This window comes from Amia ocellicauda, unplaced genomic scaffold, assembly GCF_036373705.1.
Source record: "Amia ocellicauda isolate fAmiCal2 unplaced genomic scaffold, fAmiCal2.hap1 HAP1_SCAFFOLD_59, whole genome shotgun sequence".
NCBI lineage: Eukaryota > Metazoa > Chordata > Actinopteri > Amiiformes > Amiidae > Amia > Amia ocellicauda.
This window is the reverse complement of record NW_027102989.1, coordinates 177,345-247,989: the sequence shown is the minus strand read 5'-3', so window position 1 is coordinate 247,989 and position 70,645 is coordinate 177,345. Positions and strand designations below refer to the sequence as shown.

General features: G+C 43.7%; 11 non-coding genes and 20 pseudogenes across 11 annotated transcripts; all 31 read right to left on the bottom strand.

Moving 5' to 3' along the window:
- Window positions 1-29,930: 29,930 nt before the first annotated feature.
- On the bottom strand, window positions 29,931-30,045 carry LOC136739045 (U5 spliceosomal RNA). The gene has a single exon (XR_010812771.1). It is a non-coding gene; the product is annotated as a U5 spliceosomal RNA (small nuclear RNA).
- Window positions 30,046-36,502: 6,457 nt separating this feature from the next.
- Window positions 36,503-36,621, bottom strand: LOC136738929 (uncharacterized; annotated as a pseudogene).
- Window positions 36,622-36,842: 221 nt separating this feature from the next.
- Window positions 36,843-36,961, bottom strand: LOC136738974 (uncharacterized; annotated as a pseudogene).
- A 209-nt stretch (window positions 36,962-37,170) lies between these two features.
- Window positions 37,171-37,289, bottom strand: LOC136738921 (5S ribosomal RNA). The gene has a single exon (XR_010812747.1). It is a non-coding gene; the product is annotated as a 5S ribosomal RNA (ribosomal RNA).
- Window positions 37,290-37,510: 221 nt separating this feature from the next.
- LOC136738953 (uncharacterized) lies at window positions 37,511-37,629 on the bottom strand (annotated as a pseudogene).
- A 216-nt stretch (window positions 37,630-37,845) lies between these two features.
- LOC136739026 (5S ribosomal RNA) lies at window positions 37,846-37,964 on the bottom strand. Its single transcript, XR_010812761.1, has one exon. It is a non-coding gene; the product is annotated as a 5S ribosomal RNA (ribosomal RNA).
- A 215-nt stretch (window positions 37,965-38,179) lies between these two features.
- LOC136738902 (uncharacterized) lies at window positions 38,180-38,298 on the bottom strand (annotated as a pseudogene).
- Window positions 38,299-38,516: 218 nt separating this feature from the next.
- Window positions 38,517-38,635, bottom strand: LOC136739005 (uncharacterized; annotated as a pseudogene).
- Window positions 38,636-38,851: 216 nt separating this feature from the next.
- LOC136739056 (5S ribosomal RNA) lies at window positions 38,852-38,969 on the bottom strand. Its single transcript, XR_010812781.1, has one exon. It is a non-coding gene; the product is annotated as a 5S ribosomal RNA (ribosomal RNA).
- Window positions 38,970-39,190: 221 nt separating this feature from the next.
- Window positions 39,191-39,309, bottom strand: LOC136739034 (uncharacterized; annotated as a pseudogene).
- Window positions 39,310-39,523: 214 nt separating this feature from the next.
- LOC136738938 (uncharacterized) lies at window positions 39,524-39,642 on the bottom strand (annotated as a pseudogene).
- A 210-nt stretch (window positions 39,643-39,852) lies between these two features.
- On the bottom strand, window positions 39,853-39,971 carry LOC136738905 (uncharacterized; annotated as a pseudogene).
- Window positions 39,972-40,190: 219 nt separating this feature from the next.
- LOC136738933 (uncharacterized) lies at window positions 40,191-40,309 on the bottom strand (annotated as a pseudogene).
- A 216-nt stretch (window positions 40,310-40,525) lies between these two features.
- LOC136738858 (5S ribosomal RNA) lies at window positions 40,526-40,644 on the bottom strand. The gene has a single exon (XR_010812735.1). It is a non-coding gene; the product is annotated as a 5S ribosomal RNA (ribosomal RNA).
- Window positions 40,645-40,858: 214 nt separating this feature from the next.
- Window positions 40,859-40,977, bottom strand: LOC136738981 (uncharacterized; annotated as a pseudogene).
- A 212-nt stretch (window positions 40,978-41,189) lies between these two features.
- On the bottom strand, window positions 41,190-41,308 carry LOC136738943 (5S ribosomal RNA). The gene has a single exon (XR_010812749.1). It is a non-coding gene; the product is annotated as a 5S ribosomal RNA (ribosomal RNA).
- A 211-nt stretch (window positions 41,309-41,519) lies between these two features.
- LOC136738956 (uncharacterized) lies at window positions 41,520-41,638 on the bottom strand (annotated as a pseudogene).
- Window positions 41,639-41,847: 209 nt separating this feature from the next.
- Window positions 41,848-41,966, bottom strand: LOC136739037 (5S ribosomal RNA). The gene has a single exon (XR_010812763.1). It is a non-coding gene; the product is annotated as a 5S ribosomal RNA (ribosomal RNA).
- A 209-nt stretch (window positions 41,967-42,175) lies between these two features.
- On the bottom strand, window positions 42,176-42,294 carry LOC136739076 (5S ribosomal RNA). Its single transcript, XR_010812800.1, has one exon. It is a non-coding gene; the product is annotated as a 5S ribosomal RNA (ribosomal RNA).
- Window positions 42,295-42,518: 224 nt separating this feature from the next.
- On the bottom strand, window positions 42,519-42,637 carry LOC136738983 (uncharacterized; annotated as a pseudogene).
- A 208-nt stretch (window positions 42,638-42,845) lies between these two features.
- On the bottom strand, window positions 42,846-42,964 carry LOC136739003 (5S ribosomal RNA). Its single transcript, XR_010812756.1, has one exon. It is a non-coding gene; the product is annotated as a 5S ribosomal RNA (ribosomal RNA).
- A 213-nt stretch (window positions 42,965-43,177) lies between these two features.
- On the bottom strand, window positions 43,178-43,296 carry LOC136738995 (uncharacterized; annotated as a pseudogene).
- A 210-nt stretch (window positions 43,297-43,506) lies between these two features.
- LOC136738950 (uncharacterized) lies at window positions 43,507-43,625 on the bottom strand (annotated as a pseudogene).
- A 209-nt stretch (window positions 43,626-43,834) lies between these two features.
- On the bottom strand, window positions 43,835-43,953 carry LOC136739070 (5S ribosomal RNA). Its single transcript, XR_010812794.1, has one exon. It is a non-coding gene; the product is annotated as a 5S ribosomal RNA (ribosomal RNA).
- Window positions 43,954-44,178: 225 nt separating this feature from the next.
- LOC136738958 (uncharacterized) lies at window positions 44,179-44,297 on the bottom strand (annotated as a pseudogene).
- Window positions 44,298-44,506: 209 nt separating this feature from the next.
- Window positions 44,507-44,625, bottom strand: LOC136738893 (uncharacterized; annotated as a pseudogene).
- Window positions 44,626-44,832: 207 nt separating this feature from the next.
- On the bottom strand, window positions 44,833-44,951 carry LOC136738972 (uncharacterized; annotated as a pseudogene).
- Window positions 44,952-45,171: 220 nt separating this feature from the next.
- LOC136738882 (uncharacterized) lies at window positions 45,172-45,290 on the bottom strand (annotated as a pseudogene).
- An 888-nt stretch (window positions 45,291-46,178) lies between these two features.
- Window positions 46,179-46,297, bottom strand: LOC136738940 (uncharacterized; annotated as a pseudogene).
- A 210-nt stretch (window positions 46,298-46,507) lies between these two features.
- Window positions 46,508-46,626, bottom strand: LOC136738904 (uncharacterized; annotated as a pseudogene).
- A 209-nt stretch (window positions 46,627-46,835) lies between these two features.
- LOC136739061 (5S ribosomal RNA) lies at window positions 46,836-46,954 on the bottom strand. The gene has a single exon (XR_010812786.1). It is a non-coding gene; the product is annotated as a 5S ribosomal RNA (ribosomal RNA).
- Window positions 46,955-70,645: the final 23,691 nt, after the last annotated feature.

Here is a 70,645-nt window from a genome sequence, read left to right as displayed (position 1 = left end):
ATTATGTCTGTAAATTAATAAACTTAGAATTGAGACATACTGTGGTCTTTAATAACACATTTCTGTAACAAAATCACAGCCTTACTGATAATGTATTCCACTTAACATAATATAAGAATAGTTTGGGGATAAACTTGTTTTTTATTTACCATTGTCTTTTAGGTGGAAATATTCCCAGGCACTGGAGTTTACATTGACAAACTGTCCTGGATCCTTGCAGAGAGGTGCAGCACGAATACGTCATATGCAAGAACCCTGACGGTTGCTGTCTTTGACTTTCCAACATTATTAAAGAGCAATCTTCGTGGTGGTGGCAGCAAGAGAGATCCAACTTCGGAGAAAAAGACACCTCTGGATCGCTTAAAGGTGGAAGCCATATATGGTATGTAAATGCTGTTGTACAAAATTTCTAACTCTCCTTTTTAACTGTATAGAACACAAAGGGTTAGCATTTGAAATGTTCCTTTGGCCTTTGTTTTAGTTTCAGAGACTAGAGTTAATTTATTAATAAATAATAATACCTTACATGTAGCAGCTGGAAAGATCCCAAAGTGCTCTACAGACTCACTTCACCCACCACCCTCTGGGGTGCAGCCATTTTGTACCAGCAGATTACTACACAGCAGTAAAGGTGGAGTCATAACAAATTTGTTAGACCTGATTGAGGGAAGCCTGACTTAGAATTCAGCCACGTCACTCTTTCAACAACACCTTGTAAATCACCTTGGATTAATGCTTCAGACATATTAATACATAATAATAATGAATAGTGCCATGGGATCCTTGACAATATAAACTTTCATGTCTCATTTAAATTTGACTTTTGAGCAAATACTTCACATTTCAGTCCAGTTGTGCCACATCAATGTAATGCTTAAGCAAGGTATTAATGGAGAAAAGACTGCCTTTGCATAGCTGCTTCGCCAAGTACAGATTTTACTATGAACTAGTGTAAGACAAGTTTAAGAGCATACACCAAAACGTTTAAATACACCCACACACAAAAATGTTGATTTACTGTGGCAATATGTAACTAATGAACCCTTCTCAAAGATATGTGGTATGTTTATTAAAAGATTTTTATATATCTATGTGCAAGTCATTAAATCTATGTGATACATGTTTTTTAGGGGCTACCTTGAAAAAATTGCCCAGTACCCCAAAGAGTGTAATTGGTGGTGCAATTAACAGCAAGATAAATGAACTACGACACAGAATGAAACCAGAGTGAAGATTTGAAGAACCAGATCTGTATTTTTTGTTTTGTTTTCAACAGGGTTGGGGTCAATTCCAATTCAATTTTTAATTCCCTTTTCAATTCAATTCCAGTAAAGAATATTCTGTGAATGCAAAAAGTAATTGCAATTTTGAATTGATTTGTAGGAGGAATTGGAATTGAAAAACAGGAATTGACCCCAACCATGGTTTTCAGTGAGTGTTGTACAAATTGATAGGTCAGGGTTTCTGTAAAAACTTAATAGAGGCCAGCAGGCGTGCACGATCTGGGAAAAACTGCTCCACTACAACAGACCTCTTTCCCTTCGTTTTCTCTAAAAACCTCCTGATATCCTTCACTGCAGCTCTGACTCACCGAGGACGAGGAGGCGAGAGAGGAATCCGTGAAGCCGCCCTCACTGTCACTCCGAGCCGCGATGCTCCAGCGTGTAGCCGGACCTTTCCCCACCAAGCCGCTCGCTACCCCAGCTTCACTACTGTGCCACCACTTCTTTTACTGACACTATTTACCAACACCGTCCGTGCTCCCTCCCAGCACCTTCTTAGTGCGTTTTTTCCACCCGGCGCCTCGGCTTGTACCGCCGAGCCTGGCCCTGCCTCCTCCTCGGCTACACCCTGTGTGTCTGTCCGCCCGTCTGCTGGCTGCTGAGGTTGTTCCTCGTCACTAACCAGCGCCCCGTGCACCGCCTCAACACCATCTCCCCCCGGCGTCTCGGTCGTCACTATCCCCCGCTGCCTCGACCCCGTCCCCCAGCTGTGCGTCATCGCCTCCGGGCAGCTCTTCCCCCGTCACGGCATCAGTGGTACCATCGGTCCGACCGGCGACTGTCTCCTCCGCCGGGGCTCGATCTCTGTCTGCCCGCTGCATCTGTGGCTGCGGGCCGGTGTCTCTATTCCTCCCCGCGTCGCCCCGCTCCTCCTCCCGCTCCCTGTCCTGTTCGGGACAGTTCCTCACGACATGCCCCTCGCTCCCACACCTGAAACACTTCATGGACTCCGAAGTAGCGAACACGACGTAGTCGGTATTGTCGATCTTAAATTTAAAAATGACATTAAGATCCTCATTGATGTTATTGAGGATCATATACAGCTGCCTTCGGAAGGACATGACGTGTTTCAGTTGCGGGGCTTTGCAGCCCAGCGGGACCCTCTTAATGCCGGACATCAGCTGCCCGAGCCGGTGCGGATGAACGGAGGGACGTTAGACAGCGTTACCTTCCGGGCAGGAGCAGCGAGCGGCAACACCGGGGTGAAAGTGTCGTCTAACACTGTGCCATTAGCCACTAGCTGATTGAGCAGATCAGTGGTTTTTAAGAAGATAACAATGGCAGCAGACTTGATATTTTCACACCCTGCTACCTCCCCAACCGCTAACACACACTGCTCTAGGGGGCAGAACTGCACCGGAGCGATCTTGACTCCATGGCGTCGGGTCAGTTTTTCAAAAGACGCATTCAGGGGGTCCGACCCCCCGACCCGGGAAGAACTACCGGTACTCCCCCCTCCCCTCCCCTGTTCCCCCACAATAAGAAAAGCACTGAAAACAGAAGACAAAATAAACAAACTGAAAAAAGTAAAGCAACAAAAAAACGCAGCCAAAGGACAGAGCTCTCAGCAGCACTCCCGCTCACTGCAGACCCCTCCCACACACTCCCAGCTGAGAGAGAGAGAGAGAGAGAGTTAGTGTCTGTCTGTCTCTCTCTCTCTGTAGATGCATCATAGGGAACATATGTAACAGTCTCTCTTTTTGTTTACCAAAAATGAGAATGAACGTATTTCAAGTGGGTGTTGCCTTGGTTGGAAACGTTTTAAGATTATTTATGAAGTGTAAAGTGGATTTGTCTCAGTTCTCCGTAGTTTTCAATGTATGTGCCATTCAGTAGCGTTCATGTTACAGATGTGCCCTATGCAGTGGTAGGGTCAATAAAATGTCAGTAAAACTTTATTTTAGCAATTATGGAGGGGAAGAACTGCAAATAGAGGGTCCCCACTAATTATCTAACTTACCAACAACGTTTCAAATTAGGTCTTGCGAAGCTGCCAAATAATGCTGTATAATCGTATGTGTCTTCATACACCGGCTGCTATAGTCTGATAGCTTTGATTATATATATATATTTTCTCGTGAACCACAAATGCTATTTGCTTGATTTTTACAGAGTATGTTATAAATACCATTCTTATGAAGCCTGACAAATTGTATGCTGTAATTATGAATATTTTCAAATCATTTGTTTGTTTTTCCTAACATGTTACAAATGTTCCCTATGTGAAAGATGCATTATATCTTAATAACGTCTAAACAATTAAAGATATACAGATTATTATTTTTGGTAAAGTTATAATACATTGCTATTAACTATGTGTGTCAGTAAAAGTTTAAATTTCTTAAAGGATTTTTATTGATCTTGCAAAATAAGTGTTTAGGGAACATTTGTAACATAGAGGTGGGTTAGCCACCGGCTAAGGGCAGCGGCTCCGGCTCCAGCACCGTCACCATGTCGCTGGAAAAGCGCTAAGTGAGCTCACAGTGAGCTCAGTGTAATGTCTGCTCTGGTGAGCTCACAGTGTGACCTAGTCGTGAGTTCACGTCTTCACTGGGTAGTCCTTGACAACTTAATTGACTCAATTCTTGGGCTTAATTGGTCAAAATGACCATTGGTTGAAGGTACTCAGGGACTGATGTGTAGAGAGACTTATTAAACCTGCAGGATTGTGGTTTTCCCAGATCAGAATTAACCAGATCACCACAAAGGAACATGGTAGGTGCTATTGCAACACAGATTACACAAATACATTGAAATCCAAGTTTGCAGTGGTCCTTGGGCCATTGGGTGGTGATCCAGATCACTTCAGCAGGAATTTTGCAGTGGTCTGGACTACAACTCTCTCTCTCTCTCTCTCTCTCTCTCAATTCAGTGCATTTGAATTGTCAAAGCAATTGGACATGCATACATACATACATACATATACACTCACCTAAAGGATTATTAGGAACACCTGTTCAATTTCTCATTAATGCAATTATCTAACCAACCAATCACATGGCAGTTGCTTCAATGCATTTAGGGGTGTGGTCCTGGTCAAGACAATCTCCTGAACTCCAAACTGAATGTCTGAATGGGAATGAAAGGTGATTTAAGCAATTTTGAGCGTAGCATGGTTGTTGGTGCCAGACGGGCCGGTCTGAGTATTTCACAATCTGCTCAGTTACTGGGATTTTCACGCACAACCATTTCTAGGGTTTACAAAGAATGGTGTGAAAAGGGAAAAACATCCAGTATGCGGCAGTCCTGTGGGCGAAAATGCCTTGTTGATGCTAGAGCTCAGAGGAGAATGGGCCGACTCGATTCAAGCTGATAGAAGAGCAACTTTGACTGAAATAACCACTCGTTACAACCGAGGTATGCAGCAAAGCATTTGTGATGCCACAACACGTACAACCTTGAGGCTACATGGGCTACATGGGCTACAACAGCAGAACAGCAGAACAGCAGAAGACCCCACTGGGTACCACTCATCTCCACTACAAATAGGAAAAAGAGGCTACAATTTGCACAAGCTCACCAAAATTGGACAGTTGAAGACTGGAAAAATGTTGCCTGGTCTGATGAGTCTCGATTTCAGAGTCAGAATTTGGCGTAAACAGAATGAGAACATGGATCCATCATGCCTTGTTACCACTGTGCAGGCTGGTGGTGGTGGATGTAATGGTGTGGGGGATGTTTTCTTGGCACACTTTAGGCCCCTTAGTGCCAATTGGGCATCGTTTAAATGCCACGGCCCGTTGTTTCTGACCATGTCCATCCCTTTATGACCACCATGTACCCATCCTCTGATGGCTACTTCCAGCAGGATAATGTACCATGTCACAAAGGTCGAATCATTTCAAATTGGTTTCTTGAACATGACAATGAGTTCACTGTACTAAACTGGCCCCCACAGTCACCAGATCTCAACCCAATAGAGCATCTTTGGGATGTGGTGTGTAGCGTTATGTTGGGTGTATTTGGATAAGAGTATTTGGGCTCTGAGCTGAAGCACGGATCTAAAGAAGACCTCTCCCCCCCAAAGTTATCAGATTTCCTTAGCTCATCAGCTTGGAACTGGTTTGCATCAAAGTGACAGTTTTGGGGAGGATGGCACCGAGAAGAGGCCAAATAGTTTGTTATTCTGCTATGAGATGTCTGGAGAAAGGGGCCTGTGGGTGATAAAAACTCTTTGAAGTGGATGAGAGCCGAAATCCCGACATAGAGCTACGAACCCAGGCCAACCGGCATTTCCAAAAGATGGCATGGATTGACATCAGTCATAAATCCAAAGTCACAAAAGATTAAGTCTGTTTTAGTTACTTGTGATAAATTGTTGATATCCTAAGCGTTGGCATTAGAGTCATTAGGTGATTAATCGAGTACTGTTCTGTTGGGTTGTTACTGAATAGCCAAAACAATGATTACCCAAATGTCCCCATGTGAAGCATTGATTGTTAAGGTACCAGGAACAGAGATTCCTGAATTCCTTGGACGCCTAGGCAGTTTGGACTTTGAAGTAGAGTCGCGTCGAACTCAGTTGGTAAACGACACTACGACGCAACTCGAAAAAGAGTCGATAGAGGTGATGAAAGTTATGGCTAGCTTAGCACTTGCGAGCTCAAGGGTAGTGAACTGGATCATAAGTAAGTTTGAAAAACTGAAAAAGCTAGGAGAAAAGTATGCTAAAGCGAAAGAAGAAAGAGCCAAACGGCATGGAATGGTTTTAGAATTTGAAGGAAAGCTAGATACTTGTGGAAAACAAGTCATTGTGTTGAATGCTGAAAAAGAGGACTTAATTGAACAGAGAGAGCAATTAGGAAATGATTTAAGACAATGTCAAGTTGAATTGGAAACAACTCTGATCCAAGTAAAAGGTCTGCAAAATGACAGATGTAAAGCGGTTGAAAATGAAAGGATAGTTTTGAAGGACTGGGATGTTTTGGAAATGCGTCTTTGCAAAACAGTCAGGGAGAAAGATTTGGGCACTGTAAAAATGGAGATACTCGAAGGCGAGGTCATACATTTAAAAAGGGACAGTGAAGAAATGAGGAGAGTAAATCAGGTGCTTAGGGGAGAACTCAAATCAACTGAAGTTGAAAATGAGCGTCTCAAGCAACAAATAGGGGCCCTGAAAGCTGCCTCTTGGTGGGCTGCAAAGCTGACACCTGACAGCATAAAGGAACAGCCGGAACCGGCCAATGCACGGAGTCGCACACCGTCTCCACATTTAGGCCCCGGGTTGCCTCGTCCTGATCGTACCCCTCCCTGTAGTCTTTCTCCACCCAGGGTAAGAAGCTCGTCGCACAGACGAACTTCCTCTCCCGAGAGTCCAGACCGAAAGGTTAACATGCGCCAGTTGAGAGAACTGGCTAAAGATTGTGAAACCTTTAACCCAGCAGACAAGGAAGGAAATGTGGAAGCGTATATTAAGGACATTAAGTATGCTTTGAGTTTCTATCCTGAGGCTACGGAGAAGGAAAAGGTTCTCCTAATCCGCAAAACTACCTCTCGCCAAGTCCATTCTTGGATGGAGAGGCAAGGGTCCATGGTCTGCGATAGGTTTCAACGCTTGTGCAGAGCATTAGTTAGGGACTATTCCAGGTTCATTGATCCAGTGGCAGCAGTGACTGCCGCACACCAGATCAAACAGGGTAAGCATGAGTCCCCCCGTGATTACTATGAAAAGCTTAGGAAAACCTATTTTGCGGGTCAAGATCGACCCGGGGCCGAGGAAGAGGTGAGCTTTAAAGGGTTGTTTGTTGCTAATTTGTTCCCAACGATTAAGGAAATGATCATATTACATGCAGACGCAACGTATATGAACATAGCTGAAATTCGAAAAAATGGCACAGAAAGCTTGGGAAAGCAAGTACAATAGCACTTCTGATCGTAAAGATTCAAGCACCCAAGTACTGGCAAGGCGCTCTGAGAGCCCTATTTCTCCACTGGAGTTAGAGGGGACAGAGATTCAAAGAAGGAAAGAACCTCCCAAGGATGGAATCCAAGACACCCAGGCTTACAATAAAAAAAAGAAATCTGCTCCTAGCCTAGGTGGGTTAACTCAGTCTCTGAGCAATGTTGCAGTTTCTGAGCTACTGCTACGCTTAGCTCTGCTCCCTTTGCCCCCTCTTCCCAAACTGGAAGTTAGTAGCCAGGGTAAAGGGCCGGACTCGCCACCTAAGGAATGACTAGCTCTGGAACCACCCCCTGTCCCCGCCTCTGTGTTTTTGATTGGATGTGAGGAACAGCAGGGGGGTTTCTCTGACACATCAGCCCACTGGGACCTCCCAGTGGGGGAAGTTGCCTGCAGGCAAGCTGAACCTTTGGTGATGTTACTGGGTGATCTGACACAGAGAGGCAGAGCCAAGCAAGTTTACATAGAAGTGACCATTGAGAATGTGTGGGAGTGAGGAGCCTTGTTGGACACTGGGGCTGAAATTTGTTTAATGTCTGCCACCACAATGGGCAACCTGAAACAAATTATGGAAACCTCAGACCAACGACTGAAAGTGGAAGCTTGTAGTGTGAACATTACAAGTTACACAGAGACTAAGGCACAGCTCACTCAAAAGGCATTGTTAGAGTACACCTTTGGGAAGATTAAGTTGGTTCATCCAGTTTATATTTCCAAATTTGAAACAGAGAAGTTGATCATTGGTCAGGATCTATTGAACAGGTTGTGGGCTCAAGTTGAATCACCAAAGCCGGTGGAATTGAATGACAGATATGATACAGCCACCAAGGTACAACTTCCCAATGAGACCATTTTTTGTGCATGTCCCTAAAGGGGGCACCGGCTTACCATGTAAGCCAACCATTCGAACCCAGGTCCCTACCAACTATTATAGACATAGTGAAGGTCAGGTGCCTGAATAACACCTGAATTCCCAGTCACCTCCCTCTGTTAATCAACTTCCACCTATTGGTTACCGTCAGTAACCATACTCAATACTGAGTAATACCAATTGTTTTTTTGTTTTAATGTACTTGTGTTATAATATGTAACCTGTATATGTGCTAGTATAGGATTGTCAATTTGATTGGAATACATTCTGCTTAAATAATGAACTATTAGTTTGTTTTCTTTGATTTCTCGGGGTCATGAATGGTGAAGTCCACTGTTGAATTCTGTTACATAACTTTGAGATGAATGCTTAACGTCTTATTTTGTCTTGAAGGGGATAACGCCCTAGTCGACCTCAGTCCCATTCAAGAAAGGGGGTATGTAGCGTTATGTTGGGTGTATTTGGATAAGAGTATTTGGGCTCTGAGCTGAAGCACGGATCTAAAGAAGACCTCTCCCCCCCAAAGTTATCAGATTTCCTTAGCTCATCAGCTTGGAACTGGTTTGCATCAAAGTGACAGTTTTGGGGAGGATGGCACCGAGAAGAGTCCAAATTGTTTGTTATTCTGCTATGAGATGTCTGGAGAAAGGGGCCTGTAGGTGATAAAAACTCTTTGAAGTGGATGAGAGCCGAAATCCCGACATAGAGCTACGAACCCGGGCCAACCGGCATTTCCAAAAGATGGCATGGATTGACATCAGTCATAAATCAAGCCCCCCTCCAATAGGACACTGGGGGCTGAAACCGAAATCCAATCTCAAGAACTCAGGAACCAATCACCTATTGATCTGATAGACTATAAAGGACAAACACGGCCTTTCTTTCTCTCTCTCTCTCACCTGAACCAGTAACTCGCTGCCACAGCTCAACCTGTAGCTCTGTTGCCCGAACCGGAACCAGAAACCAACCAAGTCTTTGCCGGCAACAGAAGAGTTAAACTGGGAGAAGGAGATTGAGCCGTACAAAGAATTCTTTTAAAGGACTTTATTAAATAAAGAACTTTACAGACTGCGCTGCCCGCCTGTGCCCACCTGATCAGTGGAGTTTTACAGCTGGACAAATGACTAAGTCGACTGAATACGAAAGTGTCAGTCATTTAAATAGCTATTTGAGTTTTAAGAAACTTGACCCTTGGAACAAACAGGGCCCTGCTTTCCTCAAAGACTTTGTCTTCAAGTAACTACGGTGGAACCCTGCTTACAAAGAAGATTTTGTGCACAACCTTGGAGCCTTCAAACCAGTGGAAAATCTGTTTGGAAACGACTCTACTTTCGCGAAACCCCAACTTCCAGGTGCATCGACTGAGTGGAAGTTCTTGGACAAAGCCGAACCGGACTGCCTTTGTTCCAAACCACACGGACCTCGTGCCGTGTGCTGTTATCTGAGCCCGAAGGCAGAGAGGCCTCTCTGCGACGAAGTTCACATAAGTTTAACAGTTTGGAGTTCATGATTCATGACATTTGAGAAATCAATTAGAAATGTTAATCTGTGATTCATAACTCTAGAATGTGTAATATAATTTAGTTTTCTTAAATATAAATGTGTGTTGCATTAAACTGTTTTGTTGATAATTTTAGAAATAAAATCTGTCAACGCCGAGAAATATCTTCTCATTCCTGTTTAACTGTTTAGTCTGAAATTGACACAAGTTAATAGACACCAGATTATAGGTGGCCCTGCCTATCCTTAATCATTGAATAATAATCAGTTAAGGGAAATTGTGGTAACAAGTAATGATAGGATCTTTCTCTCCACCTAAACGTTAATGAGACTGATATATATATAACGAGAAGTTACCTGACATAAATACTAACCTGCATAGTTATTGAATGTCTGACTAACAATACTAATGAGAGACTCACCTTCGTCTTACTAACCGGTATTGTAGTCAATGTGTTTATAACCTTTTTTGTTTAATGATTTGTGTGTTATCATATGCGATCCCATGGTCTTTGATTTGGTCACGGAAGTGATTTGTCTTTGATTTGTTGATCTAGAGTTGAATTTTAATTAGTTTTTCCCTTTTGTATAATTAGTGTAGTGCTACATTTAGTCTTTGTTTTTGAATAAATTTGACAATTTATATCTTTGGAATTGGTGTCTGCATCCAATTATTACAGAAAATGAGTTCTACAAGATTCCAGGATTCGTGATAAGGTGATACTATAAATTCACTTCTTTAATTGAATTTTATAAGTGTACCTTACGCTACACCTTTGACCACCACGTCTTCCTCCTCCCACTGCTTGACCTCTATTGTGACCTGGATCACCTGCCGGCTCCATGTTATCGCTGTGTTGTTGAGGTGGATAGCACGCATTTCACTCGATACTCGTACCACAATGTGAAATCAATCATCAATAACCAGTTGGCAGTATTGGAAAAGCAATTACAAGGGCCTGCATACATGCAGTAATGTCAAATCTGATGTGGAAGAACAATTCCTTTATCCCTCTGTTCTCCACCAGGGTTGTGCTGATCGCCTCGATTGGCAAGTTTGCAGTGTGAGGAGTGGATCCATGTCGTCGTTCCTAGGCACTTCACAGCTGTGTGGGTGGTCAGGAGCACCTGGTAGGGCCCTGTCCACCTGGGCTGTTGGGTGGACTTTCTCTTGTGTGCTTTGATATACACAGTCATCTTGCTGGAAGGGGTGGTAAACCTGCTGGGATGGTTCAGTCTGGGCGGCTTTCATCTGTGAATGGACAGCTTCGAAAGCACGTGTTAGTCCCATACAAAAAGACAACATAGCATCATCCATCAAGTGGATGTCCATTTCCCTTACAGACAATGGAGGAGTGATGGAGAGTCTCATAAGTCATCCCATAATAATCTCACACGGAGAAAGACCTGTTTTTCTCAATTTGCTGACGATTTCATTGTCATTAGGACTATAGGAAGGGGATCTGGACGTTTGAGTCCTGTTTGTTTGCATATATTAGACAGCTTATTCTTTAATATCCCATTTTGTTTCTCCACTGCTCCAGCTGACTGAGCCTGATGGGGCAGTGAAAATGTTGTTTACCTCGCAGGGCTTTGCATAGTTCCTGCACTATTGTCCCAGTGAAGTGAGTGTTCCTATCACTGGAAATTTCCCTGGAATGCGAAATCTACATATAACATCCCTTAACTGTATTTTTGCTACTTTTACTACTTCAGCCTTCCTACGGGATAGGCTTCAACCCATTTAGAACACCTATATATTATTACAAGTATATATTCATATCCACAACATTTAAGCTCTTGAACACAATCTATTTGCATATTGCAGGATTATGAGCTTGACAAATGTGGCAAGTTCTACAATATTGCTAAGCTGTTACTATAAAACCTGGGGCAAACCAATTTAAAAGACTGATGCACACATCCCCCCTTTGCCCGTGTGGCCAACACCATGCGCCACATGGGCAAACCAGGGAAAGAGTGCCTGTGAGGCAACCAATGCATTAGCAAATGTTTGAGCTCTCTTATGGAAGGTGCAGTGGCCAGTTGCAATTTCCTGGAGCTTTTACAGTGCATCTCAAATTAAATTTCATCCAGCCCCAGGTCATAAAAGTCAAACCCTAGTTACGACATACATAACACATACATTTTGTTGCTTCAAAGAGAATACAAAAGTCAGCAAAACATTCTTTTTTACAAATTCAGTTTGTAAACTGTATTGTACATATATTTGTTGCGTTTTGATTTATAAACATTATACATTGTACAAATCTTAAGTGAAGGGCAATGGACTGATTCTGACTTCATGGCTGTCATTCTATTCATTTGAATAATGTGACATCTCCACTAATAGTACATTATAAATTAAACTATCAATAGAAGAATATGTGCTACTGCGGACGTCATCTGAGCAGTTTCACAATATATTGTAGATTCCTATAATCTGGAAAACCTTTAATTATAGTATTTTAACTTATTTCTCCACTGAGTCAAGCATCACTTCAGCGTAGTGGACCTCAGCATTGGTCTGTTCAAGTTGCTGTGAGGCTGTCTTTAAAGCCGCGCCCTCGGCCTACTGTGTCTCAACAAGAACACCAGCATCTTCTCCATATGGGTCAGACATCGGTTCCTTCAGGACACGATTCATAATATGCATATCTGCCATGTGGAATAAATCAGTCTGAAGACACAATGTGTGGTTCACACAACATCAGAGATCGTCCTTATAAAAGGCATCTCTATCACATTAGTTGACATTCGCACAATCTATAAGGTTTCTAGTAAAGGGACAATTCAAAATAATAATAATCTTGATTCCAATTTATCTCATTTATCAAATTATTTCAGTACAGCACTCAGCTGTCGTCAGCAGCATCATATCTCCTGTGTTTATTGAATCAGCTTTACTTCCTAGTGTAGATACTCTTTTTGTGTGGAGTTGTCAAAGTTTCAAAACAATGTGCTTATCTTTGTCCTTTTATCTAACTTAAATACCTGAGACCATTACAATAACTATTACAGCAGCTCCTTCAACACCATAGTTAATAGTAGTTGGGTAAATGATGGCAGTTATTAATCTTTGTTTCTCAATTCATTTTTTACCAATAAACCATAATTTGAAATTATTTCCATACTCCTATTATTCCTATTTTCATTATTATTAGTTTTATGCGGTTGTCATCTAGTATGTGACGTATTCGTCTGTATCAACATCAATATTATTATCATTATTAATACAAGCAGTGTAAATTACCATTCATTACACTCTTGCTCTGTTTGTAATAAGTTATGAACCCTTACACGTACTTACAGTCTCTGCCTTGTCTCTGACTTCTCTCTCTCTCTCTCTCTCTCTCTCTCTCTCTCTCTCTCTCTCTCATCTCAGGCTGCTTGTCTGCTCAGGCGAACAGGGGGAGCAGAGGAGCACATACGGCCCTTGCCCCCTGCCCCCCTCTTCCTAATTGATAGGGTATTTCTGTTTGTGAAAGGACTATTTCCAAACAGTTTTATAACTTGCCATGACTATGTTTCATTAAATTAGTTATGTTACACCTTTAGTTATACCTGTAGTAACTTCATTATTTTCCCTCATATTCCAGTCAATCACCATCAGAGTCTCTCGTGGCAGTACATTTGTCTCACACAGAACAAACTCTCCTTTCTCAACCGCTTTCAATTTTGGATAACATCGCACTGCATCCCAACAGCTGTTCTTTCTCCTATTCCTAATTTCTTACAAGAAAATGCAAGTTATATTTGATCGATTTGTATTATTACTATTTATATACATTTCACTACATTATTGTAGTTAATGAATGTATTTAATCTTTGGAAAATAAGCCTTTTCATTGATCTCAATAATGATGTCCAGGTACTTCAGGAAAGCACATTTTCAAAAAATGTGTCCAGTCAATGATTTCCCCAACTAAGAACCTGCGTGGGCACTAAGACTGTCCTCCTGCGTGGCTCATGTCTTTATTGTGTCACTTCCTCCTATTGAAGTCCAATCTACACCAGTACAGGTTCAGAAGAACTGTTCCCGAATCCAGATTGAACTGATCAATAGTTAATTTCTTACCTACACATTGTATTTAGGGATCTATTACTAGGGATTTAAAAACTCTTCATTGTGGAACTCATAGCTTCCAAATGAGCACATCGTTAATTTCCTGGAGTATCTGGTTATCTATTTATCAATATGTAAGAAACCTTCACCGAATGTTTGTGGTTGCCTCGGATTCCTATTTCTAAATTTGGCTCTAATTCCATTTCTAACATGTTACTTTTAACTTCTGTATTCGTAAGACCTATTTAAATAACTTAATTTTGTATTATTATTTCTGTTTGCAATAGCATTCTGTGTACAGTTAAATGCTGACTTTCTTGTAGGTCTGTTATTACAACATATTTAACTGGCGTTTTTTAGCTATCATTCTGTAACTATTTGTGACTTATGACTCTCTTAGTCATATTCTGGACTATACAGTACATGAAAAAGTCAAAATATGGACATTTACCTTGCGCAAACTGAAAACGTACAAACATACAAAGAGACACATATTAATTTATATCCATAGTAAATTCAGATACCATGGTTTTGGTTGGCATGTTATATTGACCTGCAGTGTCTCAAACTACCCTTATTTATTACTTATCTAGTAATTTTCCTTCAGTATCTTGAGGACTGTCATTTATACTGAAAAACATATATATACACTCACCTAAAGGATTATTAGGAACACCATACTAATACTGTGTTTGACCCCCTTTCACCTTCAGAACTGCCTTAATTCTACGTGGCATTGATTCAACAAGGTGCTGAAAAAATTCTTTAGAAATGTTGGCCCATATTGATAGGATAGCATCTTGCAGTTGATGGAGATTTGTGGGATGCACATCCAGGGCACGAAGCTCCCGTTCCACCACATCCCAAAGATGCTCTATTGGGTTGAGATCTGGTGACTGTGGGGGCCAGTTTAGTACAGTGAACTCATTGTCATGTTCAAGAAACCAACTTGAAATGATTTGACCTTTGTGACATGGTGCATTATCCTGCTGGAAGTAGCCATCAGAGGATGGGTACATGGTGGTCATAAAGGGATGGACATGGTCAGAAACAATGCTCGGGTAGGCCGTGGCATTTAAACTATGCCCAATTGGCACTAAGGGGCCTAAAGTGTGCCAAGAAAACATCCCCCACACCATTACACCACCACCACCAGCCTGCACAGTGGTAACAAGGCATGATGGATCCATGTTCTCATTCTGTTTACGCCAATTCTGACTCTACCATCTGAATGTCTCAACAGAAATCGAGACTCATCAGACCAGGCAACATTTTTCCAGTCTTCAACTGTCCAATTTTGGTGAGCTTGTGCAAATTGTAGCCTCTTTTTCCTATTTGTAGTGGAGATGAGTGGTACCCGGTGGGGTCTTCTGCTGTTGTAGCCCATCCGCCTCAAGGTTGTACGTGTTGTGGCTTCACAAATGCTTTGCTGCATACCTCGGTTGTAACGAGTGGTTATTTCAGTCAAAGTTGCTCTTCTATCAGCTTGAATCAGTCGGCCCATTCTCCTCTGACCTCTAGCATCAACAAGGCATTTTCGCCCACAGGACTGCCGCATACTAGATGTTTTTCCCTTTTCACACCATTCTTTGTAAACCCTAGAAATGGTTGTGCGTGAAAATCCCAGTAACTGAGCAGATTGTGAAATACTCAGACCGGCCCGTCTGGCACCAACATCCATGCCACGCTCAAAATTGCTTAAATCACCTTTCTTTCCCATTCAGACATTCAGTTTGGAGTTCAGGAGATTGTCTTGACCAGGACCACACCCCTAAATGCATTGAAGCAACTGCCATGTGATTGGTTGATTAGATAGTTGCATTAATGAGAAATTGAACAGGTGTTCCTAATAATCCTTTAGGTGAGTGTATATATTTTTAATTTGTCTTCGGGGCATTCAGATTGAATTATGCCTGTTGTCTTTTCTTTCTTTTCTCTAACAAATGTTTTAAGATAGCTAGCTTTGGTTTCTCATTTCTTAATGCTTTGTATTCCTATTTTGCAAAACCGTTTTTAGGTGCTCAAGTCTATCTGAATCAAAAGTCCCATCTTCTGGAAACCTTAATTTTCTGTCACCTATTGTCCAGTCAAACGCACCGCTTCACTCCATAGTTATCATACATGTACCTTACATGTGTACCTTTAAGTGGCGGGTCGCCCGTCTTACTAGAGCTGTTCCCACACAGTAACACGTTTTCCCATTTTCTATGTATCGTTTTGTACACAACAACCAAGGCGTGCAAGCCCGCAAAATAACAATAAACGACAGGGGAGAAAACATAGCAAAAAACAAGAAAACACAAATAATACTAAATCCTATATAGGAATAACAACAAACATGCTTTTCAATGTTTGCATTTATAGAACTTGTATATAACTTAATGACTTTTCTTCATTTACCATAAACACTATAAACTTCTATAAACTATAAACACGTTATTTTATATTATCACCGGCGTATCAGATATTGAACAATTAATTAGCGCTCCTTTTTTTTTTTCTTCTAATAGTAGGTCAAACCCACTTAAGCCTGCGGGAACCCAGACAGGAAAACACAGTCCTGTTCCTTCACAAACAAGAAGACACAGTCAAGTCTATGGTAACCCTAAGAAACCATGCTCCTCGGTTATTGGTGTCAATGGATCTCATTATCCTGAAACTTTCATGATCGAAACATGGAATACTGTTTGTCAGTTTCCATAAAACTATGCATTAAGAGTAATGCAACAGTCACTTATCATTTTGAGCAGCTGTATCAATTGATAGTTAGATCTTTGTAATGAAATGAATAGACAGTGATCTCAGATGTAATGTGTGAATTGCATTTTGAAATGGTAATACTTTGATGTTAAGTTGTGTCATTTTAGTTCAATGAACAAATGATCTGAGGTTGATGTGTATTGTATCCAAGCAATTGTAAAAAAGTGTTAGAGTTTTGAAAAATGTGCATTTTGATCATCGGGTGTGAGTTTAGTGTCTAGAGTTTTGAAAAATGACATCAAGGTTCTGAAATGAGTGCCAAAGTGATTGTAAAAAAGTGTAATATCAGGGGACAGTGGCTATTAGTGATCTGGCCTTCCGTGGCCTCTGTATTAATGTAACAGGTCACATTGTATGTGTACACTGATACTTGATAGTATAATATAGTACAAGTAAAAAACATACATAGGTATCATAGAAGTATTTTGCAGAAATGATTATGGATAGTTATCAAAATGGAGAGGAAATGCTAAATCCAGTCTCCCCAGGCTGAGCTTCTATTGCTGCACCTGCTAAGTGGCTGCTGGCCCCACTATATGGATAGAGCCACACCTAGTACAAGAGTCTCCCCATTGCTATTTATATCTCCCTATCCAATCTTATATACGTGTCAGGGTGGGGTGCCTATTCCCCTGCATGCTTTGAAACCTATAGCACCTGGGACGCACACTTGGGATCCGGTTCCTCTGCCCCTCACATACACATGAGGAATCCTAGGTGCTCAATACGTCATACTGTCTCATTCATCTCATGTGTAAACTATGGACAAATACATGACTAAACGTGTTTAGTTGCTTTTCCCAGAATGCTTTGCGCCACGATATGCAAATAACTATGATTGGCTCCCTGACATTACCCACACTGCGACTGATGCTACCCATTTCACTACCCAACAAAGACCCATAATATGCATGTGTCTGTCTGTCTGTCTGTCTGTCAAAGTATGTGTCTGTGTCTGTTTGTGTGTGTTTGTGTGTCTGTCTCTGTGTGAAAATGTGCCTGTCTCTGTGTGAAAGTGAGTGTGTCTGTGTCTGTGTCTGTCTGTCTGTGAAAGTGAGTGTGTGAAAGTGTGTGTGAGTGTCTGTCTGTCTGTCTGTCTTTGAAAGTGTGTGTGAGTGTCTGTCTGTCATGTAACTTGCACATCTGTTAGGGCACCATATGCAGAGATGTACACATATTGTTCCTTTTCCATATACACTCACCTAAAGGATTATTAGGAACACCATACTAATACTGTGTTTGACCCCCTTTCGCCTTCAGAACTGCCTTAATTCTACGTGGCATTGATTCAACAAGGTGCTGAAAGCATTCTTTAGAAATGTTGGCCCATATTGATAGGATAGCATCTTGCAGTTGATGGAGATTTGTGGGATGCACATCCAGGGCACGAAGCTCCCGTTCCACCTGTAGCGTAAGGTACACTTATAAAATTCAATTAAAGAAGTGAATTTATAGTATCACCTTATCACGAATCCTGGAATCTTGTAGAACTCATTTTCTGTAATAATTGGATGCAGACACCAATTCCAAAGATATAAATTGTCAAATTTATTCAAAAACAAAGACTAAATGTAGCACTACACTAATTATACAAAAGGGAAAAACTAATTAAAATTCAACTCTAGATCAACAAATCAAAGACAAATCACTTCCGTGACCAAATCAAAGACCATGGGATCGCATATGATAACACACAAATCATTAAACAAAAAAGGTTATAAACACATTGACTACAATACCGGTTAGTAAGACGAAGGTGAGTCTCTCATTAGTATTGTTAGTCAGACATTCAATAACTATGCAGGTTAGTATTTATGTCAGGTAACTTCTCGTTATATATATATCAGTCTCATTAACGTTTAGGTGGAGAGAAAGATCCTATCATTACTTGTTACCACAATTTCCCTTAACTGATTATTATTCAATGATTAAGGATAGGCAGGGCCACCTATAATCTGGTGTCTATTAACTTGTGTCAATTTCAGACTAAACAGTTAAACAGGAATGAGAAGATATTTCTCGGCGTTGACAGATTTTATTTCTAAAATTATCAACAAAACAGTTTAATGCAACACACATTTATATTTAAGAAAACTAAATGATATTACACATTCTAGAGTTATGAATCACAGATTAACATTTCTAATTGATTTCTCAAATGTCATGAATCATGAACTCCAAACTGTTAAACTTATCTGAACTTCGTCGCAGAGAGGCCTCTCTGGCTTCGGGCTCAGATAACAGCACACGGCACGAGGTCCGTGTGGTTTGGAACAAAGGCAGTCCGGTTCGGCTTTGTCCAAGAACTTCCACTCAGTCGATGCACCTGGAAGTTGGGGTTTCGCGAATGTAGAGTCTTTTCCAAACAGATTTTCCACTGGTTTGAAGGCTCCAAGGTTGTGCACAAAATCTTCTTTGTAAGCAGGTTTCCCCCGTAGTTACTTGAAGACAAAGTCTTTGAGGAAAGCAGGGCCCTGTTTGTTCCAAGGGTCAAGTTTCTTAAAACTCAAATAGCTATTTAAATGACTGACACTTTCGTATTCAGTCGACTTAGTCATTTGTCCAGCTGTAAAACTCCACTGATCAGGTGGGCACAGGCGGGCAGCACAGTCTGTAAAGTTCTTTATTTAATAAAGTCCTTTAAAAGAATTCTTTGTACGGCTCAATCTCCTTCTCCCAGTTTAACTCTTCTGTTGCCGGCAAAGACTTGGTTGGTTTCTGGTTCCGGTTCGGGCAACAGAGCTACAGGTTGAGCTGTGGCAGCGAGTTACTGGTTCAGGTGAGAGAGAGAGAGAAAGAAAGGCCGTGTTTGTCCTTTATAGTCTATCAGATCAATAGGTGATTGGTTCCTGAGTTCTTGAGATTGGATTTCGGTTTCAGCCCCCAGTGTCCTATTGGAGGGGGGCTTGATTTATGACTGATGTCAATCCATGCCATCTTTTGGAAATGCCGGTTGGCCTGGGTTCGTAGCTCTATGTCGGGATTTCGGCTCTCATCCACTTCAAAGAGTTTTTATCACCTACAGGCCCCTTTCTCCAGACATCTCATAGCAGAATAACAAACTATTTGGACTCTTCTCGGTGCCATCCTCCCCAAAACTTTCACTTTGATGCAAACCAGTTCCAAGCTGATGAGCTAAGGAAATCTGATAACTTTGGGGGGGAGAGGTCTTCTTTAGATCCGTGCTTCAGCTCAGAGCCCAAATACTCTTATCCAAATACACCCAACATAACGCTACATACCCCCTTTCTTGAATGGGACTGAGGTCGACTAGGGCGTTATCCCCTTCAAGACAAAATAAGACGTTAAGCATTTATCTCAAAGTTATGTAACAGAATTCAACAGTGGACTTCACCATTCATGACCCCGAGAAATCAAAGAAAACAAACTAATAGTTCATTATTTAAGCAGAATGTATTCCAATCAAATTGACAATCCTATACTAGCACATATACAGGTTACATATTATAACACAAGTACATTAAAACAAAAAAACAATTGGTATTACTCAGTATTGAGTATGGTTACTGACGGTAACCAATAGGTGGAAGTTGATTAACAGAGGGAGGTGACTGGGAATTCAGGTGTTATTCAGGCACCTGACCTTCACTATGTCTATAATAGTTGGTAGGGACCTGGGTTCGAATGGTTGGCTTACATGGTAAGCCGGTGCCCCCTTTAGGGACATGCACAAAAAATGGTCTCATTGGGAAGTTGTACCTTGGTGGCTGTATCATATCTGTCATTCAATTCCACAGGCTTTGGTGATTCAACTTGAGCCCACAACCTGTTCAATAGATCCTAACCAATGATCAACTTCTCTGTTTCAAATTTGGAAATATAAACTGGATGAACCAACTTAATCTTCCCAAAGGTGAACTCTAACAATGCCTTTTGAGTGAGCTGTGCCTTAGTCTCTGTGTAACTTGTAATGTTCACACTACAAGCTTCCACTTTCAGTCGTTGGTCTGAGGTTTCCATAATTTGTTTCAGGTTGCCCATTGTGGTGGCAGACATTAAACAAATTTCAGCCCCAGTGTCCAACAAGGCTCCTCACTCCCACACATTCTCAATGGTCACTTCTATGTAAACTTGCTTGGCTCTGCCTCTCTGTGTCAGATCACCCAGTAACATCACCAAAGGTTCAGCTTGCCTGCAGGCAACTTCCCCCACTGGGAGGTCCCAGTGGGCTGATGTGTCAGAGAAACCCCCCTGCTGTTCCTCACATCCAATCAAAAACACAGAGGCGGGGACAGGGGGTGGTTCCAGAGCTAGTCATTCCTTAGGTGGCGAGTCCGGCCCTTTACCCTGGCTACTAACTTCCAGTTTGGGAAGAGGGGGCAAAGGGAGCAGAGCTAAGCGTAGCAGTAGCTCAGAAACTGCAACATTGCTCAGAGACTGAGTTAACCCACCTAGGCTAGGAGCAGATTTCTTTTTTTTATTGTAAGCCTGGGTGTCTTGGATTCCATCCTTGGGAGGTTCTTTCCTTCTTTGAATCTCTGTCCCCTCTAACTCCAGTGGAGAAATAGGGCTCTCAGAGCGCCTTGCCAGTACTTGGGTGCTTGAATCTTTACGATCAGAAGTGCTATTGTACTTGCTTTCCCAAGCTTTCTGTGCCATTTTTTCGAATTTCAGCTATGTTCATATACGTTGCGTCTGCATGTAATATGATCATTTCCTTAATCGTTGGGAACAAATTAGCAACAAACAACCCTTTAAAGCTCACCTCTTCCTCGGCCCCGGGTCGATCTTGACCCGCAAAATAGGTTTTCCTAAGCTTTTCATAGTAATCACGGGGGGACTCATGCTTACCCTGTTTGATCTGGTGTGCGGCAGTCACTGCTGCCACTGGATCAATGAACCTGGAATAGTCCCTAACTAATGCTCTGCACAAGCGTTGAAACCTATCGCAGACCATGGACCCTTGCCTCTCCATCCAAGAATGGACTTGGCGAGAGGTAGTTTTGCGGATTAGGAGAACCTTTTCCTTCTCCGTAGCCTCAGGATAGAAACTCAAAGCATACTTAATGTCCTTAATATACGCTTCCACATTTCCTTCCTTGTCTGCTGGGTTAAAGGTTTCACAATCTTTAGCCAGTTCTCTCAACTGGCGCATGTTAACCTTTCGGTCTGGACTCTCGGGAGAGGAAGTTCGTCTGTGCGACGAGCTTCTTACCCTGGGTGGAGAAAGACTACAGGGAGGGGTACGATCAGGACGAGGCAACCCGGGGCCTAAATGTGGAGACGGTGTGCGACTCCGTGCATTGGCCGGTTCCGGCTGTTCCTTTATGCTGTCAGGTGTCAGCTTTGCAGCCCACCAAGAGGCAGCTTTCAGGGCCCCTATTTGTTGCTTGAGACGCTCATTTTCAACTTCAGTTGATTTGAGTTCTCCCCTAAGCACCTGATTTACTCTCCTCATTTCTTCACTGTCCCTTTTTAAATGTATGACCTCGCCTTCGAGTATCTCCATTTTTACAGTGCCCAAATCTTTCTTCCTGACTGTTTTGCAAAGACGCATTTCCAAAACATCCCGGTCCTTCAAAACTATCCTTTCATTTTCAACCGCTTTACATCTGTCATTTTGCAGACCTTTTACTTGGATCAGAGTTGTTTCCAATTCAACTTGACATTGTCTTAAATCATTTCCTAATTGCTCTCTCTGTTCAATTAAGTCCTATTTTTCAGCATTCAACACAATGACTTGTTTTCCACAAGTATCTAGCTTTCCTTCAAATTCTAAAACCATTCCATGCCGTTTGGCTCTTTCTTCTTTCGCTTTAGCATACTTTTCTCCTAGCTTTTTCAGTTTTTCAAACTTGCTTATGATCCAGTTCACTACCCTTGAGCTCGCAAGTGCTAAGCTAGCCATAACTTTCATCACCTCTATCGACTCTTTTTCGAGTTGCGTCGTAGTGTCGTTTACCAACTGAGTTCGACGCGACTCTACTTCAAAGTCCAAACTGCCTAGGCGTCCAAGGAATTCAGGAATCTCTGTTCCTGGTACCTTAACAATCAATGCTTCACATGGGGACATTTGGGTAATCATTGTTTTGGCTATTCAGTAACAACCCAACAGAACAGTACTCGATTAATCACCTAATGACTCTAATGCCAACGCTTAGGATATCAACAATTTATCACAAGTAACTAAAACAGACTTAATCTTTTGTGACTTTGGATTTATGACTGATGTCAATCCATGCCATCTTTTGGAAATGCCGGTTGGCCTGGGTTCGTAGCTCTATGTCGGGATTTCGGCTCTCATCCACTTCAAAGAGTTTTTATCACCCACAGGCCCCTTTCTCCAGACATCTCATAGCAGAATAACAAACTATTTGGCCTCTTCTCGGTGCCATCCTCCCCAAAACTGTCACTTTGATGCAAACCAGTTCCAAGCTGATGAGCTAAGGAAATCTGATAACTTTGGGGGGGAGAGGTCTTCTTTAGATCCGTGCTTCAGCTCAGAGCCCAAATACTCTTATCCAAATACACCCAACATAACGCTACACACCACATCCCAAAGATGCTCTATTGGGTTGAGATCTGGTGACTGTGGGGGCCAGTTTAGTACAGTGAACTCATTGTCATGTTCAAGAAACCAATTTGAAATGATTCGACCTTTGTGACATGGTACATTATCCTGCTGGAAGTAGCCATCAGAGGATGGGTACATGGTGGTCATAAAGGGATGGACATGGTCAGAAACAACGGGCCGTGGCATTTAAACGATGCCCAATTGGCACTAAGGGGCCTAAAGTGTGCCAAGAAAACATCCCCCACACCATTACATCCACCACCACCAACCTGCACAGTGGTAACAAGGCATGATGGATCCATGTTCTCATTCTGTTTACGCCAAATTCTGACTCTGAAATCGAGACTCATCAGACCAGGCAACATTTTTCCAGTCTTCAACTGTCCAATTTTGGTGAGCTTGTGCAAATTGTAGCCTCTTTTTCCTATTTGTAGTGGAGATGAGTGGTACCCAGTGGGGTCTTCTGCTGTTGTAGCCCATCCGCCTCAAGGTTGTACGTGTTGTGGCATCACAAATGCTTTGCTGCATACCTCGGTTGTAACGAGTGGTTATTTCAGTCAAAGTTGCTCTTCTATCAGCTTGAATCGAGTCGGCCCATTCTCCTCTGAGCTCTAGCATCAACAAGGCATTTTCGCCCACAGGACTGCCGCATACTGGATGTTTTTCCCTTTTCACACCATTCTTTGTAAACCCTAGAAATGGTTGTGCGTGAAAATCCCAGTAACTGAGCAGATTGTGAAATACTCAGACCGGCCCGTCTGGCACCAACAACCATGCTACGCTCAAAATTGCTTAAATCACCTTTCATTCCCATTCAGACATTCAGTTTGGAGTTCAGGAGATTGTCTTGACCAGGACCACACCCCTAAATGCATTGAAGCAACTGCCATGTGATTGGTTGGTTAGATAATTGCATTAATGAGAAATTGAACAGGTGTTCCTAATAATCCTTTAGGTGAGTGTATATGTATGTATGTATGTATGCATGTCCAATTGCTTTGACAATTCAAATGCACTGAATTGAGAGAGAGAGAGAGAGAGAGAGAGAGAGTTGTAGTCCAGACCACTGCAAAATTCCTGCTGAAGTGATCTGGATCACCACCCAATGGCCCAAGGACCACTGCAAACTTGGATTTCAATGTATTTGTGTAATCTGTGTTGCAATAGCACCTACCATGTTCCTTTGTGGTGATCTGGTTAATTCTGATCTGGGAAAACCACAATCCTGCAGGTTTAATAAGTCTCTCTACACATCAGTCCCTGAGTACCTTCAACCAATGGTCATTTTGACCAATTAAGCCCAAGAATTGAGTCAATTAAGTTGTCAAGGACTACCCAGTGAAGACGTGAACTCACGACTAGGTCACACTGTGAGCTCACCAGAGCAGACATTACACTGAGCTCACTGTGAGCTCACTTAGCGCTTTTCCAGCGACATGGTGCCGGTGCTGGAGCCGGAGCTGCTGCTCGGCCTGGGATCCAGCTGATCTTTTTTGAACCGGCCCGCTTTTCCACCGGTTTTGACGTCACTGGATGTGGGCGTTCCCAAGCATGGAGTAGAAGTGGAGAAACACAGCAATAGTAGTCAGCACCGAGGCGACTGCGTCTTTAAACCCCATTTAACATCACAATCAAACTCATTCCGCGTCTATGGCAAATCGTAACCCTAATGTTACAAATGTTCCCTAAACACTTATTTTGCAAGATCAATAAAAATCCTTTAAGAAATTTAAACTTTTACTGACACACATAGTTAATAGCAATGTATTATAACTTTACCAAAAATAATAATCTGTATATCTTTAATTGTTTAGACGTTATTAAGATATAATGCATCTTTCACATAGGGAACATTTGTAACATGTTAGGAAAAACAAACAAATGATTTGAAAATATTCATAATTACAGCATACAATTTGTCAGGCTTCATAAGAATGGTATTTATAACATACTCTGTAAAAATCAAGCAAATAGCATTTGTGGTTCACGAGAAAATATATATATATAATCAAAGCTATCAGACTATAGCAGCCGGTGTATGAAGACACATACGATTATACAGCATTATTTGGCAGCTTCGCAAGACCTAATTTGAAACGTTGTTGGTAAGTTAGATAATTAGTGGGGACCCTCTATTTGCAGTTCTTCCCCTCCATAATTGCTAAAATAAAGTTTTACTGACATTTTATTGACCCTACCACTGCATAGGGCACATCTGTAACATGAACGCTACTGAATGGCACATACATTGAAAACTACGGAGAACTGAGACAAATCCACTTTACACTTCATAAATAATCTTAAAACGTTTCCAACCAAGGCAACACCCACTTGAAATACGTTCATTCTCATTTTTGGTAAACAAAAAGAGAGATTGTTACATATGTTCCCTATGATGCATCTACAGAGAGAGAGAGACAGACAGACACTAACTCTCTCTCTCTCTCTCTCTCTCTCTCTCTCTCTCTCTCAGCTGGGAGTGTGTGGGAGGGGTCTGCAGTGAGCGGGAGTGCTGCTGAGAGCTCTGTCCTTTGGCTGCGTTTTTTTGTTGCTTTACTTTTTTCAGTTTGTTTATTTTGTCTTCTGTTTTCAGTGCTTTTCTTATTGTGGGGGAACAGGGGAGGGGAGGGGGGAGTACCGGTAGTTCACATAATTCACATAATAAAGTGAATCTGTGACACCCATAATTCAATTACATTCTTATTATCAACTATAACTATGAATATAACTGATAATGTAGCATCATTAGATTGTTTACAACCAATATTTGTTTTCAATATATATATTTTTACCTTGTCTTTGTAATATTGTAGACCAAGAGTGTTATACCTGTTTTGGTGATTCTTTGTCAGATTCAGAACAATTTGCTGTGGGGCTGTCAGAACCACTTGATGGTGACACACTTTTGTCTTCATTGCTGATAAATGTGGCTTTTGTTACAATTTTTTTCAGATTGTCCAAAAGGTCTGGAATCTCTGGAGAAAAAAACCTTAGTATTAAATGATAATCATTTCTAGTAATATATTTAATGCAAAGTGAAAACAAAACCATCAATGCCTGCAATTATACTTGAGAGACTTGCTCTATGTTATTGGCAAACTGACCTTTTTGTGGGTCATTAACATTAGCTACAAAAAAAATAAAAAAGATAAAATACAAGAATTTCCAGGTCTAATGTAATGCATATAGTCATTAATGTAGGATTATGAAGTTATGTTGAAAAACTTTATTTAATAATCAGTATTATTAAACTATTAGACAGTGCACATTAAGAGTCTGTATTGTGGTTCTAGATTACTTCAGTATGATCAACTATAATACATTACTCTGGAATCTAAATTACTGAAGAATAACATTTATCAAGGTAAGGAATTATTTGCTATAAATAAAAAAACTTACCATCAACCATACGGTTTCGAAGACATTGGTTTTCATTTTTAAGTCTTGTGTTTTCCTTTTCGAGCTGCTTAACGTTTTGCTGTAGCTCAACTTCACTGGACTCTTTAAATGTCTGTAGAATATGACGGGATCTAATTCTTGAAGCTCCATCGGTTTTCTTTCTTATTTTGTGCTGTATTCAGAGAGGAAAAGAGTTTAAAATGAAAATATATATATATATGAATATGATTAAAAAAAAACAATCCTGCAATACATTTATTTAATATTTGCAGTAATTATCTCACCGGTAACTGTGGTTCATCAAGGTCACTATCATCTGAAATTTGAAGTTTTTTGTTTGGTTTAGGTACTGTCTTCATTTTAGGACAGGGCATTTTTGTTAGGTCATTACGTTTTCTTCTTAGTTCGCCTTCTTTTCCTAAAATAAAAATAAAATAAATAAAACCCTGCATTATGTCCACAGATATTTGGGGATTATATTTATTTGTCATAAAAATACTGTGCTTTGACCATACAAATTAAGATGAACAGCCAACACTGAATCAAAACTGAAGTTAAATTATATCTGGTTTAATTTATTTTGTGATTTGGGGGATTTTATTGTAAAGCACAACACACAATAAATCGTTCTTACAAATGCCAGTCAAGTATGACGAGTTTTTAGCGCCCTCACCACCACCTACCATGTTATGAGAGTATGTTAGAAGTACAACACATTAATAACTTAAACATTCATTTCAAATATACTGTGATTGTATATATCAAATAGCATGTAAAGACTTTAATGTTTTTTTTTTTAAATAAACATTGTTACCAGTCATAATGATCTGTGCTTCATGGACAGGCCATCCACCTTTTGGAGGTTTGTTTGTGTCTCTCCACTCTGCTCTGAAGTTTCGAGTCGTCTCTTCGTCATCATCAGCAATGCTGAATAAATCAAAATTGCGAAAGCAAGCAGTGGGAATCACGCTGTAAGAGTCTTTGTCGACCCCGCTTTCCCACTTCACCAACGCGTGCATCACCGCCATACTACCTTCACCTTCTCGTCCGTTTTTTCTGCGCGTTTTTCCCCCGACAAGTCACGGCACAAAAAACAGTCCCGCTCTGCATTCTGGTACTTGGCGTTCTTAATAACACCAACAGGGTGTAATCGCATAGACCACTCGAGTATAAAGTACTACATATCCCATCTGTTACAGTTTTTTTTCTTCTTCTGAAACTGCAAGCGCACTACATAAAGTTTGGCAAATGAAGAAATTTGGATGATGAGTTTACAATCTTATAAACAGTATTTAAGTAAACCTAGATATGCAATTCCAAAAAGAACAGCATCGAGATGGAGAAACAGGATACAAAAATAATAATACAATGTTTATACTTTTTGTATTTTAATTACAGTATGTAATTATTGCCTTTTGATTTACATTTACAGAAAAAGAACGGCGGCAAACGTGGACTACCCAACAAGAAGCAACAAAGTTACTAAAATATCAGATTCTCAGGTAAGCTTCATGCAGCCATACATGTATAATTATAAAATCAATCCAAAAAATAGACCTTGTTTACCCTACAACTGATTTGAGTGTTAATTCTATTTAAGATATAAAAAAATATTTTGTTTTCTGAACTAATAATCTGTGAACATTCTATTATCTCTATAATTTTAATTAATACATTTATTTTATTATTGGTGGAACATTATATTTTTCAGCTCAGATGATTTCACGTACCATCAATTTTTCTGTTAATAAATGTGCAAAAACAAATCAGATGGATAGGCCCCTACATATGAACATTAAGTTAAAGGCCTAGAGTGAGTGTTCTTCACTTCCAGTCATGGCGGGCCACAATCCAGCTCTTTGTAACTCATCAACAACCAAAGACCTGGGAAAAGGGTTAAATGGCTTCAGTTAAGCCAATTAGGTAATTAAGAGCTCAACTGGAAAAAAAACAGCAGGCTTAGGGGTACTTTAGGACCACAGTCACTGATATAACCTACAATGTTGTTGTAATGAAAATCAGCAGACAGTGGGCCTCCTCCAGGACTAAGGTTGAGAAGCACTGGTCTTGAAGACCACAATAACAATCGACCTCAAGGGCTAGGGATATTCGAGGTGATGCTAAACCAGTCCTGAATGTTTAAATATAATGTTATTTTCTTGTAGTGTGCCGTTGCTGTTAATGCAACCAGTTATATTGAGCCATCAAATACAGAAGCTGACGAAAGACATCAACATGTAAATTTAGTTGTAAATTTAAAGTGTGTGTGAAAAGTATTTTGTATATGGAGATTAACCCATAGTTTCACAGATAAATTGTGGACCAGTGATATTCAGGATCTTCAAAACAAGTCCTGAATGCTCAAACTTAACACTTCTTTTTTTAGAGTGTCGTTGCTGTCAATCCAGCCAGTGATGTGGAGCCATCAGATACAGAAGCTGATGAAAAACAACATGTAAATTTCCTAAATTAATATGGTGCATCAAAATACTTATTTAGCACTTTCAACTGTTTCTTTGTGATTCCTAAAATTACTTTACAGGCTGGGGCTGGGGGAAGACACTGCGCCCGCCTGGAGAAGCCTGTACAAGCCCCCCTCAATAAGAGAGCTGGCAATCTGCAGTGGAGGGTGTTACACACCATTATTGCTGTCAATTCTTTTATTACTGTTCTTAACCCTGCTGTGTCCGACGCCTGCCCATTCTGTGCTCAGAGAGAGACCGTGTTTCACTGTTTCAGCACTTGCTCTCGGTTGTCACCCATTTTTAGTCTTTTAACTCGTCTTTTTACTGATCTTAACCTGATTTTTAACACAAAGGTTTTTATTTTAGGGGCGCGATACACCAGAAGGACCAAACATGTGGACCAGCTGGTAAACTTCTTGCTGGGCCAGGCTAAAATGGCCGTCTATAAGACTAGGAAGAACAGAGTGTGTGGGGAGGGCAGTGAGGATGCAGTGAGAGTGTTTGCCATGCTGGTCAAGTGCAGAGTCAGACTAGAGTTTAACTATTACAGGCTGATGAATGATTTGGAGAGTTTTGAACAGGTCTGGTGTATTAATGATGCCCTTTGTGAATTGTATGACGGGGAGTTGGTTTTTATTATGTAATTCATTTATAGGGTTTAGTATTTGATGGTTGTTTTGTTGTGTGTATTGGGTTGCTTTCTTTAAAAGTGTACAGATCAGTGGCGGAGTTAATGCTTGTTGGGGGGAGACAAACAAAGGGGAACACTATTTTTTATTTATTTATTTATTTTCTTTTGTATGAATTATTGCGTGTTGCAAACAGGCAATGAAGTCTGATAAAAGTCAAAAAGTCTCTCTCTCTCTCACACACACACACACAGCCAGCAAGACACACAGAGCCAGCCAGCTCAGCGATGACATCACAAACATCTCTCTCAGGTGACTCCTATGACATCACAGAGCACGTACATTCCGTTGCTTGCCGTCTGTCAACCACTCAGTCACTGCCAGCCAGACTGGCTGGCTGACTGGATGGTGGGGCTGCTTGCTGCTGCTGCGTACCTTAGCAAGCTTATTTGCTTGACCGGCCTTCCTCCTCCGCCCACATGCCCACCTATGTCCGATCTGCTGTTCACCTGGATCACAGCTCCGCCCCAACAAGGCAGAGCCTCCCAAGAATGGTACAAACTCACCCACGATCCCCTCCACGGAAAGCTATAGCAAAAGGCAAAAGCATTATACGTAATGAAGAGGAACCCGAGTCCAAGACGCATCCGACCAGCCATACATATTTGTGTGTATTAAAGATCACATTTTATTACATTTAGATTTTCTGTACTTTATTACATCTTTTTGTGATTTTTAAATGTATTGTTTCTTTTCCTTATATATGTATGTATGTATGTATGTATGTGTGTGTGTGTCTGTGTGAAAGTGTATGTGTTTGTGTGTCTCTGTGTGAAAGTGAGTGTGTGTGTGTCTGTCTCTGTGTTTGTGTGTCTGTCTCTGTGTGAAAGTGAGTGTGTGTGCGTGTGTCTGTCTGTGAAAGTGTGTGTGTGTGTGTGGGTGTGACAGTGTGTATGAGTGTCTGTCTGTCATGTAACTCGCACATCTGTGAGGGCACCATTTTTGCAGAAAGAGATGTACACATTTTGGAGCAACATATGCTGCCATCCAGACATCGTCTTTTCCAGGGACATCCCTGCATTTTTCAGCAGGATAACGCCAAACCACATTCTGCCCAGATTACAAGCGCATGGTTGCGTAGGCAGAGAGTGCGGGTGCTAGCATGGCCTGCCTGCAGTCCTGACCTGTCTCCGAATTGAGAATGTGTGGCGCACTATGAAGTGCAAATTAAGACAACGAAGGCCCTGTGCAGTTGCGCAGCTGAGGAAATGCATAATGGATGAATGGGGGGAAATCCCACTTGCTAAACTTAACCAAGTGGTGTCTTCAGTGCCCAAGTGCTTAATAAGTGTTATGAAAAGAAAAGGTGATGTTACATAGTGGTAAACAGTCGACTGTCCCAACTTTCTTGGTTTCTTTTCACTGCTAATGAGATGCTGTAGAGTGAGTTAGTTATATTGCTTTCAGGATCTCTAATCGTATTGATGAGTTCATGCAGCATTTGTAATTGAATTTCAAAAAGAAATCCTTGCTGTCTGGCCTGTGTGTATGAGATGTACTCTGTCAATCTTTGGCTAACAACTGAAACATTGGTAGAACAGAAATGGCAACATAAAAAAGAAAAGTACATTTTAAAAGAGCACATTAAATAGGATGAATATACAGTTTTTTACAATCACTTTGTCACTCATTTCAGAACCTTGATGTCATTTTTCAAAACTCTAGACACAAAACTCAAAACGGTCATCACTTGTAACACAGGCTGTCCAATGTTCAAAACATTGCATTGTGCATTCATATCTTTAAAGAAACCTTGCACTTGCAGACTTGTTGGTTCAAATAATTCATTTATCATGAAATACCATAGTAACATTTATTTAGATCACCCACACAGAAGATACCGATAGATTCACTGTGTAGTTGTTCGTACAATCATTAAATATTGTAGTACAAAATATGTGATACATGTTTCATTATGGTACTACACATAAATACATCACTGTAAAAGGACTAGTAGAGAGAATACTACAGACACAGTGGAATCATTGAACAAAATCTGAAATGTATTGATGCAATACAATCAAATCACACCATAGGTTTCTTTGAAGCCATGCAACAATAATTAGCTACAAAAAAGAACAAAACTACAGTAAAATGTCAACTGCAGTGTTCCTCACCTGGCTTAGTGTAAAACAAAGGATTGATTACTGTACTTCTGAATTTCCATCAGCCCTGTGTTCAGGTTCAGGTTCTCACAACCATTTTTCACAAGAGGCATCTTGAAACTGAACATACCTGAACATACTCAGTCATCAGCTGCTTCACTCTGTCTGCATTTCTTTCAAAAGGCACACTATACTCTGTGCTACACATTGGTATGCAGTATACAGTCATTTGACAATTGAGAGTAGCCTAATGTTTAGTGCATGCTGAAGACTTGCCGCTTCTCAGTACGGAAATTTCTGATGATTGAGGCCACAGTTGATCCTGAGTTGATTCTGAGGTTTGATTGAATCATTGTAGCTGCCTCAGTCATGGTCATGCCATGATTTACAACATGCTCTACAACTATTTCTCGGATTTCACTGGACACTATTTGCTGTTGCTGCCGCTGTCTGGTCCGTGGCCTTGTCCTCTACCACGTTCCCCCAACACCTCTCAAATTAGGCCCATGGCTGCCTCTCTGGTGAGGCCTAAGCCCTCCTCTATGACGAGGCCCACGACCACCTCTCAGAAGGGGTGCATGTCCCCTTCCATTCCTTTGACCACCACGTCTTCCTCCTCCCACTGCTTGACCTCTATTGTGACCTGGATGACTTGCCGGCTCCATGTTATCACTGTGTTGCTGGGGTGGATAGCACTCATTTCACTCGATACTCGTACCACAATGTGAAATCAATCATCAATAACCAGTTGGCAGTATTGGAAAAGCAATTACAAGGGCCTGCATACATACAGTAATGTCAAATCTGATGTGGAAGAACAATCATCTTCAACCAGGTTGGAGCGTTAGTTGCAATGCCTTTAATACACGCAGCGTGGAGAGGAACAGTGACTCAAGTAGATCCCAAAGTCGCTCTGCCTTCATTTTAACAGTCAGAGCTTTTATACACAAAAATCAAAGAGCTGGTTATAATCAGAAAGTCATTACTATGTTATCTTAAAAGTTAGCTAAGCAGAATTTATATCATTATAGGACAGAGTTCATAGATCAACACATGGATTAGGGAGCAGGCACTTCAATCATACTGTTTGACATTGTCTCCAAGATTCTCATCGTAAATAACAAACAGAAATCAAACTACCTTCTGGCCTGACCTTCTAGCTTGACCTTATCTTTCTTAAGTATACAAGAGAGAAAAACAGGTATTAGAGAAAAAATTTCTAACTTTCCTTCCACACTGCAAACATGGTGTGGAAAAGTGCTACATGATGATGAATGATGATGAAATATTACATCCATAGATAATGTAGTCCAACTGGTTCATGCTCCTCGTTTATTGATGTCAATGGATCTCATTATCCTGAAACTTTCATGATCGAAACATGGAATATTGTTTGTCAGTTTCCATAAAATTATGCATTAAGAGTAATGCAACAGTCACTTATCATTTTGAGCAGCTGTATCAATTGATAGTTAGATCTTTGTAATGAAATGAATAGACAGTGATCTCAGATGTAATGTGTGAATTGCATTTTGAAATGGTAATACTTTGATGTTAAGTTGTGTCATTTTAGTTCAATGAACAAATGATCTGAGGTTGATGTGTATTGTATCCAAGCAATTGTAAAAAAGTGTTAGAGTTTTGAAAAATGTGCATTTTGATCATCGGGTGTGAGTTTAGTGTCTAGAGTTTTGAAAAATGACATCAAGGTTCTGAAATGAGTGCCAAAGTGATTGTAAAAAAGTGTAATATCAGGGGACAGTGGCTATTAGTGATCTGGCCTTCCGTGGCCTCTGTATTAATGTAACAGGTCACATTGTATGTGTACACTGATACTTGATAGTATAATATAGTACAAGTAAAAAACATACATAGGTATCATAGAAGTATTTTGCAGAAATGATTATGGATAGTTATCAAAATGGAGAGGAAATGCTAAATCCAGTCTCCCCAGGCTGAGCTTCTATTGCTGCACCTGCTGGCCCCACTATATGGATAGAGCCACACCAAGTACAAGAGTCTCCCCATTGCTATTCATATCTCCCTATCCAGTCTTCTATAGGTGTCAGGGTGGGGTGCCTATTCCCCTGCATGCTTTGAAACCTATAGCACCTGGGACGCACACTTGGGATCCGGTTCCTCTGCCCCTCACATACACATGAGGAATCCTAGGTGCTCAACACGTCATACTGTCTCTTTCATCTCATGTGTAAACTATGGACAAATACATGACTAAACGTGTTTAGTTGCTTTTCCCAGAATGCTTTGCGCCACGATATGCAAATAACGGGGACTATGATTGGCTCCCTGACATTACCCACACTGCGACTGATGCTACCCATTTCACTACCCAACAAAGACCCATAATATGCGTGTGTCTGTCTGTCTGTCTGTCAAAGTATGTGTGTGTGTGTCTGTGTCTGTCTGTCTGTGTGTGAAAGTGTGTGTGTGTCTGTCTGTCTGTCTGTCATGTAACTTGCACATCTGTGAGGGCACCACTAATGCAGAAAGAGATGTACACATATTGTTTATTTTCCATATATATGTATGTATGTATGTATGCATGTCCAATTGCTTTGACAATACAAATGAATTGAATTGAGAGGGAGAGAGAGAGAGTAAGAGAGAGAGAGAGAGACAGACAGACAGACAGACAGAGAGACACACACACACACACACACACACACACAGAGAGCCAGCCAGCCAGCTCAGCGATGACATGACGAGCCTCTCTCAGCTTACTGCTATGACATCACAGAGCACGTACATTCCGTTTAACAAATCGTTAAACAAAAAAGGTTATAAACACATTGACTACAATACCGGTTAGTAAGACGAAGGTGAGTCTCTCGTTAGTATTATTACTACGCAGGTTAGTATTTATGTCAGGTAACTTCTCGTTATATATATATCAGTCTCATTTACGTTTAGGTGCCGAGAAAGATCCTATTTGTTACCACAATTTCCCTTAACTGATTATTATTCAATGATTAAGGATAGGCAGGGCCACCTATAATCTAATGTCTATTAACTTGTGTCAATTTCAGACTAAACAGTTAAACAGGAATGAGAAGATATTTCTCGGCGTTGACAGATTTTATTTCTAAAATTATCAACAAAACAGTTTAATGCAACTCACATTTATATTTAAGAAAACTAAATGATATTACACATTCTAGAGTTATGAATCACAGATTAACATTTCTAATTGATTTCTCAAATGTCATGAATCACAAACTCCAAACTGTTAAACTTATGTGAACTTCGTCGCAGAGAGGCCTCTCTGGCTTCGGGCTCAGATAACAGCACACGGCACGAGGTCCGTGTGGTTTGGAACAAAGGCAGTCCGGTTCGGCTTTGTCCAAGAACTTCCACTCAGTCGATGCACCTGGAAGTTGGGGTTTCGCGAATGTAGAGTCTTTTCCAAACAGATTTTCCATTGGTTTGAAGGCTCCAAGGTTGTGCACAAAATCTTCTTTGTAAGCAGGGTTCCACCATAGTTACTTGAAGACAAAGTCTTTGAGGAAAGCAGGGCCCTGTTTGTTCCAAGGGTCAAGTTTCTTAAGACTCAAATAGCTATTTAAGTGACTGACACTTTCGTATTCAGTCGACTTAGTCAATTGTCCAGCTGTAAAACTCCACTGATCAGGTGGGTCTGTGAAGTTATTTATTTAATAAAGTCCTTTAAAATAATTCTTCGCTCAATCTCCTTCTCCCAGTTTAACTCTTCTGTTGCCGGCAAAGACTTGGTTGGTTTCTGATTCCGGTTCTGGCAACAGAGCTACAGGTTGAGCTGTGGCAGCGAGTTTCTGGTTCAGGTGAGAGAGAGAGAGAGAGAAAGACTGTCCGCTGTTCCTTATAGTCTGTCAGATCAGTAGGTGATTGGTCCCTGAGTTCTTGAGATTGGATTTCGGTTTCAGCCCCCAGTGTCCTATTGGAGGGAGGCTTTATTTATGACTGATGTCAATCCATGCCATCTTTTGGAAATGCCGGTTGGCCTGGGTTCGTAGCTCTATGTCGGGATTTCGGCTCTCATCCACTTCAAAGAGTTTTTATCACCTACAGGCCCCTTTCTCCAGACATCTCATAGCAGAATTCCAAACTATTTGGCCTCTTCTCGGTGCCATCCTCCCCAAAACTGTCACTTTGATGCAAACCAGTTCCAAGCTGATGAGCTAAGGAAATCTGATAACTTTGGGGGGGAGAGGTCTTCTTTAGATCAGTGCTTCAGCTCAGAGCCCAAATGCTCTTATCCAAATACACCCAACATAACGCTACATATGTATGTATGTATGTATATATGTGTAGAAGGAAAATTAGAAATTATTTTCTTACACCTGTTTTTCTCTCTTGTATACTTAAGAAAGATACGGTCAAGCTAGAAGGTCAGCCCAGAAGATAGTTTGATTTCTGTTTGTTATTTACGATGAGAACCTTGGAGACATTGTCAAACGGTACGACCTACGTGCCTGTTCCCTAAAACCATGTGTTGACCTATGAACTCTGTTCTATAATGATATATGTTCTGCTTAGTTAGCCTTTAAGATAACATAGTAATGACTTTCTAGCATGTATGGATGTATGTATGTATATATATATATATATATATATATATATATATATATGTATGTATGTATGTCCAATTGCTTTGACAATACAAATGAATTGAATTGAGAGGAAGAGAGAGAGAGAGAGAGAGAGAGAGACAGACAGACAGACAGACAGCTCAGCGATGACATCACGAGCCTCTCTCAGCTGACTGCTATGACATCACAGAGCACGTACATTCCGTTGCTTGTCGTCTGTCAACCACTCAGTCACTGCTAGCCAGACTGTCCCTAAGACAAAGTGTACAATACTTCAATTATATCTCCTCCAGACAGATAAAGAGTATTAAGAGCTACGATGAAGTTACCCAGGAGACGTAAAAAGCTTGCATCACCTGGTATTTCCTGGAGGTCACCCATCCAAGTACTAACCAGGCCCTGGCCCGTTTAGTTTCCAAGGTCTGACGAAATCGGGCACGTTCAGGACGGTGTGGCCGCAAGCCGAGATGCCTGGCTGCATGATGTCTCTTAAAGGCTGGCGGGTATTGACGGAATTTCCAGCAAAAAATAAAAAATAAAAAAATAAAAAAATGGAGGGAAAAATAACAGTGCAGGAAAGGGTGTTGAAAGTAGCCGGGAACGTGTACAATTCTTCAATTATATCTCCTCCAGACAGAAAGAGAGTATTAAGAACTACGATGAAGTTACCCAGGAGACGTAAGAAGCTTGCAGCACCTGGTATTTCTAGGAGATCTCCCATCCAAGTACTGACCAGGCCATGCCCCGTTTAGCTTCCGAGATCTGACGAGACGGGGTGCGTCCAGGACGGTGTAGCCGCAAGCCGAGAGGCCTGGCTGCATGATGTCTCTTAAAGGCTGACGGGTGTTGACGGAACTTCCAGCAAATAAAAAAAGAAAAATGGAGGGAAAAATATCAGTTCAGCAAAGGGTGTTGAAAGTAGCCGGGTACGTGTACATTTCTTCAATTATATCTCCTCCAGACAGAAAGAGAGTATTAAGATCTACGATGATGTTACCCAGGAGACGTATAAAGCTTGCAGCACCTGGTATTTCCAGGAGGTCACCCATCCAAGTACTGACCAGGCCCTGCCCTGTTTAGCTTCCGAGATCTGATGAGATCGGTCGCGTTCAGGACGGCGTGGCCGCAAGCCGAGAGGCCTGGCAGCATGATGTCTCTTAAAGGCGGGCGGGTTTTGACGGAACTTCAAGCAAAAAAAAATAATAAAAAAAATAGAAAAATGGATGGAAAAATATCAGTGCAGGAAAGGGTGTTGAAAGTAGCCGGGTACGTGTACAATTCTTCAATTATATCTCCTCCAGACAGAAAGAGAGTATTAAGAGCTACGATGAAGTTCCCCAGGAGACGTAAAAAGCTTGCAGCACCTGGTATTTCCAGGAGGTCTCCCATCCAAGAACAGACCAGGCCCTGCCCCGTTTAGGTACCGAGATCTGACGAAATCGGGCACGTTCAGGACGGTGTGGCCGCAAACAAAGAGGTCTGGCTGCATGATGTCTCTTAAAGGCTGGCGGGTATTGATGGAACTTCCAGCAAAAAAAATAAGAAATAAGAAAAATGGAGGGAAAAATATCACTGCAGCAAAGAGTGGTGAAAGTAGCCGGGTACGTGTACAATTCTTCAATTATATCTCCTCCAGACAGAAAGAGAGTATTAAGAGCTACGATGAAGTTACCCAAGTGACGAAAAAAGCTTGCAGCACCTGGTATTTCCAGGAGGTCACCCATCCAAGTACTGACCAGGCCCTGCCCCGTTCAGCTTCCGAGATCTGACGAGATCGGGCGCGTTCAGGACGGTGTGGCCGCAAGCCAAGAGGCCTGGATGTATGAAGTCTCTTAAAGGCTGGCGGGTATTGACGGAAGTTCCAGCAAAAAAAAAAGAAATAAGAAAAATGGAGGGAAAAATATCAGTGCAGCAAAGGGTGTTAAATGTAGCTGGGTACGTGTACAATTCTTCAATTATATCTCCTCCAGACAGATAGAGAGTATTAAGAGCTACGATAAAGTTACCCAGGAGACGTAAAAAGCTTGCAGCACCTGGTATTTCTAGGAAGTCTCCCATCCAAGTACTGACCAGGCCCTGCCCCGTTTAGCTTCCGAGATCTGACGAGATCGGGCGCAATCAGGACGGTGTGGCCACAACCCGAAAGGCCTGGCTGCATGATGTCTCTTAAAGGTTGGCGGGTATTGACGGAACTTCCAGCAAAAAAAATAAAAAAAAAATAGAAAAATGGAGGGAAAAATATCAGTGCAGGAAAGGGTGTTGAAAGTAGCCGGGTACGTGTACAATTCTTCAATTATATCTCCTGCAGGCTGAAAGAGAGTATTAAGAGCTACGATAAAGTTACCCAGGAGACGTAAAAGCTTACAGCACCTGGTATTTCCAGGAGGTCTCACATTCAAGTACTGACCAGGTCCTGCCCCGTTTAGCTTCCGAGATCTGACGATATCATGCGCGTTCAGGACGGTGTGGCCGAAAGCCGAGAGGCCTGGCTGCATGATGTCTCTTTAAGGCTGGCGGGTATTGACGGAACTTCCAGCAAAAAAAAAAAGATAAAAGAAAAATGGAGGGAAAAATATCAGTGCAGCAAAGGGTTTTTAAAGCAGCCGGGTACGTGTACAATTCTTCAATAATATCTCCTACAGACTGAAAGAGAGTATTAAGAGCTATGATGAAGTTACCCAGGAGATGTAAAAAGCTTGCAGCACCTGGTATTTCCAGGAGGTCACCCATCCAAGTACTGACCAGGCCCTGCCCCGTTAGCTTCCGAGATCTGACGAGATCGGGCGCATTCAGGACGGTGTGGCCGCAAGCCGAGAGGCCTGGCTACATGATGTCTCTTAAAGGCTAGCGGGTATTGACGGAACTTCCAGCAAAATATAAAAAATAAATAAATAGAAAAATGGAGGGAAAAATATCAGTGCAGCAATGGGGGTTGACAGTAGCTGGGTACGTGTACAATACTTCAATTATATCTCTTCCAGACAGATAGAGAGTATTAAGAGCTACGATGAAGTTACTCAGGAGACGTAAGATGCTTGCAGCACCTTTTATTTCCAGCAGGTCTCCCATGCAAGTACTGAACAGGCACTGCCCCGTTCAGCTTCCGAGGTCTGACGAGATTGAGGGTGTTCAGGGCGGTGTGGCCGCAAGCCGAGAGGCCTGGCTGCATGATGTGTCTTAATGGTTGGCGGGTATTGACGGAGCTTCCAGCAAAAAAAAAAAAAAAAGAAAAATGGAGGGAAAAATATCAGTGCAGCAATGGGTGTTGAAAGTAGCCGGGTACGTGTACAATACTTCAATTATATCTCCTCCAGACAGAAAGAGAGTATTAAGAGCTACGATAAACTTACCCAGCAGACGTAAAAAGCTTGCAGCACCTGGTATTTCCAGGAGGTCTCCCATCCAAGTACTGACCAGGCCCTGCCCCACTCAGTTTCCGAGATCTTACGAGATCGGACGCGTTCAGGACGGTGTGGCCGCAAGCCGAGATGCCTGGCTGCATGATGTCTCTTAAAGGCTGGCGGGTATTGACGGAACTGCCAGCAATAAAAAAAAAGAGAAATGGAGGGAGAAATACCAGTGCAGCAAAGGGTGTTGAAAGTAGCCGGGTACGTGTACAATACTTGAATTATATCTCCTCCAGACAGAAAGAGCGTATTAAGAGCTACGATGAAGTTACCCAGGAGACGTAAAAAGCTTGCAGCACCTGGTATTTCTAGGAGGTCAGCCATCCAAGTACTGACCAGGCCCTGCCCCGTTTACCTTCTGAGATCTGACGAGATCGGGCGCGTTCAGGACGGTGTGGCCGCAAGCCAAGAGGCCTGGCTGCATGATGTCTCTTAAAGGCTGGCGGGTATTGACGGAACTTCCAGCAAAAAAAAAACAAAAAAAAAAGGAAAATGGAGGGAAAAATATCAGTGCAGCAAAGGGTGTTGAAAGTAGCCGGGTACGTGTACAATTCTTCAATTATATCTCCTCCAGACAGATAGAGAGTATAAAGAGCTACGATGAAGTTACCCAGGGGACGTAAAAAGCTTGCAGCACCTGGTATTTCCAGGAGGTCACACATCCAAGTACTGACCAGGCCCTGCCCCGTTTAGCTTCCGAAATCTGATATGATCGGGCGCGTTCAGGACGGTGTGACTACAAGCCAAGAGGCCTGGCTGCATGATGTCTCTTAAAGGCTGGCGGATATTGACGGAACTTCCAGCAAAAAAATAAAATAAAAAGAAAAATGGAGGGAAAAATATCATTGCAGCAAAGGGTGTTGAAAGTAGCCTAGTAAGTGTACAATTCTTCAATTATATCTCCTGGAGACAGAAAGAGAGTATTAAGAGCTACGATGAAGTTACCCAAGAGACGTAAAAGGCTTGCAGCACCTGGTATTTCTAGGAGGTCTCCCATCCAAGTACTGACCAGGCCCTGTCCCGTTTAGCTTCCGAGATCTGACGAGATCGGGCGCATTCAGGACGGTGTGGCCGCAAGCCGAGAGGCCTGGCTGCATGATGTCTCTTAAAGGTTGGCGGGTATTGACGGAACTTCCAGCAAAAAAAAAAAAAAAAAAAAAAATGGATGGAAAAATATCAGTGCAGCAAAGGGTGTTGACAGTAGCTGGGTACGTGTACAATACTTCAATTATATCTCCTCCAGACAGATAGAGAGTATTAAGAGCTACGATAAAGTTACCCAGGAGACGTAAAAGCTTGCAGCACCAGGTATTTCCAGGAGGTCTCACATTCATGTACCGACCAGGTCCTGCCCCGTTTAGCTTCCAAGATCTGACGAGATCGGGCGAGTTCAGGATGGTGTGGCCGCAAGCCGAGATGCCTGGCTGCATGATGTCTCTTAAAGGCTGGCGGGTATTGACGGAATTTCCAGCAAAAAAAAAAAATAGAAAAATGGAGGGAAAAATATCAGTGCAGGAAAGGGTGTTGAAAGTAGCCGGGTACGTGTACAATTCTTCAATTATATCTCCTGGAGAGAGAAAGAGAGTATTAAGAGCTACGATGAAGTTACCCAGGAGACGTAAAAAGCTTGCAGCACCTGGTATTTCTAGGAGGTCTCCCATCCAAGTACTGACCAGGCCCTGCCCCGTTTAGCTTCCGAGATCTGACGAGATCGGGCGCATTCAGGACGGTGTGGCCACAAGCCGAAAGGCCTGGCTGCATGATGTCTCCTAAAGGTTGGCGGGTATTGACGGAACTTCCAGTAAAAAAAAAAAAAAAAAAAATGGATGGAAAAATATCAGTGCAGCAAAGGGTGTTGACAGTAGCTGGGTACGTGTACAATACTTCAATTATATCTCCTCCAGACAGATAGAGAGTATTAAGAGCTACGATAAAGTTACCCAGGAGACGTAAAAGCTTGCAGCACGAGGTATTTCCAGGAGGTCTCACATTCATGTACTGACCAGGTCCTGCCCCGTTTAGCTTCCGAGATCTGACGAGATCGGGCGCGTTCAGGATGGTGTGGCCGCAAGCCGAGATGCCTGGCTGCATGATGTCTCTTAAAGGCTGGCGGGTATTGACGGAACTGCCAGCAAAAAAAAAAAGAAAAATAGAGGGAAATATACCAGTGCAGCAAAGGGTGTTGAAAGTAGCCGGGTACGTGTACACTTCTTCAATTATATCTCCTGGAGACAGAAAGATAGTATTAAGAGCTACGATGAAGTTACCCTGGAGACGTAAAAAGCTTGCAGCACCTGGTATTTCTAGGAGGTCTCCCATCCAAGTACTGACCAGGCCCTGCCCCGTTTAGCTTCCGAGATCTGACGCGATCGGGCGCGTTCAGGATGGTGTGGCCGCAAGCCGAGATGCGTGGCTGCATGATGTCTCTTAAAGGCTGGCGGGTATTGACGGAACTGCCAGCAAAAAAAAAAAGAAAAAAAGAGGGAAATATACCAGTGCAGCAAAGGGTGTTGAAAGTAGCCGGGTACGTGTACAATTCTTCAATTATATCTCCTGGAAACAGAAAGAGAGTATTAAGAGCTACGATGAAGTTACCCAGGAGACGTAAAAAGCTTGCAGCACCTGGTATTTCTAGGAGGTCTCCCATCCAAGTACTGACCAGGCCCTGCCCCGTTTAGCTTCCGAGATCTGACGAGATTGGGCGCATTCAGGACGGTGTGGCCGCAAGCCGAAAGGCCTGGCTGCATGATGTCTCTTAAAGGTTGGCGGGTATTGACGGAACTTCCAGCAAAAAAAAAAAAGAAAAAAAGAAAAAAGAAAAATGGATGGAAAAATATCAGTGCAGCAAAGGGTGTTGACAGTAGCTGGATACGTGTACAATACTTCAATTATATCTCCTCCAGACAGAGAGAGAGTATTAAGAGCTACGATAAAGTTACCCAGGAGTCGTAAAAGCTTGCAGCACTAGGTATTTCCAGGAGGTCTCACTTTCATGTACTGACCAGGTCCTGCCCCGTTTAGCTTCCGAGATCTGACGAGATCGGGCGCGTTCAGGATGGTGTGGCCACAAGCCGAGATGCCTGGCTGCATGATGTCTCTTAAAGGCTGGCGGGTATTGACGGAACTGCCAGGAAAAAAAAAAAGAAAAATAGAGGGAAATATACCAGTGCAGCAAAGGGTGTTGAAAGTAGCCGGGTACGTGTACAATTCTTCAATTATATCTCCTGGAGACAGAAAGAGAGTATTAAGAGCTACGATAAAGTTACCCAGAAGACGTAAAAGCTTGCAGCACCAGGTATTTCTAGGAGGTCTCCCATCCAAGTACTGACCAGGCCCTGCCCCGTTTAGCTTCCGAGATCTGACGAGATCGGGCGCATTCAGGACGGTGTGGCCACAAGCCGAAAGGCCTGGCTGCATGATGCCTCTTAAAGGTTAGCGGGTATTGACGGAACTTCCAGCAAAAAAAAAAAAAAAAGAAAAATGGATGGAAAAATATCAGTGCAGCAAATGGTGTTGACAGTAGCTGGGTACGTGTACAATACTTCAATTATATCTCCTCCAGACAGATAGAGAGTATTAAGAGCTACGATAAAGTTACCCAGGAGACGTAAAAGCTTGCAGCACAAGGTATTTCCAGGAGGTCTCACATTCATGTACTGACCAGGTCCTGCCCCATTTAGCTTCCGAGATCTGACGAGATCGGGCGCGTTCAGGATGGTGTGGCCGTAAGCCGAGATGCCTGGCTGCATGATGTCTCTTAAAGGCTGGCGGGTATTGACGGAACTGCCAGCAAAACAAAAAAAGAAAAATTGAGGGAAAAATACCAGTGCAGCAAAGGGTGTTGAAAGTAGACGGGTACGTGTACAATTCTTCAATTATATCTTCTCCAGACAGAAAGAGAGTATTAAGAGCTACGATGAAGTTACCCAGGAGACGTAAAAAGCTGGCAGCACCTGGTATTTCCAGGAGGTCTCACATTTAAGTACTGACCAGGTCCTGCCCCGTTTAGCTTCCGAGATCTGACAAGATCGGGCGCGTTCAGGACGGTGTGGCCGCAAGCCGAGATGTCTGGCTGCATGATGTCTCTTAAAGGCTAGCGGGTATTGACGGAATTTCCAGCAAAAAAAAAAAAAAAAATAGAGGGAAATATACCAGTGCAGCAAAGGGTGTTGAAAGTAGCCGGGTACGTGTACAATTCTTCAATTATATCTCCTGGAGACAGAAAGAGAGTATTAAGAGCTACGATGAAGTTACCCAGGAGACGTAAAAAGCTTGCAGCACCTGGTATTTCTAGGAGGTCTCCCATCCAAGTACTGACCAGGCCCTGCCCCGTTTAGCTTCCGAGATCTGACGAGATCGGGCGCATTCAGGACGGTGTGGCCACAAGTCAAAAGGCCTGGCTGCATGATGTCTCTTAAAGGTTGGCGGGTATTGACGGAACTTCCAGCAAAAAAATAAAAAGAAAAAAAGAAAAAAGAAAAATGGATGGAAAAATATCAGTGCAGCAAAGGGTGTTGACAGTAGCTGGATACGTGTACAATACTTCAATTATATCTCCTCCAGACAGAGAGAGAGTATTAAGAGCTACGATAAAGTTACCCAGGAGACGTAAAAGCTTGCAGCACCTGGTATTTCTAGGAGGTCTCCCATCCAAGTGCTGACGAGGCCCTGCCCCGTTTAGCTTCCGAGATCTGACGAGATCGGCCGCGTTCAGGATGGTGTGGCCGCAAGCCGAGATGCCTGGCTGCATGATGTCTCTTAAAGGCTGGCGGGTATTGACGGAACTGCCAGCAAAAAAAAAAAGAAAAATAGAGGGAAATATACCAGTGCAGCAAAGGGTGTTGAAAGTAGCCGGGTACGTGTACAATTCTTCAATTATATCTCCTGGAGACAGAAAGAGAGTATTAAGAGCTACGATGAAGTTACCCAGGAGACGTAAGAAGCTTGCAGCACCTGGTATTTCTAGGAGGTCTCCCATCCAAGTACTGACCACACCCTGCCCCGTTTAGCTTCCGAGATCTGACGAGATCGGGCGCATTCAGGACGGTGTGGCCGCAAGCCGAAAGGCCTGGCTGCATGATGTCTCTTAAAGGCTGGCGGGTATTGACGGAACTGCCAGCAAAAAAAAAAGAAAAATAGAGGGAAATATACCAGTGCAGCAAAGGGTGTTGAAAGTAGCTGGGTACGTGTACAATACTTCAATTATATCTCCTCCAGACAGATAGAGAGTATTAAGAGCTACGATAAAGTTACCCAGAAGACGTAAAAGCTTGCAACACCAGGTATTTCCAGGAGGTCTCACATTCATGTACTGACCAGGTCCTGCCCCGTTTAGATTCCGAGATCTGACGAGATCGGGCGCGTTCAGGATGGTGTGGCCGCAAGCCGAGATGCATGGCTGCATGATGTCTCTTAAAGGCTGGCGGGTATTGACGGAATTTCCAGCAAAAAGAAAAAAAAAAAAAATAGAAAAATGGAGGGAAAAATATCAGTGCAGGAAAGGGTGTTGAAAGTAGCCGGGTACGTGTACAATTCTTCAATTATATCTCCTGGAGACAGAAAGAGAGTATTAAGAGCTACGATGAAGTTACCCAGGAGACGTAAAAAGCTTGCAGCACCTGGTATTTCTAGGAGGTCTCCCATCCAAGTACTGACCAGGTCCTGCCCCCTTTAGCTTCCGAGATCTGACGAGATCGGGCGCATTCAGGACGGTGTGGCCGCAAGCCGAGAGGCCTGGCTCCATGATGTCTCTTAAAGGTTGGCGGGTATTGACGGAACTTCCAGCAAAAAAAAAAAAAAAAAGAAAAGTGGATGGAAAAATATCAGTGCAGCAAATGGTGTTGACAGTAGCTGGGTACGTGTACAATACTTCAATTATATCTCCTCCAGACAGATAGAGAGTATTAAGAGCTACGATGAAGTTACCCAGGAGACGTAAAAAGCTTGCAGCACCTGGTATTTCCAGGAGGTCTCACATTCAAGTACTGACCAGGTCCTGCCCCGTTTAGCTTCCGAGATCTGACGATATCATGCGCGTTCAGGACGGTGTGGCTGAAGGCCAAGAGGCCCGGCTGCATGATGTCTCTTTAAGGCTGGCGGGTATTGACGGAACTTCCAGCAAAAAAAAAAAAGAAAAATAGAGGGAAAAATACCAGTGCAGCAAAGGGTTTTGAAAGTAGCCGGGTACGTGTACAATTCTTCAATTATATATTCTCCAGACAGAAAGAGAGTATTAAGAGCTACGATGAGGTTTCCCAGGAGACGTAAAAAGCTGGCAGCACCTGGTATTTCCAGAAGATCTCCCATCCAAGTACTGACCAGGTCCTGCCCCGTTTAGTTTCCGAGATCTTCTGACATCGGGCTCATTCAGAACTGTGTGTCCGCAAACCGAGAGGCCTGGTTGCATGATGTCTCTTAAAGGCTGGCGAATATTGACGGAACTGCCAGCAAAAAAAAAAAAAAAAAAAAAAAAAAAAGAAAAATGGATGGAAAAATATCAGTGCAGCAAAGGGTGTTGACAGTAGCTGGGTACGTGTACAATACTTCAATTATATCTCCTCCAGACAGAAAGAGAGAATTAAGAGCTACGATAAAGTGACCCAGGAGACGTAAAATCTTGCAGCACCAGGTATTTCCAGGAGGTCTCACATTCAAGTACTGACCAGGTCCTGCCCCGTTTAGCTTCCGAGATCTGACGAGATCGGGCGCGTTCAGGATGATGTGGCCGCAAGCCGAGACGTCTGGCTGCATGATGTCTCTTAAAGGCTGGCGGGTATTGACGGAACTGCCAGCAAAAAAAAAAAAGAGAAATGGAGCGAGAAATACCAGTGCAGCAAAGGGTGTTGAAAGTAGCCGGGTACGTGTACAATACTTGAATTATATCTCCTCCAGACAGAAAGAGACTATTAAGAGCTACGATGAAGTTACCCAGGTGACGTAAAAAGCTTGCAGCACCTGGTATTTCCAGGAGGTCTCCCATCCAAGTACTGACCAGGCCCTGCCCCATTCAGTTTCCGAGATCTGACGAGATCGGGCGCGTTCAGGATGGTGTGGCCGCAAGCCGAGATGCCTGGCTGCATGATGTCTCTTAAAGGCTGGCGGGTATTGACGGAACTGCCAGCAAAAATAAAAAGAGAAATGGAGGGAGAAATACCAGTGCAGCAAAGGGTGTTGAAAGTAGCCGGGTACGTGTACAATACTTGAATTATATCTCCTCCAGACAGAAAGAGACTATTAAGAGCTACGATGAAGTTACCCAGGTGACGTAAAAAGCTTGCAGCACCTGGTATTTCTAGGAGGCCTCCCATCCAAGTACTGACCAGGCCCTGCCCCGTTTAGCTTCCGAGATCTGACGAGATCGGGCGCATTCAGGACGGTGTGGCCACAAGCCGAGAGGCTTGGCTGCATGATGTCTCTTAAAGGTTGGCGGGTATTGACGGAACTTCCAGCAAAAAAAAAAAAAAAAAAAAAAAAGTAAAAGAAAAATGGAGGGAAAAATATCAGTGCAGCAATGGGTGTTGAAAGTAGCCGGGTACGTGTACAATTCTTCAATTATATCTCCTCCAGACAGAAAGAGAGTATTAAGAGCTACGATGAACTCACCTAAAGGATTATTAGGAACACCATACTAATACTGTGTTTGACCCCCTTTCGCCTTCAGAACTGTTTTAATTCTACGTGGCATTGCTTCAACAAGGTGCTGAAAGCATTCTTTAGAAATGTTGGCCCATATTGATAGGATAGCATCTTGCAGTTGATGGAGATTTGTGGGATGCACATCCAGGGCACGAAGCTCCCGTTCCACCACATCCCAAAGATGCTCTATTGGGTTGAGATCTGGTGACTGTGGGGGCCAGTTTAGTACAGTGAACTCATTGTCATGTTCAAGAAACCAATTTGAAATGATTCGACCTTTGTGACATGGTGCATTATCCTGCTGGAAGTAGCCATCAGAGGATGGGTACATGGTGGTCAAAAAAGGATGGACATGGTCAGAAACAATGCTCAGGTAGGCCGTAGCATTTAAACGATGCCCAATTGGCACTAAGGGGCCTAAAGTGTGCCAAGAAGACATCCCCCACACCATTACACCACCACCACCAGCCTGCACAGTGGTAACAAGACATGATGGATCCATGTTCTCATTCTGTTTACGCCAAATTCTGACTCTACCATCTGAATGTCTCACCTCTTTTTCCTATTTGTAGTGGAGATGAGTGGTACCCGGTGGGGTCTTCTGCTGTTGTAGCCCATCCGCCTCAAGGTTGTACGTGTTGTGGCTTCACAAATGCTTTGCTGCATACCTCGTTTGTAACGAGTGGTTATTTCAGTCAAAGTTGCTCTTCTATCAGCTTGAATCAGTCACCCCATTCTCCTCTGACCTCTAGCATCAACAAGGCATTTTCGCCCACAGGACTGCCGCATACTGGATGTTTTTCCCTTTTTACACCATTCTTTGTAAACCCTAGAAATGGTTGTGCGTGAAAATCCCAGTAACTGAGCAGATTGTGAAATACTCAGACCGGCCCGTCTGGCACCAACAACCATGCCACGCTCAAAATTGCTTAAATCACCTTTCATTCCCATTCAGACATTCAGTTTGGAGTTCAGGAGATTGTCTTGACCAGGACCACACCCCTAAATGCATTGAAGCAACTGCCATGTGATTGGTTGATTAGATAATTGCATTAATGAGAAATTGAACAGGTATTCCTAATAATCCTTTAGGTGAGTGTATATGTATGTATGTGTATGTATGTCCAATTGCTTTGACAATACAAATGAAATGAATTGAGAGAGAGAGAGAGAGAGAGAGAGAGAGAGAGAGAGAGAGAGGAATATGAGCTCCTAAAAAACATTTGTTTTTATACATAAGCGGATTTAGTTTGTGATTTACAAATGAATATATAGCACTATAAACATACACAGAAGACATGGAATAGAAATTCAGAAGAAAAAGTATTCAAAAAATAATAATTTTAAGAGAAACACAAAAAGAAGAAAGCAGAGAGACAGTTCAGGAAGAAAAGTCAGAAAAGAAAAGCTGAAGACAAGAATTGGAGGTAAGAGACAAATAATTAAACAAAAAAATATGTATTAATAAAATAAATAAGCATTCTCAGTAGTTGACTCAGCCAATGAAAATGCAGAGCTCCGATTTGAATAGAGTGACAGTAGGAGAGAGCCCAACTGCCACTGAGACTGATAGAAATCTATCGAACAGCAGTCTGACTGCAGAGCTGCCTTTTGAAATCCGATACCCTGAAGACATTCGCTCTGCACAGGCTAAGAAGGACTACAAACAAGCTGTGATGAGAGCATCTCCTTAGACCCTCATCCTAGACTACACCGGTAAAGGAGAAAACAGGGTCAAGAACAATCTACTGTTCTACACCGCCTTTCACAAAACCCTGTGCCAGACATACCCCAATAACAACAAGAGGGGCATTAGCAGAGGCAGGCAGATCTCAGTGCTGGTAGAGAAAGACACAGACAGTGTGATGCTCACTTTTAATGTATACCACAACGGGACCATCATGGTGCAGGGCAGCGAGAGCAGCCTGGACCAATTAGCTCTCGGCTTCCACACCTCAAAGCAGCAGACTGAGGTAGAGAAACAAGAGCCAGAGCCGGCCACCCTGCAGTCTGCCCCCAGCCACACGGAGCCAGACAGTGCCCCATCTCCCACAGACTGCCCCCCTGTCTCCCCAAAACTCTCCAGCAACATTAAAACACTAAAGGAATGCCTATCAGTGCTGGAGCTGGAGTTTGCGGAGTTCAGGGAGCAGACCTTGAGCACCCTGGCCCAGACCTCCTTGTGCGATCAGCTCCGGGATGAGATGCACAGACTAAAGATGCAGCACAAGGCTGAGATCCATGAGCTGAGAGCAGCAGTGAGAGACCTGGAGGAGCAGAGCCAAACCCTGAGGACGGAGCTGCGCAGAGCGAGGGAGGAGCTGACCAGGACACCCCAGCACAGCCAGCTAAGGAGCCTGCAGAGCCAGCTGGAGGAGCTAAGAGAGGAGCTACACATCACTGGAGCACAGAGACTGCACTGCACTGACCCCACAACACCTCCAACCCCTGACGCACCCACTGATCCACCCACACTCCCCACCACTCCTGACACACCCACTATCACCAGACCTGCCACTAATACACAACCCCCTGAAACGCCACTCCCCCAAAACACACCCGCTGCCCCCACCACTCCCGACGCAAACCCGAAGAGGCAGGTCAACGCAGAGGTGGTCATTCTGAGCGAATCCAATGGGAAGTTCCTGGTTGAGAGGCGCCTCTTCCCTGGGCGAAAAGTGAAAAAGCTTTGGTGCTCCACAGCACAGAGAGCCCTGGAGCTGCTCTCCAAGAGGAGGCTTTGCCAAGTCAAACACATCCTCATCCACACCGGCACTAACGACCTGAGTGCCCGCAGGGGCGATGTGGCCTCAGCCCTGAGACAGGTAGCAACGAAAGCCACAGAGGAATTCCCAACTGCCAAAATTTCCATCTCCACACTGCTGCCCCGCACAGACGTGCCCCTGCACATCATCCAGGCCATCAACGCAGAAGTGTCCCGAAGATGTGCCCTCCTCCCCAACGTCCACCTGGCACACCACTGAGACATCCAGCCACATCACCTGTATGACCACGTCCACCTCAACAAGACGGGTGTGAGGATCATCTCAAAGGTCCTCAAGGACACAACCCTGGGCCGAAACCCCACACACCCCCACCTCGAGACCAGGAGCAAACCCCCCAGCCCCCGGCCACATCCCCAGCCACCGGCTCCACCCCAGCCCCAGCCCCTGAGACCCCGCGGCCCCATTCCCCACCCCCCCATCCCCAGAGGGCCCGTCCAGCACAGCAGAGCGGACAGCCGGGGACCAGCACAGCCACACAGCCACGCAGCAGCGGCTTCCAGAGCCTGGAGGCCCGATGCTGCCCAGCTGGCCCAGATAAGGCAACTCCTCAGTGTCATCTGTACCACACTGCTGAGTTAACTGAGCCTCAACACACATATATATGGTTGTGGAGATGGAGAGTAAGAAAAAATGTGATTTAATTATTCTGATATTTTGATGCAAAGATAAAATCTTTGTGTGATTATTATGTATATCCATATATAATTATTAATAGTAATATAATATCAGTTGTAGATCACAAATTAAACTTTCTTATGTAGAAGAGACAAGTATAATAAAATATATTAACATGTCCTTTAAAATAAGCAGTTGGAATATGCAGGGTTTACGCTCCTCAACTTTTGGAATGAAGAGCACAGGCCCTGAACTGATCAACACTGTAAATAGTTCAGATGTTTTCATTCTTGTAGAGACTTGGTGCTGTGCAGATATGTCTATACACTGGATGGATACAATGGATACAGGGAGCTGATTGTGCCCTCCTATAAAAAACCCAAAGTCAGGTGTGGCAGGGCCTCGTGGGGGATTATCGTGTGGTACAGGGAGGAGCTCCGAGCAGCCCTATGCCCAGTACAGAGAGGAGACACACACCTGTGGATGAAAATCAGAAAAGACACCCTACAAAATAACACAGATATATACCTATGTGCAATTTATATGCCACCCGCAGACTCCCCCTACTATAATGAGGAAGGCTTTCATGAGCTTCAAAACGAAATCTGCCACTTCCAGACCCTGGGCTCTGTACTGCTGTGTGGCGATCTCAATGCCAGGACTGGCAGAGAGATGGACTACATCAATACAGAGGGGAACACACACCTGTTCGGAGACTCCCCGCTGTGCCACACACACACCTCCACACTGACACAGCCACGACAGCGTGGTAAACAAGAGCAGGAAGCAGGTAGTGCGCCTATGTAAAAGCCTGGGTCTATATATCATCAATGGCAGGACCAGGGGGTACTCTCTGGGGAGATTCACATACTGCTCGGCTCTGGGCAGCAGTGTGGTGGACTACGCCATAACTGACCTGGACCCACAAGCCAACAATGCGTTTATAGTCAGACAACAATCTCCACTATCAGACCACAGCCAAATAACACTTTACCTAAAAAGATCAGCGCAGCCACAAGTCAGAGCCAAACTTCCCACAAAACTGGTCTCCCTGCCACCCAGTTAGAGATGGTCAGAGCCCAGCACAGAGAACTACACAAGAGCCCTGAATAGTGATGAGATTGAAAACATGTTAGACAGATATCAATCCTCACACTATCAAATAAACCAAAACGGAATAAACTCAGCCACCAAAACACTGAATGAAATATTTGAGAGACTGGCTTTAAAATCAAACATTAAAACAATTAAAAACCAAAATATGAAATCGTCTAAAAGAAAAAAAGAACAGTGGTGTGACCAGGAGTGTGAAACTTCTAGGAAACACCTGAGACATCTCTCCAACACTAAACACAGAGAGCCCGACAACCAGGAGGCTCGCCTCAGCTACTGCCAGGCCCTGCGGCACTACAAGCAACTCCTCAGTAAGAAAAAAGACCACTGTATGGGCAGAATAAATACCCCAAAAACAAAAAATGAAATACCAATTCAAAATGGAGAAATCTGGAAAACACACTTTGAAAAACTTTACCAAAATGTTGAAAACAATCCAAAGCCAGAACAGGTTAAAATATTAAAAAACCTAAATAAATTGGAAGAAATCATTAAGAATAACCAAAATCCCTTAGATAACCCATTTACAATACAGGAACTAAAACATCAACTCAAAATCCTCAAACCCAGGAAAGCCAGCGGCCCCGACAGCATCAGCCCTGAGATGCTGAAGCACAGCAGCCCGCAGCTGCAGGAGGCTCTGCTCAAACTCTTTAACCTGGTGCTGAGAGCCGGGTGTTTCCCTGAGGTCGGGAATCAAGGATTGATCACCCCGATTTTTAAAAGTGGAGACAAATTAGACCCCAATAACTACTGGGGCAGCTGTGTGAGCAGTAACCTGGGGAAGGTGTTCTGCAGTATCATCAACGCCCAGATACTGGCCTTCCTTACCAAGCACAGTGTCCTGAATAAGAGTCAGATTGGCTTCCTACCAAAACACAGCACAACCGATCATATTTACACTCTACACACCCTCATAAATAAATATACCCAAAACAATAAAGGAAAAATATTTGCCTGTTTTGTAGACTTTAGAAAGGCATTTGACTCAATCTGGCACAAGGGATTATTTTATAAACTTCTACAGAGTGGTGTAGGGGGTAAAGTTTATGACATCATTAAATCAATGTATTCTGAAAACAAATGCGGAGTTCAAATTGGCAACTCAAGAACAGAGTTCTTCACTCAGGGGCGGGGAGTGAGACAGGGCTGCAGTCTGAGTCCAACACTGTTCAACATCTACATCATCGAGTTGGCCACAGTGTTGGAGCAGTCTGACGCCCGCAGCCTAACTCTCCATGACACAGAGATCAAGTTCCTGCTCTACGCAGACGACCTGGTGCTGCTGTCGCCCACAGAGCAGGGGCTTCAGCAGAACCTGGCGCTGCTAGAGCAGTACTGTCAGAAATGGGCCCTGGCAGTCAATCTGGACAAGACCAGAGTTATGGTTTTCCAGAAAAAAGCCCCATCTCAGGGAAACAGGTACCGCTTCACTCTGGGCAGCACTGGATTAGAGCACTGCACCAGATACAACTACCTTGGCCTGACCATCAGTGCGTCAGGGAGCTTCAGCCTGGCTATAAACGCATTAAAAGACAAGGCACGCCGGGCATTTTATGCCATAAAGACACAATTTGGGAAAACAACAATACCAATAACTATTTGGATTAAAATATTAAACTCCATCATCCAACCAATCCTGCTATATGGGAGCGAAGTGTGGGGTCCCCTCATGAACCTCAATAACAACAATTGGGACAAAAGCCCCATGGAAATATTCCACCTAGAATTTAATAAAAACATCTTACACGTACACAGAAACGCCCCCACGGCTCTGAGGCTCACAGAGCCCGAACACACAATGACCAAAACAACAACAATTGGGAAAATTGACATGTACCTGAAAAGCAAATACACAAAAGATTAGAGACACGAATTAGAATTACAAAACAAATTGGAATGCTACCGGGCCCTGAATAGAAACATTACATTGGCTGAATACTTAAAAATCCAAAATATAAAAGAGAGACAAAATCTAACTAAATACAGGCTCAGTGACCACAGCCTCGCCATTGAAAAAGGCCGCTACAGAAAATTCTGGGTTGCCAGAGAAGAGTGGCTGTGCAGCCAGTGTGACCTAGGGGAGGTCGAAACACAGGCGCATTTCCTGCTGTCCTGCCCTAAATACACAAAAATCAGGGAGACATACTTTAAAATATTAAAAATGCATATCCCTGAGTTCAGCATGATCCCCGATTGCTGCAAACTCCCCGTCCTGCTGGGAGAGGAGGAGCGCACTGCCTTCTTAGCAGCGCAATATGTATCCACCTGCCACAGCCTGCGAGACAGTGTGTAGACACCAGCCTGTGGCACTCCATTTGCAAAACAAAATAAAAACAGTGATTTTTCTGATGTCATGACACAAATTTTGATACAAACAACAAATATGGTTTATATCCTACTTAATTTTATTTCAATGTGTACTATATTTGTTCCACTGAATCTTGTATTGCAATGTTTTGTCTTGATTGATAGAACATTTGTATCTGCTTTGGCAATATTGTGATAGATCATGCCAATAAAGAACCTTTGAATTGAATTGAAATGAATTGACAGACAGACAGACACACGCACACACACACACACACACACACACACACACACACACAGAGCCAGCCAGACAGACAGCCAGCCAGCTCAGCCATGACATCACGAGCCTCTCTCAGCTGACTGCTATGACATCACAGAGCACGTACATTCCGTTGCTTGCCGTCTATCAACCACTCAGTCACTGCCAGCCAGACTGGCTGGCTGGCTGGATGGGGGGGCTGCTTGCTGCTGCTGTGTACCTTAGCAAGCTTATTTGCTTGACCGGCCTTCCTACTCCTCTGCCCACATGCCCACCTATGCCCGATCTGCTGTTCACCTGGATCACAGCTCCGCCCCAACAAGGCAGATCCTCCCAAAAATGGTACAAACTGATCCACGTTCCCCTCCACAGAAAGCTTTAGCCCAAAATAAGGGACACATTCTGCCCAATATGTCAGCGCCAACCACAGCCTGAGGGACACAGTGACACACGAGCACCGGCTGTAAATATAATGTAAATACTCGTTTGTAATGCATGTCATTGTATTTCAAAAAAGGAATCTGGAAATGGTATACCTATTTTCTTTATTTGTATGTATTAAAGATCACATTTTATTACATTTTCTTTTTCTGTACTTCATTACATCTTATTGTGATTCATAATTCTATTATTTATTTTCCGTGTATATGTATGTATGTATGTATTGTGACAAACCAAGGGGCAGGGTCATACATGGCAGATATGTCAGGCCAGGTCTGCTGCAAGGTGTGTACTCTAGGGTAGAATACCGACCCTAGGCAACTACACTCCCCAGAAACCCTCAGGCAGCCATTCTAGCACCTAATGTGGTCACTTGGTGTTACTTCCTCAATTATTCACCAGGTATATAAGGCGGGCCTGAGAGAGAGAGAAGTGAGAGACAATAGGGTGAGTTATCTGGAAAACAGAGGTAGCTCATAAGGAGAAAGCCAAGACTTATTTATTCCAGACTTTGTTTAAAATAGAATGATTATGTAAGATTAGTTACAACTCCAGTGTGAGTTAGGTTTTGTTTTCAGATTTGTTTTGTTTGAAGTAAACATACAGGCACAGCCCTGTATTTGCAACCTCCTCCCTGGGTCATGACTGGTTTTTACTCCTAAGAAGATCACAGAGAAGACCCGCACATGTGTACAGCCAAGGCGTTTTGTCACATTTGGTGTAGAATGCGGGCAGCACCTCATGAAACCCAGACTGGCTGAGTGAATTTTTTTATCCAAAAAAAAAAAACTACAGGCTGTAATAGCCCAACAGGAAGCGACCAGGGTGCAGCAGGTGGCTCACCAGGATGCTATGCGGATGCATCAGGAAGCACTGCAGGTCCAGCATGATACAAATAAAATGTTTAGAGAAGAGCAGGAAAAGGTGACTAAAGAGCTGAAAGAGAGTGTTGAAGCACTTGCAACCAGGATTGGGCCACAGGGGGCTGCAACCCATTCCACTCCCCGCACCAATCACTTTCTGCAGAAAATGACAAAACAGGACGATGTTGAGGCCTTCCTTATGACCTTTGAGAGGACAGCAGAGAGAGGGATGGCCAAAAGATTCCTGGGCAGGGCTTGTGGCACCTTATCTGGCAGGGGATGCACAGAAAGCGTACTTTGATCTGGAGCTGAAGGACGCCCAGGACTATGATAAATTGAAAGCGGAGATAATGACCCGATTGGGCGTGACCACCGCAGTGAGGGCACATCGGTTTCAGCAGTGGGCCTACCAACCAGGACAACCAATCCGAACGCAGATGTTTGATCTGATCCATCTGGCCAGGAAATGGCTACAGCCAGAGGTCCATTCATCAGCCGAGGTGGTGGAGGCCATAGTCCTTGACAACTACCAACGCTGTTTGCCCAAGGACGTTCGACGCTGGGTTGGCCAGAATGAGGTGCTGTCCGCTGACACCTTGGTGGCCATTGTAGAGCGGTTCTATACAGCCGGAGCAGCAGAGCATGTACCGGAGGTTAAAAACTCGTTCCCCAGGCCATGACGAGCCAGCGGACCGGGTAAGATGGTTCCAAAGTACTCTGGGAAACATGACGCGCTGGGTTGGAAGAAAAGAGCAAGACTGGGGGGGGCAAAGGTGGGGCCTAAAGCCGAGACTAAGGGTTATAGGGGGTCACCATCACAACCAATTGTCTGCTACAATTGTGACAAAGTAGGACATATTGCGGCCCACTGCCCAGGTAGAGAGGAACCAATGCAATGTAATGTGTGTGATATGGGGAAAGAGAAACCGGTATTTTATGCCTGCCCTGTTGGGACGGATGTTTTCATAGGCGGAGTACCTAATCCAAAACACATGTGTACAGTGATAGTCGATGAGAAAGAAGTGGCTGCTCTGCTCGACTCTGGCAGTATGGTTACACTGGTCACAGAAAAATTAGTAGCGACCAACAAGCTGGATAGACATCAGGAGCTCAGTATCACATGCACACATGGTGACACACGCCCCTATCCCACAGCCCTTGTAAACATACAGACAGAGGCCGGGAAACTAGATTACGAAGTCGGTGTGGTACCCAACATGCCATATGATGTGATACTGGGACGATATTTTCCTAATTTTGGAAAACTAGATAGAAAACATAGTAAATTGGAAATGCACACTGAAAACTGTAAGCCAGAAGTTGCCTCGATCCCACAACTAGAGCTAAAAGTAGACCTGGTTCCAGTTGAGTCGACAGTGAAGGTTTTGGTTGGGGAAAATTAAACTGAAAACATAGGGGTGGAATGTAGTGACGTAGATGACCCTATGGAGGGTGAGGAACCCAGCACTAGCAGGGTGGGTGAGAATCCATTCATAGAGACCCCTGAAGCTGACAATGTAGAAGTGTCAGTGTTAGAGGGACTCCCCACTGATTTTGGCAGCGCACAGGTGCGAGATCTCACTCTACACTATGCTAAAGAAAATGTGAAGGTAGTAAATGGGACCCCTATGACTACTGCAGACCCGCCAACAGCTTATCCTTATTTTATGGTAAAAAATGACCTATTGTACCGTGTAAATAAGATAGGGGTGGACATTGTGGAGCAATTGCTAGTTCCCACCCCATTCAGACGAACAGTTCTCAATCTGGCACATGGGCATATCCTGGGGGGACATCTGGGGATGGACAAAACCAAGGATAGACTCCTGAGGAGGTTTTACTGGCCAGGCGTACATGCAGACGTGACAGAACATTGTAGCTCATGTCCTGAATGTCAACTACATGCTCCTAAACCAGCCTTCAGAAGCCCACTGGTCCCTTTGCCCATCATAGAGACCCCCTTTGCTAGGATAGCTATGAATGTGGTGGGACCTCTCCCGAAATCAGCCAGAGGGCATCAGTATATACTGGTTATTTTGGAATATGCCACCAGGTACCCAGAAGCCATTCCACTGCGGACCATGGCTTCAAAAGGTATTGCAAAAGAGCTAATGTTGATGTGTAGTAGGGTGGGGATACCGAGGGAGATATTAACAGATCAGGGCACACCCTTTATGTCTAAGGTTATGACCGATCTGTGTAAATTGTTGCAGGTTAAGCAGTTGAGAACATCAGTCTACCACCCACAAACAGATGGGTTGGTTGAGAGATTTAATAGGACCCTGAAGTCCATGCTAAGAAAGGTAATCGATAAGGATGGGAAAAATTGGGAATTCATGCTGCCCTACTTGATGTCTGCCATTAGGGAAGTCCCACAGGCTTCCCTGGGCTTTTCGCCTTTTGAACTGTTATATGGGAGGCACCCCAGGGGGATATTAGACATAGCCCGTGAAACGTGGGAACACGAGTCCACTCCTTTCCGGAGTGTAGTCGAGCACATCAATGCTATGCAAGAGAGAATAGCCACAGTCACTCCCATTGTGAGAGAGCACCTAAGGCAGGCACAGGAACACCAACAATTCGCCTATAATCGTCAGGCTACACTGAGGGTGTTCCAGCCTGGTGATAGGGTGTTGGTGTTGGTTCCCACTGTAGAATGTAAATTTCTGGCTACGTGGATGGGACCTTATGAGATTATAGAGCGAATACGGGAAGTGAACTATAAGGTTCAGCAACCCGGCCGCCGACCCCCAGAACAAATATATCATGTCAACTTAATAAAAGCCTGGAAGGACAGGGAAGTGTTGATGTTGACTTACCCCCCTCAGCCACTAGGGACACCGAAGGTGAATATTGCAGCTGCCTTGTCACCTGACCAGTTGAAGGAGGTGAACGACTTGATAATACGTAATAGGGAAGTTTTCTCAGGCATACCGGGGCGTACCCATTTAGTCTCTCACAACATTGTGTCTCTCCCAGGAAAGAAGGTAAATATGAGGCCTTACAGGGTACCAGAAGCTCGCAGGAACACTATTAGAAATGAGGTTAAGGAAATGCTGGAGGCAGGGGTTATTGAAGAATCCCACAGTGAGTGGTCCAGCCCTATAGTCATGGTTTCCAAACCTGATGGCTCCTGGAGATTCTGTAATGATTTTAGAAAGGTTAATGAAATTTCAAAGTTTGATGCATACCCAATGCCCCGAGTAGATGAATTGTTAGAGAATATTGGGAATGCTCGCTATATTTCAACTATTGACTTAGCCAAGGGCTACTGGCAGATTCCCTTGACCCCGGGTGCCAAAGAAAAAACAGCCTTTGCAACCCCAGATGGTCTGTTTCACTACACAGTGATGCCCTTTGGCCTGCATGGTGCTCCTGCCACCTTTCAAAGGTTGATGGACCACATACTTAGACCACACAGGACGTATGCGGCAGCATATTTAGATGATGTGGTCATTCACAGTCCAGATTGGGAATCACATTTGTCTCAGCTCCAAGCGGTATTGGATTCAATACATGCAGCAGGCCTGATGGCTAATCCAACCAAATGCAATTTGGGGTTGGAAGAGGCCAAATACTTGGGCTATACAGTAGGGAGGGGTATGGTGAAACCCCAAATATCCAAGGTTGAAGCCATAAACTCTTGGCCTAGGCCTGTCAATAAAAAGCAGGTTAGGGCATTTTTAGGGTTAACTGGGTATTACCGGAGGTTTATTCCCAACTATGCTACCTTAGCGGCCCCTCTGACTGATATGACTAAGGCTACAGAACCCAATATGGTTAGATGGGGAGATACAGCAAACCGGGCTTTCCGGAGCCTACAGGAGGCGCTCTGCCGCAACCCCGTTTTAATGGTACCAGACTTTCAGAAAGAATTTATAGTCCAGACGGACGCCTCTGAGGTGGGGATCGGAGTGGTTTTGTCCCAAAGAATGGGTGATCACGAACACCTGGTGTTGTTCCTTAGCAGAAAGTTGGAATCCAATGAAATAAATTATTTGGTAGTTGAAGAAGAATGTTTGGCAGTGAAGTGGGCTTTGGACAGTCTTCGATACTATTTGTTGGGCAGGCACTTCACCCTGATCACTGACCATGCCCCCCTCACTTGGATGCATCGTTCGAAAGACAGGAATGCCCGTGTGATGAGGTGGTTTTTGAGTCTCCAACATTTTCATTTCACCCTGCAGCACAGGCCAGGGAAGGCCATGGGGAATGTTGATGGGCTGTCCCGGGTGCATGCTTTTTTGCGGCTGTCGCTCGACCTATGGGGTCGCAGCTGGGGGGGAGGATGTGGGACAAACCAAGGGGCAGGGTCATACATGGCAGATATGTCAGGCCAGGTCTGCTGCAAGGTCTGCACTCTAGGGAAGAAAACCGACCCTAGACAACTACACTCCCCAGAAACCCTCAGGCAGCCTAATGTGGTCACTTGGTGCTACTTCCTCAATTATTCACCAAGTATATAAGGCGGAAAGATAGAGTCAAGCTAGAAGGTCAGGCCAGAAGCTAGTTTGATTTCTGTTTGTTATTTACGATGAGAACCTTGGAAACAATGTCAAACAGTATGACCTACGTGCCTGTTCCCTAAAACCATGTGTAGACCTATGGGCTTAGTTAGCCTTTAAGATAACATAGTAATGACTTTCTAGCATGTATGCATGTATGTATGTATATATATATATATATATATATATATATATATATATGTATGTATGAATGTATGTATGTCCAATTGCTTTGACAATACAAATGAATTGAATTGAGAGGGAGAGAGAGAGAGAGAGAGAGAGAGACAGACAGACTGAAAAACAGACAAACAGACACACACACACACACAGACATACACAAACACACACAGAGCCAGCCAGCCAGCCAGCTCAGCGATGACATCACGAGCCTCTCTCAGCTGACTGCTATGACATCACAGAGCACGTACATTCCGTTGCTTGCCGTCTGACAACCACTCAGTCACTGCCAGCCAGACTGGCTGGCTGGCTGGATGTGGGGGATGCTTGCTGCTGCTGCGTACCTTAGCAAGCTTATTTGCTTGACCGGCCTTCCAACTCCTCTGCCCACATGCCCACCTATGCCCGATCTGCTGTTCACCTGGTCACAGCTCCGCCCCAACAAGGCAGATTCTCCCAAAAATGGTACAAACTGATCCACGTTCCCCTCCACGGAAAGCTTTAGCCCAAAATAAGGGACAAATTCTGTAACAACATAATGGATGCCCACCCAACCTGTGACAAAACTGAGAAAAAAGTAAAACGCCAGTCCTCCTGGGGGAGGGACACACAGCCACCCTGGCTGCCCAATATGTCAGCGCCTACCACAGCCTGAGGGACACAGTGACACACGAGCACCGGCTGTAAATATAATGTAAATACTTGTTTGTTATGCATGTCATTGTATTTCAAAAAAGGAATCTGGAAATAGTAAACCTATTTTCTTTATTTGTATGTATTAAAGATCACATTTTTTTACATTTTCATTTTCTGTACTTCATTACATCTTATTGTGATTCATAATTCTATTATTTATTTTCCGTGTAGATGTATGTATGTATGTATGTATGTATGTATATGTATGTATGTCCAATTGCTTTGACAATACAAATGAATTGAATTGAGAGGGAGAGAGAGAAAGAGAGAGAGAGAGAGAGAGAGAGAGAGAGGAATATGAGCTCCTAAAAAACATTTGTTTTTATACATAAGCGGATTTAATTTGTGATTTACAAATGAATATATAGCACTATAAACATACACAGAAGACATGGAACAGAAATTCAGAAGAAAAAGTATTCAAAAAATAATAATTTTAAGAGAAACACAAAAAGAAGAAAGCAGAGAGACAGTTCAGGAAGAAAAGTCAGAAAACCAAAGCTGAAGACAAGAATTGGAGGTAAGACTTTTCACCTATAGAGACAAATAATTAAACAAAAAAATATGTATTAATAAAATAAATAAGCATTCTCAGTAGTTGACTCAGCCAATGAAAATGCAGAGCTCCGATTTGAATAGAGTGACAGTAGGAGAGAGCCCAACTGCCACTGAGACTGATACAAATCTATCGAACAGCAGTCTGACTGCAGAGCTGCCTTTTGAAATCCGATACCCTGAAGACATTCGCTCTGCACAGGCTAAGAAGGACTACAAACAAGCTGTGATGAGAGCATCTCCTGAGACCCTCATCCTAGACTACACCGGTAAAGGAGAAAACAGGGTCAAGAACAATCTACTGTTCTACACTCAGTACCCCACCGCCTTTCACAAAACCCTGTGCCAAACATACGCCAATAACAACAAGAGGGGCATTAGCAGAGGCAGGCAGATCTCAGTGCTGGTAGAGAAAGACACAGACAGTGTGATGCTCACTTTTAATGTATACCACAACGGGACCATCATGGTGCAGGACAGCGAGAGCAGCCTGGACCAATTAGCTCTCGGCTTCCACACCTCTAAGCAGGAGACTGAGGTAGAGAAACACGAGCCAGAGCCGGCCACCCTGCAGTCTGCCCCCAGCCACACGGAGCCAGACAGTGCCCCATCTCCCACAGACTGCCCCCCTGTCTCCCCAAAACTCTCCAGCAACATTAAAACACTAAAGGAATGCCTATCAGTGCTGGAGCTGAAGTTTGCGGAGTTCAGGGACTAAAGATGCACCACAAGGCTGAGATCCATGAGCTGAGAGCAGCAGTGAGAGACCTGGAGGAGCAGAGCCAAACCCTGAGGACGGAGCTGCGCAGAGCGAGGGAGGAGCTGACCTGGACACCCCAGCACAGCTAGCTGAGGAGCCTGCAGAGCCAGCTGGAGGAGCTAAGAGAGGAGCTACACATCACTGGAGCACAGAGACTGCACTGCACTGACCCCACAACACCTCCAACCCCTGACGCACCCACTGATCCACCCACACTCCCCACCACTCCTGACACACCCACTATCACCAGACCTGCCACTAATACACAACCCCCTGAAACGCCACTCCCCCAAAACACACCCGCTGCCCCCACCACTCCCGACGCAAACCCGGAGTGGCAGGTCAACGCAGAGGTGGTCATTCTGAGCGAATCCAATGGGAAGTTCCTGGTTGAGAGGCGCCTCTTCCCTGGGCGAAAAGTGAAAAAGCTTTGGTGCTCCACAGCACAGAGAGCCCTGGAGCTGCTCTCCAAGAGGAGGCTTTGCCAAGTCAAACACATCCTCATCCACACCGGCACTAACGACCTGAGTGCCCGCAGGGGCGATGTGGCCTCAGCCCTGAGACAGGTGGCAACGAAAGCCACAGAGGAATTCCCAACTGCCAAAATTTCCATCTCCACACTGCTGCCCCGCACAGACGTGCCCCTGCACATCATCCAGGCCATCAACGCAGAAGTATCCCGAAGATGTGCCCTCCTCCCCAACGTCCACCTGGCACACCACTGAGACATCCAGCCACATCACCTGTATGACCACGTCCACCTCAACAAGACGGGTGTGAGGATCATCTCAAAGGTCCTCAAGGACACAACCCTGGGCCGAAACCCCACACACCCCCACCTCGAGACCAGGAGCAACCCCCCCAGCCCCCGGCCACATCCCCAGCCACCGGCTCCACCCCAGCCCCAGCCCCTGAGACCCCGTGGCCCCATTCCCCACCCCCCCATCCCCAGAGGGCCCGTCCAGCACAGCAGAGCGGACAGCCGGGGACCAGCACAGCCACACAGCCACGCAGCAGCGGCTTCCAGAGCCTGGAGGCCCGATGCTGCCCAGCTGGCCCAGATAAGGCAACTCCTCAGTGTCATCTGTACCACACTGCTGAGTTAACTGAGCCTCAACACACATATATATGGTTGTGGAGATGGAGAGTAAGAAAAAATGTGATTTAATTATTCTGATATTTTGATGCAAAGATAAAATCTTTGTGTGATTATTATGTATATCCATATATAATTATTAATAGTAATATAATATCAGTTGTAGACCACAAATTAAACTTTCTTATGTAGAAGAGACAAGTATAATAAAATATATTAACATGTCCTTTAAAATAAGCAGTTGGAATATGCAGGGTTTACGCTCCTCAACTTTTGGAATGAAGAGCACAGGCCCTGAACTGATCAACACTGTAAATAGTTCAGATGTTTTCATTCTTGTAGAGACTTGGTGCTGTGCAGATATGTCTATACACTGGATGGATACAATGGATACAGGGAGCTGATTGTGCCCTCCTATAAAAAACCCAAAGTCAGGTGTGGCAGGGCCTCGTGGGGGATTATCGTGTGGTACAGGGAGGAGCTCCGAGCAGCCCTATGCCCAGTACAGAGAGGAGACACACACCTGTGGATGAAAATCAGAAAAGACACCCTACAAAATAACACAGATATATACCTATGTGCAATTTATATGCCACCCGCAGACTCCCCCTACTATAATGAGGAAGGCTTTCATGAGCTTCAAAACGAAATCTGCCACTTCCAGACCCTGGGCTCTGTACTGCTGTGTGGCGATCTCAATGCCAGGACTGGCAGAGAGATGGACTACATCAATACAGAGGGGAACACACACCTGTTCGGAGACTCCCCGTTGTGCCACACACACACCTCCACACTGACACAGCCACGACAGCGTGGTAAACAAGAGCAGGAAGCAGGTAGTGCGCCTATGTAAAAGCCTGGGTCTATATATCATCAATGGCAGGACCAGGGGGTACTCTCTGGGGAGATTCACATACTGCTCGGCTCTGGGCAGCAGTGTGGTGGACTACGCCATAACTGACCTGGACCCACAAGCCAACAATGCGTTTATAGTCAGACAACAATCTCCACTATCAGACCACAGCCAAATAACACTTTACCTAAAAAGATCAGCGCAGCCACAAGTCAGAGCCAAACTTCCCACAAAACTGGTCTCCCTGCCACCCAGTTAGAGATGGTCAGAGCCCAGCACAGAGAACTACACAAGAGCCCTGAATAGTGATGAGATTGAAAACATGTTAGACAGATATCAATCCTCACACTATCAAATAAACCAAAACGGAATAAACTCAGCCACCAAAACACTGAATGAAATATTTGAGAGACTGGCTTTAAAATCAAACATTAAAACAATTAAAAACCAAAATATGAAATCGTCTAAAAGAAAAAAAGAACAGTGGTGTGACCAGGAGTGTGAAACTTCTAGGAAACACCTGAGACATCTCTCCAACACTAAACACAGAGAGCCCGACAACCAGGAGGCTCGCCTCAGCTACTGCCAGGCCCTGCGGCACTACAAGCAACTCCTCAGTAAGAAAAAAGACCACTATATGGGCAGAATAAATACCCCAAAAACAAAAAATGAAATACCAATTCAAAATGGAGAAATCTGGAAAACACACTTTGAAAAACTTTACCAAAATGTTGAAAACAATCCAAAGCCAGAACAGGTTAAAATATTAAAAAACCTAAATAAATTGGAAGAAATCATTAAGAATAACCAAAATCCCTTAGATAACCCATTTACAATACAGGAACTAAAACATCAACTCAAAATCCTCAAACCCAGGAAAGCCAGCGGCCCCGACAGCATCAGCCCTGAGATGCTGAAGCACAGCAGCCCGCAGCTGCAGGAGGCTCTGCTCAAACTCTTTAACCTGGTGCTGAGAGCCGGGTGTTTCCCTGAGGTCGGGAATCAAGGATTGATCACCCCGATTTTTAAAAGTGGAGACAAATTAGACCCCAATAACTACTGGGGCAGCTGTGTGAGCAGTAACCTGGGGAAGGTGTTCTGCAGTATCATCAACGCCCAGATACTGGCCTTCCTTACCAAGCACAGTGTCCTGAATAAGAGTCAGATTGGCTTCCTACCAAAACACCGCACAACCGATCATATTTACACTCTACACACCCTCATAAATAAATATACCCAAAACAATAAAGGAAAAATATTTGCCTGTTTTGTAGACTTTAGAAAGGCATTTGACTCAATCTGGCACAAGGGATTATTTTATAAACTTCTACAGAGTGGTGTAGGGGGTAAAGTTTATGACATCATTAAATCAATGTATTCTGAAAACAAATGCGGAGTTCAAATTGGCAACTCAAGAACAGAGTTCTTCACTCAGGGGCGGGGAGTGAGACAGGGCTGCAGTCTGAGTCCAACACTGTTCAACATCTACATCATTGAGTTGGCCACAGTGTTGGAGCAGTCTGACGCCCGCAGCCTAACTCTCCATGACACAGAGATCAAGTTCCTGCTCTACGCAGACGACCTGGTGCTGCTGTCGCCTACAGAGCAGGGGCTTCAGCAGAACCTGGCGCTGCTAGAGCAGTACTGTCAGAAATGGGCCCTGGCAGTCAATCTGGACAAGACCAGAGTTATGGTTTTCCAGAAAAAAGCCCCATCTCAGGGAAACAGGTACCGCTTCACTCTGGGCAGCACTGGATTAGAGCACTGCACCAGATACAACTACCTTGGCCTGACCATCAGTGCGTCAGGGAGCTTCAGCCTGGCTATAAACGCATTAAAAGACAAGGCACGCCGGGCATTTTATGCCATAAAGACACAATTTGGGAAAACAACAATACCAATAACTATTTGGATTAAAATATTAAACTCCATCATCCAACCAATCCTGCTATATGGGAGCGAAGTGTGGGGTCCCCTCATGAACCTCAATAACAACAATTGGGACAAAAGCCCCATGGAAATATTCCACCTAGAATTTAATAAAAACATCTTACACGTACACAGAAACGCCCCCACGGCTCTGAGGCTCACAGAGCCCGAACACACAATGACCAAAACAACAACAATTGGGAAAATTGACATGTACCTGAAAAGCAAATACACAAAAGATTAGAGACACGAATTAGAATTACAAAACAAATTGGAATGCTACCGGGCCCTGAATAGAAACATTACATTGGCTGAATACTTAAAAATCCAAAATATAAAAGAGAGACAAAATCTAACTAAATACAGGCTCAGTGACCACAGCCTCGCCATTGAAAAAGGCCGCTACAGAAAATTCTGGGTTGCCAGAGAAGAGCGGCTGTGCAGCCAGTGTGACCTAGGGGAGGTCGAAACACAGGCGCATTTCCTGCTGTCCTGCCCTAAATACACAAAAATCAGGGAGACATACTTTAAAATATTAAAAATGCATATCCCTGAGTTCAGCATGATCCCCGATTGCTGCAAACTCCCCGTCCTGCTGGGAGAGGAGGAGCGCACTGCCTTCTTAGCAGCGCAATATGTATCCACCTGCCACAGCCTGCGAGACAGTGTGTAGACACCAGCCTGTGGCACTCCATTTGCAAAACAAAATAAAAACAGTGATTTTTCTGATGTCATGACACAAATTTTGATACAAACAACAAATATGGTTTATATCCTACTTAATTTTAATTCAATGTGTACTATATTTGTTCCATTGAATCTTGTATTGCAATGTTTTGTCTTGATTGATAGAACATTTGTATCTGCTTTGGCAATATTGTGATAGATCATGCCAATAAAGAACCTTTGAATTGAATTGAAATGAATTGACAGACAGACAGACACACGCACACACACACACACACGCAGAGCCAGCCAGACAGACAGCCAGCCAGCTCAGCCATGACATCACGAGCCTCTCTCAGCTGACTGCTATGACATCACAGAGCACGTACATTCCGTTGCTTGCCGTCTGTCAACCACTCAGTCACTGCCAGCCAGACTGGCTGGCTGGCTGGATGGGGGGGCTGCTTGCTGCTGCTGCGTATCTTAGCAAGCTAATTTGCCTGACCGGCCTTCCTACTCCTATGCCCAAATGCCCACCTAAGCCCGATCTGCTGTTCACCTGGATCACAGCTACGCCCCAACAAGGCAGATCCTCCCAAAAATGGTACAAACTGATCCACGTTCCCCTCCACGGAAAGCTTTAGCCCAAAATAAGGGACACATTCTGTAACAACATAACGAATGCCCACCCAACCTGTGACAAAACTGAGAAAAAAGAAAAACGCTCAGTCCTCCTGGTGGAGGGACACACAGCCACCCTGGCTGCCCAATATGTCAGCGCCTACCACAGCCTGAGGGACACAGTGACACACGAGCACCGGCTGTAAATATAATGTAAATACTCGTTTGTAATGCATGTCATTGTATTTCAAAAAGGAATCTGGAAATAGTAAACCTATTTTCTTTATTTGAATGTATTAAAGATCACATTTTATTACATTTTCTTTTTCTGTACTTCATTACATTATATTGAGATTCATAATTCTATTATTTATTTTCCGTATGTATGTATGTATGTATTATTGTATGGAAGGAAAGTTAGAAATTATTTTCTCAAACCTGTTTTTCTCTCTTGTATACTTAAGAAAGATAAGGTCAAGCTAGAAGGTCAGGAGGCCATAAGGTAGTTTGATTTCTGTTTGTTATTTACGATGAGAACCTTGGAGACAATGTCAAACGGTATGACCTACGTGCCTGTTCCTTAAAACCATGTGTAGATCTATGAACTCTGTTCTATAATGAAATATGTTCTGCTTAGTTAGCCTTTAAGATAACATAGTAATGATTTTCTAGCATGTATGTATGTATGTATGTATGTCCAATTGCTTTGACAATACAAATGAATTGAATTGAGAGGGAGAGAGAGAGAGAGAGACAGACAGACAGACAGACTGACAAACACAAACAGACACACACACACACACACACACACACACACACACACACAGACACACACACAGCCAGCCAGCCAGCCAGCCAGCCAGCTCAGCGATGACATCACAAGCCTCTCTCAGCTGACTGCTATGACATCACAGAGCATGAACATTCCGTTGCTTGCCGTCTGTCAACCACTCAGTCACTGCCAGCCAGACTGGCTGGCTGGCTGGATGGGGGGGCTGCTTGCTGCTGCTGTGTACCTTAGCTAGCTTATTTGCTTGACCGGCCTTCCTACTCCTCTGCCCACATGCCCACCTATGCCCGATCTGCTGTTCACCTGGATCACAGCTCCGCCCCAACAAGGCAGATCCTCCCAAAAATGGTACAAACTGATCCACGTTCCCCTCCACAGAAAGCTTTAGCCCAAAATAAGGGACACATTCTGCCCAATATGTCAGCGCCAACCACAGCCTGAGGGATACAGTGACACACGAGCACCGGCTGTAAATATAATGTAAATACTTGTTTGTTATGCATGTCATTGTATTTCAAAAAAGGAATCTGGAAATAGTAAACCTATTTTCTTTATTTGTATGTATTAAAGATCACATTTTTTTACATTTTCATTTTCTGTACTTCATTACATCTTATTGTGATTCATAATTCTATTATTTATTTTCCGTGTAGATGTATGTATGTATGTATGTATGTATGTATGTATGTATGTATGTATGTATGTATATGTATGTATGTCCAATTGCTTTGACAATACAAATGAATTGAATTGAGAGGGAGAGAGAGAAAGAGAGAGAGAGAGAGAGAGAGAGAGAGAGAGAGAGAGAGAGGAATATGAGCTCCTAAAAAACATTTGTTTTTATACATAAGCGGATTTAATTTGTCATTTACAAATGAATATATAGCACTATAAACATACACAGAAGACATGGAATAGAAATTCAGAAGAAAAAGTATTCAAAAAATAATAATTTTAAGAGAAACACAAAAAGAAGAAAGCAGAGAGACAGTTCAGGAAGAAAAGTCAGAAAAGAAAAGCTGAAGACAAGAATTGGAGGTAAGACCTTTCACCTATAGAGACAAATAATTAAACAAAAAAATATGTATTAATAAAATAAATAAGCATTCTCAGTAGTTGACTCAGCCAATGAAAATGCAGAGCTCCAATTTGAATAGAGTGACAGTAGGAGAGAGCCCAACTGCCACTGAGACTGATACAAATCTATCGAACAGCAGTCTGACTGCAGAGCTGCCTTTTGAAATCCGATACCCTGAAGACATTCGCTCTGCACAGGCTAAGAAGGACTACAAACAAGCTGTGATGAGAGCATCTCCTGAGACCCTCATCCTAGACTACACCGGTAAAGGAGAAAACAGGGTCAAGAACAATCTACTGTTCTACACTCAGTACCCCACCGCCTTTCACAAAACCCTGTGCCAGACATACCCCAATAACAACAAGAGGGGCATTAGCAGAGGCAGGCAGATCTCAGTGCTGGTAGAGAAAGACACAGACAGTGTGATGCTCACTTTTAATGTATACCACAACGGGACCATCATGGTGCAGGACAGCGAGAGCAGCCTGGACCAATTAGCTCTCGGCTTCCACACCTCAAAGCAGGAGACTGAGGTAGAGAAACACGAGCCAGAGCCGGCCACCCTGCAGTCTGCCCCCAGCCACACGGAGCCAGACAGTGCCCCATCTCCCACAGACTGCCCCCCTGTCTCCCCAAAACTCTCCAGCAACATTAAAACACTAAAGGAATGCCTATCAGTGCTGGAGCTGAAGTTTGCGGAGTTCAGGGACTAAAGATGCACCACAAGGCTGAGATCCATGAGCTGAGAGCAGCAGTGAGAGACCAGGAGGAGCAGAGCCAAACCCTGAGGACGGAGCTGCACAGAGCGAGGGAGGAGCTGACCAGGACACCCCAGCACTGCCAGCTGAGGAGCCTGCAGAGCCAGCTGGAGAAGCTAAGAGAGGAGCACAGAGACTGCACTGCACTGACCCCACAACACCTACAACCCCTGACGCACCCACTGACGCACCCACTGATCCACCCACACTCCCCACCACTCCTGACACCCCCACTATCACCAGACCTGCCACTAATACACAAACCCCTGAAACGCCACTCCCCTAAAACACACCCGCTGCCCCCACCACTCCCGACGCAAAACCCGGAGTGGCAGGTCAACACAGAGGTGGTCATTCTGAGCGACTCCAATGGGAAGTTCCTGGATGAGAGGCGCCTCTTCCCTGGGCGAAAAGTGAAAAAGCTTTGGTGCCCGACAGCACAGAGAGCCCTGGAGCTGCTCTCCAAGAGGAGGCTGTGCCAGGTCAAACACATCCTCATCCACACCGGCACTAACGACCTGAGTGCCCGCAGGGGCGATGTGGCCTCAGCCCTGAGACAGGTGGCAAAGAA